General features: G+C 43.0%; 2 long non-coding RNA genes across 2 annotated transcripts; one reads left to right on the top strand and one right to left on the bottom strand.

The window, feature by feature from the left end:
- Positions 1–21569: 21569 nt before the first annotated feature.
- LOC112635517 lies at positions 21570–26338 on the bottom strand. Its single transcript, XR_003121929.1, has 3 exons — positions 25773–26338; positions 22608–22977; positions 21570–22289 (listed from the first exon to the last, which is right to left on the bottom strand). It is a non-coding gene; the product is annotated as an uncharacterized LOC112635517 (long non-coding RNA).
- An 87-nt stretch (positions 26339–26425) lies between these two features.
- LOC112635443 lies at positions 26426–57372 on the top strand. The gene is made up of 4 exons (XR_003121913.1): positions 26426–26628; positions 31066–31205; positions 56489–56616; positions 57056–57372. It is a non-coding gene; the product is annotated as an uncharacterized LOC112635443 (long non-coding RNA).
- The last annotated feature ends 14717 nt before the right edge of the window (positions 57373–72089 follow it).

Below are 72089 nucleotides of genomic sequence, written 5' to 3'. Positions count from 1 at the left end.
CTCCAGTTTCTTTCCCCAGGCCTGGCATGTGTGAATCAGAGCAGGGTTTTGTCAGCAGGGGCACAGGAAGAATGCCTGTTAGTAAGAACGATAGTCAGCAATTTCTGCCACAGAAAACGTTCCAGATAAGAAAACACAGCACAAAGGAAAAGAGAGTCTGAGTGTGCTTACTGTGAAATGTTCCCTTTCATTTCTCTTCATTATAAAAAAAATACACTTCTTACAAATATTCAATCCTGCAAAAAGTTTTAAAAAAGAATACAAAGAGTACCACGTGCCCATCACTTAGATTCAATAGTTGTAGGTATTTAGCCATGTTTACTTCATTTGGTGATGTGTAGAATGGTCACTGAACCGTTTCAAAGTGAATTATAGACATCACGATGCTTCATCTTAAAATACTTCAGCACGCATCTCAAAAACATGAGGTCATTCATGTAAGACACAAACAATGATTATACCTAACAAAAGTCAAAATCTTCAAGATAATTTAAAACTCAGTCTATTTTCAAATGTTCTCATCAGTTTCAAAAATTTTATCTTATAGTTGCTATTAATAGAAGCAAGATCCATGGAAGGTCATTTGCAATCCCCTTTAATGTGGTCTTGCTCTTTCTTTTTTTGAGATGGAGTTTTGCTCTTGTTGCCCAGGCTGGAGTGCGATGGCGCGATCTCCGCTCACTGCAACATCTGCCTCCCGGGTTCACGTGAGTCTCCTGCCTCAGTCTCCTGAGTAGCTGGGATTACAGGAGCCTGCCACCACACCCAGGTAATTTTTTGTAGTTTTTATTAGAGACAGGGTTTCAACATGTTGGCCAGGCTAGTCTTGAACTCCTGACCTCAAGTGATCCACCGGCCTCGGCCTCCCAAAGTGCTGGGATTACAGGTGTGAGCCACCGCGCCCAGTCCTTGCTCTTTCACTACCTGTTTTCTTCACCTGTTCTAGCTCAAACTCAAGGTCCCTTCACAGTACAGCCAAATTAGTCTTTCAGTTTTTATTCTAATTCTTCTTCTACTTACTCCGAAACCTATACACTTTCCCACTGTTGAAGTAAAATATAAAATAAAATAAGGCACAGGCATCTCTCCCTAGCTTTTAAGAACTTAGCTTACCCTTGCAGGTGTGGCTCGTGGTTCATTATTCAAACACCTGCTCCAGGCTGTCTAGACGCTCACCATGTGTTGCTCTTATCCCGTGCTTTCCTATCACCACGTGGTTCCCTCTGTATTGATGGTTTATTCCTATTGTCAAAGGCATTTAAACTAGAGCAACTCCATCTTGAGTAGGAGCTGGGTAAAATGAGGCTGAGACCTACTGGGCTGCATTCCCAGATGTCTAAGGCATTTTAAGTCACAGGATGAGGTAGGAGGTTGGCACAAGATAAAGGTCATAAAGACCTTGCTAACAAACAGGTTTCTGTAAGGAAGCTGTCCAAAAGCCACCAAAACCAAGATAGCTATGAGAGTGACCTCTGATCGTCCTCACTGCTACACTCCTATTAGTGCCATGACAGTTTAAAAATGCCATGGCAACATCAGGAAGTTACCTTAGATGGTCTAAAAAGGGGGAGGCATGAATAACCCACCTTTTGTTTGGCGTATCATTAAAAAATAACCATAGAAATAGGCAACCAGCAGCTCTCAGGACTGCTCTGTCTAGGAAGTAGCCGTTCTTTTATTTCTTTACTTTCCTAATAAATTTGCTTTCACTTTACTCCGTGAACTCACCCTGAATTTTTTCTCGCGCAAGATCCAAGAACCTATCTTGGGGTCTGGATCCAGACACCTTTCCTACGACACTCTGCCATCTCAAACACAATCAAATCCATCTTAGTCCTAGCTCAAACACTGGTCTTCCCAGCAGAGCTGGTCCCACATGAAGCACTGCTCAGTGATATGTAGTCCAAACACTGGAGGCGATATCAGTGAATTGCTGGGTGCAGGAAATTGATTCAGGAAAGTGTTCCCAGAAGAATCAGAATTAAAGAGCAGGAAGGATGACAGAGGGAAGGAGAGAAGGCCAATATAATGGTGCATTTTCAACATTCTTGCTCTATGCAGCCAGGGCTCAATTTCACTGGGGCCCCTGAGAAGCATGGACAGGTCTGTCTGTGAGGTAGGAGGCTGGGGGGTTAACCAATGGCTCTCATCCGCTATGAATGGAGGTTGCCCCAGGGGTATCAACTCTCCATCCTTCCAGATAGCACTTCCTTCTGCCTGGTAAATATACTTTAGCTGCTTTGGAGAAGGCTCTGAAGCAGGAAGTGGAATGACTCCTGGCATGCCTGCAGGGGGCGGTGCTTTCTGTGTAAGTCTGAGCTGCCTGAGAGAATCCCTTACAGTTGCATCTGAAATCAGAGGTATGCTAAGGAGATGTGTTTGTGCTTATTTATCTTCATGTCTGTACTGACTGGTTTAGCTTTTCCAAATGCACAAGTATTGCATTCATAAAAAAATCTTCACCTACAGGTCTTTGTAGAAGACAGATTGTTGGGCCTCTAGTGTTTTTGATTCCATACATCTAGGGTGGGACCAAACATATTGCATTTCCAAGAAGCCAAGTGACGCTGATGCTGCTGGTTCAGGGACCACGTTTTTGAGAGTCTCTTGTCTGAAGGAATAAAATATAATCTGTAGAAGGGAGTTAGCTCATTTGGGAGCTACGATATGGTTTGGTTTAGGAATAGCAAGTAACTAGTTTTTGAGGTATCTCTAGCTCTGCAACAAAATACCCTAAAGTTTAAGACATAATAACTTATCCATAGAGAAAGCAAGCAGATCAGGTGGTTGCTAGTGGCTGGGAGAGGTAGTCTTGGAGAGTGACTGCATCATAGGTACTGGGTTTCCTTTTAGAGTGATGTGAATATTTGAAAACTAGATAGAGGTGGTAGTTTGCACAACATTGTACATGTACTAAATGCCACTGAGTTGTTCACTTCAAAATGGTTTATTTTGTGTTACACAATTGTCACCTCAATTAATAAATACACTTAAAGATAAACAACATGTCTAGGTCGAGAACTCCAGTTTGCTTTTCTGGTTAGTATCCTGGCAGCAGCTGTTGAGCAACTTCTGTTGCCACCATGCCTGAGTAATTTTTGTATTTTTAGTAGAAGCGGGGTTTCACCATGTTAGCCAGGATGGTCTCAATCTCCTGACTGCGTGATCCAGCTGCCTTGGCCTCCCAAAGTGCTGTGACTACAGGTGTGAGCCACCGAGCCCGGCCACCTCTGAAAATTAAATAGAGTTAAATGCACGCTGCAGAGGAGCCTAACTCTCAGCAGTGATCAGTACATGGTTTCCTTGGTCCTCTTTCCAATGGATGTCCTGCCTACACTGAGGGGGATCTTTGGGTTCTCTTACTGTATCATCCCTCATGATCAAATGAGGAGTAACCCTAACTCTGACTTTCTCTACTCAGCCTAACCTTGAAAGCTCTGCCTTATCCAGCAAAGAGACACCTTCCTCCCATGAACTAGTTTTGAGCACAACTTTTACTACAGGAGCCAATGGAAAACATCAACTGGCTGTGATTAGGAAAACAAGGCTAATTCAATATAAGTTACTCATGAGAGACTGGTAGAAACTGTGAACAAGGAGCCATGTGACACTGGGTTTCTGCTCCCAGAGGAGAGACCAACCTCCACAATCCTACCTGACTTAGGGCCAAGCCTGCCAGAGGCCACCTCCGTAATCAACACAGGAGTTTGGACCTGGCCTGACTCCCACCTGGGCTGGTTCTTCCGACCTGTTGGTCCCCTGCTCCTGTGAGGTAACCACGTGATGTCAAATTTAGTGCAAACACCCAATCAGCAGTGCAGCAGAGCCCCGAACTCCTGGACTCAGCCATCTCCTGAATAAGTGGGACTACAGGTGCAGACCAGTGTGCCCAGCTCAGCCACATAAAGGAAGCAATAGCTGTACAGTATGCTCATCTTTTGCAGGCTTTGTACATATTCACCTCCAAAGGTACACAACCAATCAAATGTGAGTGATTGCCAAAGCATGCATTGGCAATTTGTTTCTTAAGAATCCAAAGTTTGGGCTGGGCGTGGTGGCTCACACCTGTAATCCCAGCACTTTGGGAGGCCGAGGTGGGTGGATCACAAGGTCAAGAGATCGAGACCATCCTGGCTAACACGATGAAACCCCATCTCTACTAAAAATGCAAAAAAATTAGCCAGGTGTGGTGGCGGGCCCCTGTAATCCCAGCTACTTGGGAAGTTGAGGCAGGAGAATGGCGGGAACCCGGGAGGTGGAGCTTGCAGTGAGCAGAGATCACGCCACTACACTCCAGCCTGGGTGACTGAGTGAGATTCCATCTCAAAAAAAAAAAAAAAAAAAAAAAAGAATCCAGAGTTTGGAGGAATCTGTGCAGAGACTTTTTTATAATGTTTTAGAAGTTATTTTAGTTCTCAGAAGTAATTTTACTAGTTACTGGTAAGGTGCCCATGGCTTAGGACTTCAATATGGCTAGAAATAAATTTTAGTAACCATTTGGTATCTTAATAGAAAAGTGAAACAATATTTAGTTTATTCTTTCACCTTTTATTTGGCAAATACTTTAAAAATATTGTCTGTGTGCCAGAGGCCACATTAGAGGATTGTGGTATGGAAATCAGCCAGATAGACTCAGCTCCTTGTCCCCTAGGGAATCAAGGAAGGCAAGCAAACAGTAACTAATGCATTTCATAATTTCTCATGCAGGTACCACTGTAGGGAGAGCTACCAGGCAGAAGAACCAGGTAATACGACTACATTCAACGGGGGAAACTGATCTACAAAATCTGCACGTCTTTGTGTGATGTAGAGGAAGAAAAGTGTGTTCAGCAGGGATGCATCTACATTCAGTGGGGGAAACTGATCTACAAAATCTGCACATCTTTGTGTGATGTAGAGGAAGAAAGGTGTGTTCAGCAGGGATGCATCTACATTCAACGGGGGAAACTGATCTACAAAATCTGCACGTCTTTGTGTGATGTAGAGGAAGAAAGGTGTGTTCAGCAGGGATGCATCCAACCGAAAGCAGCAGGTCTAGAAGTGAAGCCCACGCAGGTGAGCACAGCGCCTGCTACTTCCCAGAGCTCCTACGCCGAGGACGTCAGCCGCCATGGCTTGCATTTGGCAGAAACTCGAAGCCAGGCTGAACAGTGGGAAAGCTTAGGGTGGACAAAAGGGAAGGCCCTGGGTGTGCAAGGATGGGATAGAAGGTGGTAGCCCTGGGTGTGCAAGGATGGGATGGGAGGTGGTTGTCCTGGGTGTGGAAGGATGGGATGGGAGGTGGTTGTCCTGGGTGTGCAAGGATGGGATGGGAGGTGGTCGTCATGGGGAAGCTGGGGGAGGGCTAACTAGAAGTGGGGTATCTCTTGTCACGGGTTTGGAGAGCGCGTTTTGTTTTGTCTGGTTGTTTTTGAGTTGTAAACAGGGACAATTAGACAGGGAAGCTGGATACAATGATATAAAGCTTTAACCAATCACCGACATCTTAGCATGAAATGATTTGTTTGATAAACATAAGGGATCCTTGACTCTCGAGGAAATTAACACATTTGGAGGGTTTTTCTTCCAGTTCTTCAAGTCCTTTCTGTCAAGATTATATCTAAATAATAAACATTTTGGTCACTTACCATGAAAAAAAAAAAAGAACATCCTTGTGACTTTGGGTGGGGAAAGTGTTTTCAGGTACGACACTAAAATCACGATTAATGAAAGACACTCATAAATTGTGCTTCCAAAAAGGTGGGGAGCTGGGAGTCACTGTTCAGATTCTGACCATTCTGGGCCAATTCCTGCAGAAGTTTGGTTTGGCTTCCAGTTCTAAGCTAGAGGGTCAGAGTTCTATTCTCTTCCAGGCTAAACCACATATTTTGTATATTCGTATATTCAGTTCCTCAAAGCAGCCCCCACTGATAATGGCTCGAATTTGTAAGCATGGAGGGGAGTGGTGCGAGGGCTGTTCAGTAGCTCTACCGTATGGCAACAGTGGTTTCCAAGGTTGTGATTCTCTTGGGTCTCATCTCTTGGGTATAAGTGGCTGTGTTCGAGACCAGCCTGGCCAACATTCTCCTTATGAGAATCCAATGCCTGATGATCTGTCACTGTCTCCCGTCACCCCAGACTGGACCGTCTAGGTACAGGAAACCAAGATCAGGGCTCCCACTGATTACACAGTATCGTAAGTTGTATAATTATTTCATTATATATTACAATGTAGTAATAATAGAAATAAAGTACACAATGAAATGTAATGCGCTCGAATCATCCTGAAACCATCTCCACGCCTCCTGCCCCACCAAACGTGGAAAAATCGTCTTCCATGAAACCGGTCCCTGGTGCCAAAAAGGTTGGGGACTGCCGTTCTACTACACAGGTTTTCTCCCACCTCTGCCACCTGCAAGGCAGTAAGGCAAACCCCTCCTCTTGTTCCTCCTCCTCCTCCTCCTCATGCTACTCAATGGGAAGCCAGTGAGGACGGAGACCTTCACAACAATCCACCTGCACTTAATGAATAGTAAACTTATCTCCTCTTCCTTGTGATTTTCTTAATCACATTTTCTTTTCTCTAGCTTACTTTATTACAAGACAGTATATAATGGCTGGGCGGGGTGGCTCACACCGATAATCCCAGCACTTTGGGAGGCTGAGGCGGGTGGATCACCTGAGGTCAGGAGGTCAAGACCAGCGTGGCCAACATGGTGAAACCCCGTCTCTACTAAAAATGCAAAAATTAGCTGGGTGTGGTGGTGCGTGCCTGTAATCTCAGCCACTCGGGAGGCTGAGGCAGGAGAATTGCTTGAACTCGGGAGGTGGAGGTTGCTGTGAGCTGAGACTATGCCACTGCACTCCAGCCTGGGCAATGAGAGCAAAACTCCACCTCAAAAACAAAACAAAACAACATGTAATACGTAACATACACAGTATGAGTTAATTGGCTGTTTGTGGTATTGGTAAGGCTTTCAGTCAACAGTAGGCTATAAGGAGTCAAATTTTGAGGGATTCAGAAGTTCTAGGAGGATTTTTGTCTGCATGAGGGGCCAGCACCCATAACTTCTGCATTGTTCAAAGGCCAACCATAGAATCTCTTTAAGGTGCAAGTTCAAGGGATAGTGTAATGGAATGGAAAGCTGTGTGTTACTCTGTAATAAACACATGTAAAAGCAAGGGATGTAGTGGAGAAAACCCTCTAGAGAGTCACTCACAAGGGCCTTCATACATGCATTGTCATTTCCATCAACAATCTTCCTTTGCCTTTTACAAGTGAGGTGACTTTCCTGTTTTGATTAAAATAAATTGAAATTTGGTCTCTGATGAAGGCATTGCACACCCAGATAAGATGTTTTCAGGCAAGCTGCTAAGCATGCATGTCTTATTATTGCTCATTCTGATGTATTCTTGTCTTGAGATCATCTTGCAGGAGGAAACCAAGCTAATGAGAGATGGGACTTCGGAATAGGAAACTAAGAGGAACAAAACTGATTTTTTTGCAGACAGGGGAAAATACTAAAACCCAGCAGAGGCAACCACCTGAAGAATTTGTAGAATTTCCATTTGCACTGAGCTGGCCAGACTGGATTTTCAGAGCACTGGAAGTCTCTGCAACGAGGTCCTTCTCTCTGGTTTCCCTGGACCAGCGGTCCCCAACCTTTTTAGGCACCTGGGACCAGTTTTGTGGAAGACAATTTTTCACAGGTGAAGCAGGGTGGTGGGGATGGTTTCAGGAAAAAATTGTTCCACCTCAGATTGTCAGGCATTGCTTAGATTCTCATAAGAAGTACGTAACCTGGATCCCTCACATACGGAGTTCACAATAGGGTGTGTGCTCCAGTGAGAGTCTACTGGCATTGCTGATCTGATAGGAGGCAGAGCTCAGGTGGGAATGCGAGGGGAGCGGTGGTAAATACAGACGAAGCTTCCCTCACTCCCCGGCCGCTCACCTCCTGCTCTGCAGCCCGGCTCCTGACAGGCCTCAGGCTGGTATGGTCCACGGCCTGAGGGTTGGGGATCCCTGCCCTAGACCCTTTCTGAAATTGAAGACATGGGAAGTAACACCAGGCGAAGGCGCACTGCCTTGCTTTCTCTCCGGCTGATATTCCAGTCACATTCCTGGGCCATAGAAATAAAGCTATATTCAGTTGAGCTTTTTTCCTTTCCTCCACAGGAAGGTGGTTAAAAATAAGAAAAAACTTTCTCCAAATAGCAAATGCTCTCTGGTAACCCATCTTTCTACATGAGCCAAAGTGTTTTATAATTTCTCATTATGCAACAGTGAATTAAAGAACAGATAATCAGGACAAATCTGAATGATAAGCTTCTCTTCCAGAGGGGACATTAAATATAGTGAAAACACAAGCAATCAGATAAAACCCAGGGAAACATTGAGTAACTATGAAAAGATTCTGAAGCAGAATATTACTAAATAGGTAGACATTCGCAGATAATTCCAGGAAAAGTTAGAGTTTTGGTCACTTGGATTTGCTTTCAAGAATCTCGTGTGTGTATTTTTAAAATTAAACATTTAATTGCTTATCTTCAAAAAAAAAAAGGATCAACATGTTCTTAGAGTACTGTGAGAAAAAAATTGAATACATTGTAGCTAAAAATTAAAATGTTCATTGTGGGTTTATGCACAGTAAAGGAATACCTGTTAAAAAAAATTACATTCCAGAATGCATATTCTAAAACTGTTTTCCAGAAGGCCTCACTATCATATCAGGACTTCATTAATCTAAGGTTTATGAAACAGGTAATATTTCAAAATTGTAAAACATAAAATAGGCTCAGACATCCAACATTTGCATATAAATAGAAAAGAACTCAGACCCAGACTACTAGGGAAAAATGATTTTCTATGTTTTTCAAACAATTTTCACTAAATTAGCCTTTAAAAATGTCCTTGTCATGCAGATTGATTTTTTTCTTCCTATTTAAACAATGAAAATGAAGTTTTGTCCCAAAGAATTGCTGCATGAGAGAGTGGACCTCAGTGAAAACCTTCCTTACTAAATGCTAGACAAATAAAAAGAAGCCAAGAAGGTGATTATTTTCTCTGCACTTTATTTCCGTGTTTGCACCTGTATTCATTCATCCACTCCTCTCCTCTCCATCAGAGTCCAATCATCCAACCAGGGACTTAAGAGCCCGCTGTCCCCTTGCTTCCTCCAGGAAAACCTGCCTGGGTGCTCTTTGGAAAGCTCTCTGCTGCTCAGTGTGCATTCAAGTGTGATTTTCCATATTATCACACACACTCCTAGGAGGGCTTAGCCTGCTCCCTCTCTCTCTTCACGCTCTGTGTAGTAGTTGTAAAGCTTGGTCAGTTTCTCTCTGTGTGTTGATTTTCTATCTCAGCTGTAAGCTTAGTGACTTAAAACAACATGAATTGATCGCCTCACAGTTCAGTAGGTCAGGAGTCCTGGGGGACTCTGCTGGTTCCCCTGTGTTGCTGGCCTGCACTCCTGCTTGGGGGCTCTGGGAGAGAATCTGCTTCTAACTTGTTTGCATTATTGGTGGAATTCAGCTCTCTGTGGCTGTAGGGCTGGGGTCCCCATTTCACCATTGGCTGTCAGCCAGGAGCCCCTCTCTGTTTATTAAAGCACCTCCATTTCTTGTCCATTCACCTTCATACCAGGAATAACATATCGCGTCCCTCCCTTCTTTGAATCTTTCTGGCTTCTGCTGCCTCTGTTCTGTGTCCAGCTGGAGAAAGTTGCTTTCAAGGGTTCATGCGATTGGATTGATCCCACCTGGATAGTCTCCGCGTCCCAAGGTATGAACCTGTAGCTACATCTGCAGGGTCTGTATTCAACATTGAACACATCTACTATTCCTGGGTTCTGGGGATTAAGGAATAAACATCTTTTGTATGAGGCGGGGCATTCTGCCTATTACACTCCCTCAAATAATCTAATATACAAGCAAGATGCATTCACATGCAACAAATGTCAATTTCTTTATATTTTTAAAGGCAAGCCAGTCTAGTTCAGCTTCCTTCATAGTGGTTGGCAGGAAATCCAGTCTGGGGAGTTTGGAGGACTGTCTTTCCTCACTCTCGTGACAGGCTCTGCCACCCTGGGTGTTCAGTGTCCAGCACAACAGACGAAGCCTTGGATCCATGGTCCTTCATGGCTGCCACTCCTGGGCACTCCGTCCTAGGTCCACAGGGTCCACTCAGAGACAACCGCCTCTCCTCCTTTCAAGCCAAGATAGAGACGGAGACCTCTGCGGAGGGACCTGAAGCCCACCTACCTAAGCAGGTGGCCAACTGCACCCATTGAATGTCCTCAGGTGCTGGAAACAAGTGGGGAGAAGCCATACTCCTCCATCTTCCTTCAAATTGGGCCACTGGCCAACTGGACACCAGAACCTTTTCTCTCTTTGAAATTCAGTCTTTGCTTCAAAAGTTCTTTGGAATTCAAAGGCTCCTTGTCTATTTCCTGGGGAAATAGCATAAAACGCAAGAGAACACTGTTAGAAGTTGTTCACACAAAAGACCAGCATTATATTTTGCTCATAATAAAATGTATAAAAGAGTGGGAAGAACTGGTGGTGGTGGGATGAGACAGGAAGCTCACAAGGAAGCCCCTGCCCCAGGAACCACAGGTCCACCTCTCCCGCGAGGCAGATAGACCACAGCAGGTGGGAACACGAATCCCTACAGCAGATGCTTGGACTTGAGTCCTGGCTTCCCACTCCTAAGCTGTGTGGTGATCTTGGACAGGCCACATAACCTCTTTGAGTCCGTTTATCCATCTATAGAATGAATTTAATTATAATGCCTTAATTATAGCGAAGTTAACCTTGGTAAGGGGCTCTGAGCAGTGCTTGAATGGCAAGAACTGTGGCTGTGCTTCTTTCAAACTAGGTTTGAGATAGTTATTATCAAAAGAGAATTTTGTTTAATAATATTAGAGGCCCCTAGCTCTTAAAATCAGCTTTATTATTGGAGCTCTTATTTATTTATTTAGAAAAAAATATATACTGCTTTAAGAGTAAAACTCTCCCTCCCAACTTCTGCAGGGTGAGCCAGGGTTCTGGCTCTATGTAGCAGGAGAGCCACAGGGAGAGGACTGGCCCATTCAGCAAGTCGCTGTGACTTCCCTGAAGCCAGGGTTTTGGTTTTGGTTTCTGCTTCGGGGGCATGAATGACATCAGGGTCTTTATCGGAGGCTGTCTTAGGTAAAACTGTGCTACAGACTGTTTCCACTCTGCGTTTGTCATGTAAGTGAATGTTCCAAAAACACTCCGTTGCCGAAGGTCTATGTAGGTATAGGGACACACCTGGATGGGTGGGACAGGCTGGACATGGGTGATGAAATTATTGACTCTCCGAGTACTGTAAATTCAGTTGTTAAGCCTGTGGAATTTGGCAGGCTGGACTTACTGTCCAGGAACTCACTGATGCATACGGGCGTGCTGGCGGGTGCTCTGTCATTTTTAAACATTTGATGGTTTGACTCTGTCCAAATGCATGGCTGCCCTGTAACTGGAGAGCTGTCTATTGTGCTGAGAGGAAAAATTTCCAAACAGGAACATAGCACACGCCTTTGAAGATGCAAGATTCTCTGTCTGTAAGTGGTTCAAACACACCTAGTGTTCGATTACAAGAAATTGTCATTATAGTGAGTCAATACTAATTCGTGTACACTTTTATGCCATGGTGAGCATAGGAATTCCAGAATACAAGGAAAATATCCTAGTTCATTTTCTCTTAACTCTGATAATGCCAATGTCTAACTTTGCTTATATCAAATGGGTATAATCCAAGGAAAATAAATCAAGACTCTAATACAATGATTAAAAGCATTATTGGAAGACCTCCAAAGGCACCAGAATAAAATTATTAAATCTAGATCTCCTGTATTCTTACACATGTCCACATCCCAGCCCCAAATCCACGCATTTTCTCATGCGCGTGTTTGAAGTTGCACTGGAAGGGGATAAACTAAATTAGTTTCTGTTGAGCCAAATGCTTTCTGGCATGAATTATGCATCATCTGTGTAAGCTACAGAACTTAAAAGTACAGATAAGTAAATGTCATTTCTGAGTTTTCCTCAAAGAGCATTCTGATTTGAAGCATACTACGGACATAAATACTGCAACTATTCCTTTAAATGTCAAAGAATGCAAAATTTACTCTTTATATGTAAAAATCTCTCTCTCCTCTCCTCTCTCTCTCTCTCTTTACCTCTCTGTGTCTTCTGGATCTCAATGTAGTATTCATGAAGATTAGTATCAGCAATGAACTTAGAAAATTCAGCAATTTTTTTTCCATGATGTCACAATGTGAGCACTTGGTTTCACTGTGTGACTTATGAACTAAATTACAAACTATCAGAAGTATAGGAAAAAGGTATATCGATAATGATTATCAATACCTACCAAAATAAGTACATTAAATCCAGCTTTATACACAGCAGGAGCTAAAAGTAAATTCTAAGACCTTGGTTTTGCTAGGAATACTGGAACAAAAACCCCCCCACTATTTTAGAGATATTTGTATCATAGATTTAATAGTCAAAACGTCATGCAATATTTTCTCATTATTCCTCCACCCCCAAAGATTTTGATTGATTTGAGCTGCATTCCATTGGGAGGATAATCTCTGAGCAGATGATTTTGGCAGGCAAGATAACTGGTGTGTTTCACCCGACATCTGCATTTGAAAACCGGGCTGCTAAGTTGCAGTGGTGTGTTCCCCAGAAATAAGATGATCATGTCTCAGTCCGAGAAATGCCAAAAATCTGCTTAGGTACATAAGTTGGTTTTAGCCATGAAAGTCTTTGTAAGACATCATTTCCACCTGGGCATTTGAAAGGGCAGGGATGAGATCATTTCCTGAGTATGTGTCTCAAAAGTTACCATCATCCTTTGCTTTTCCATCCAGGATGTAACTAGGCGTGTGAGGCAGGCCAGAGGCTCAGAGTCAGAGTAGTGCTGAGCTGTGGTCAGGGGCAGAAAGAAAAATAAGACATGGTGTTTTCCTTAAATGCTCTGCCTCTGCGTCTTGCACTGTTGATCTTCCTCTTTGGCTGTGGAGGAAGGGGCTGGGGAACAGCCTGTGTGTATGTACATGATTTGTGGGAAAGTGCAGGATTAGTCGATGTTTTCTTTTCTTTTATTCCCCCTTTTTTTTTTTTTTTGAGTCAGGGTGTTGTGATTACTGTTCACTGCAGCCCCAAACTGCAGGGCTCAGGGGATCCTCCTGTAGCCTCCCGAGTAGTTAGGACTACAGGTGCATCCCACTGTGCCCAAATAATGTTCTGATAGAGATGGGGGTCTCACTATGTTACCCAGGCTGGTCTTGCTCTCCTAGGCTTAAGTGATCCTCCTGCTTTGGCCTCCGAAAGTGCTGGGATCACAGGCATGGGCCATGTCACCTCGCGGCAGGTCTATGCTTTCTTAATCTTGTGCTTTTAAGCCATGATTTTCCAAAACGATGGAACTAGAGTAAGAATCCATCTCAATCAACTTTTCTTTTTTGGAATGTCCTTCCTTCTCCTTCCCACAAATCCAACTACTCAGCATCTCATTTCTAGCCCCAGAGTCTACAGAAAGCAAACCCTGGTTCCCGGCTTACCTCCTTTCCCTAGAACCCTCCAGCACTGTGAGTTGGGTCTGCATCATTTAATCATCATCGTGCTTGTTTGCGTGTTCAGTGTGAAATCTCATTTTCCCAGTGATGTTAGGATTGCCTTGAGTGATGGAAGCCTTTCTTATGTCCCTTGACTTGACTTCCCTCACCATCTAAGAGGGTACACAGGCATTGGAAAAATGTTGGGTCACTGACTGGTTGGAACCGGAGACACGAATCTGATCCATGTGCAGCTGGCCCTTGTTAGCTGGAGAGAATCTGATGACTCAAGGGTCTGCCTGAAGACACAGCAGGCTCAGAAATCCCAGCCATGCCGAGAATCAGGATATTCACCTAGGGGGCATATTCAGGTGTGGACAAAGCCCGAGATCCTTCTGACTGCAATCCACCATGGCCCTGTAGGTTCTTCAGTAAAAAAAGGTTCAACTAAGCCAAAGTCTGAGTGAGTGTGTGTGTGTGTGTGTGTGTGTGTGTGGAGGGGGGGGTGTACAGGATTAGTTGTAATCATTTTATAGGACAATTAAAAGCCAGAAATTGGCCGGGCACGGTGGCTTAGGCCTGTAATCCCAGCACTTTGGGAGGCCGAGACGGGCAGATCACGAGGTCAGGTGATCGAGACAATCCTGGCTAACACGGTGAAACCCCGTCTCTACTAAAAATACAAAAATTAGCCAGGCGTGGTGGTGGCGCCTGTAGTCCCAGCTACACGGGAGGCTGAGGCAGGAGAATGGTGTGAACCCGGGAGGCGGAGCTTGCAGTGAGTGGAGATCATGCCACTGCGCTCTAGCCTGGACGACAGAGCCAGACTCCGTCTCAAAACAAAGAAAAAAAAAAAAAAAGCCAGAAATCAGTAATGCAAATAGTGAAATGTATGGTATGATGGTTTAGTGTCTGAAATGATTAAAACATTACAAATTATTAAAAGGATAGAAAATAAAAGCAATCAAAATAATGCTCATTCACAGACATTGGAAAGATTGAAGATTGAAGAGGTTTTCCAGGAGCTCGTGGCGCTGGCTTTATGCAAAATGACCTTGTTTGAGCATCGTTTTAGGATTCAGAACATTGGGTAAGGGTGACTGAGTCTGCTGCACCTGGGGCCATGAAATGTTACCGACCTCGCTCTTCCTCTGTAGCTCTCAAGGACTCTTCTTTTCTTGTTTTTTTTTTTTTTTTTCTTTTTCCCCTACTTTCATTTCTTTTCTTTTTTCTCTTTTCTCTTTTTTTCTTTGTTTTTATCAATAAAGACACTATGCTCTTTTCTGCCTCTTATTTCTTTACCCTACCCCCACCTGAGGTCTGTCTCCATATTTCTGTTTTTGGAAGTAGTATTACATTTTTTTTGTAGTTTAAATTACACTCTGTAAGGGTCACTCTTTCTGATGTGCAGGCCTGAGTTTTCACCGGGTGATCACTACCACAATCAAGAAACAGAAAATGGATGGGCACGGCGGCTCATGCCTGTAATCCCAGTGCTTTGAGGACAAGATCAAAAGATTGCCCGAGGCTGGGAGTTTGAGACCTGCCTGGCCAACATAGTGAGACCCCGTTTCTACAAAAAAATATAGCTGGGTGTGGTGGCACACACCCAATAGTCCAACCTATTTAGGAGGCTGAGGTGGGAGGATTCCTTGACCTTGGGAGGTCAAGGCTGTGGTGAGATGTGATCACACCACCTCACTCTAGTCTGGGTGACAGGTCAAGACCCTGTCCTTGAAAAAAAAAAAAAAGAAAGAAAGAAAGAAAAGAAAAGAAATAGAAAGCCCCACCACTCTCCCCAAATGCTCTCGTATCATTTTGAACTCAACCCCTAACCCCACTGCCAGGCCCTGGCAACCTCTGGTCCACTTTGTGTCTCTGGAGATGTACCTTTTCCAGAATGTCATATACATGAAATCATAAAGCATGGAGCTTTTTGAATCTGGCATCTTTCATATGCCAGAAAGCTTTCTGATTTATGTTTTCACAGGTATGTGTTACATTTTATTGAAGAGTAGTAATCCCATGTCTACACATACCACAGATGAAGAAAGCAAGGCTGATTTCCAGTTCTCTGTGATCACGAATAAAGCCATTATGAAGATTTGCCTCCTGGCTTTTTGTGTGATCACTTATTTTCATTTCTTTTGGGTAACTGACTAGAATGGAATCATTGGATCATTGGGTTACAGGATGTTGAACCATATGGGAAATTGTCAAATTATTTTTCAAAGTGGCTGTGTTATTCTTCATACAAACCAGCAATGCGTGAGGGTTCCAATAGCTCTGCATCCTTCCCAGAGCTTGATACAGAATTTTTTTTTTTTTTTTTAGACAGTGTCTTGCTCCTTCACCCAGGCCCTTCCCTGGCTAGGAATAGGAAGCTGGGGCGTCTGGAAAGTCCGGCTACTCTGCCACTGCTGAAACAGGGCTCACCCTGAGTCCCCGAGTCAGGACAGCTCTTTCCTAATACGTACATTTATTGATATAATTCTCCTTTCAAATATGGCTCTAGCTGCCTTTTGTTGTGTGTGTGTGTTTTTTTTTTTTTTTTTTGAGACAAAGTCTCACTCTGTCGCCTAGGCTGGAGTGCAGCAGCCTCATCTCAGCTCACTGCAACCTCTGCCTCCTGGGTTCGAGTGATTACTCCGCCTCAGCCTTCTGAGTAGCTGGGATGACAGGCATGTGCCACCATACCTCGCTAATTTTTGTATTTTTAGTAGAGACGGGTTTTCACCATGTTGGTCAGGCTGGTCTTGAACTCCTGACCTCAAGTGATCTGTCCACCTCAGCTTCCCAAAGTGCCAGGATTACAGGTGTGAGTCACCTCACCAGGCCTGGTACCGCTATTAAAGGATGACAATGACATTCTAACAAAGGTGCAGCAGTGTCTCTTTGTGATTGTGACTTGCATTTCCCTAATGACTAACAACAATCAACATTTTTATATGCACACTTGCATCTTATTTTATTAGAGTGTCCAAATATTTTGCCCCTTTGTATTTGGATTTTTGATTTTTTATTATTGAGGTTTCAGAGGTCTTGATGTATTCTGAATACAAATCCTTTACAAATAGGCTCTGGCAAATATTTCCTCCCAGTCTGTGACTTGTCTTTTCATTCTCTTAACAGTGTCACTCTCAGAGCACAAAACTGAATTCTGATGAAAGTTAATTTCTTATTTTTTTATTTTATAAATCATGCTTTTGGTATTTTGTCTATGAAATATTTACCGAACCAAGGCTCAAGAAGATTGTGGGTTCAGATTTCATATTGGAGTGACTAAACACAAATATTCTAAAATGTGAAATATAAAATAGTATAAAACACAAAATGACGGAAACAAGACTCTTTTATGTTGAACCCCCATTGCCTGTATTTCCATCTCCCCATGACTCCTTCATGAGCAATGGTCTTGGTCAGGGGCCACAGAGCAAGCAATTCCAATGGCAGTGAAGTTGCAGGTTCCTCACTGTCTATGTGTACTCTCACGTAGCCAGAAGCCCTGCGTGTCCTCCGTCTCCTAAACCAATCATGCCCACGACACCCTGGCGCTTTTCTTTCCCTTTGACTTGTATCATTCTAGTGAACTAATATTTCATTTCTCTTGGGAACTAATGAGCAAATTTCATTAGTTCATTGAGAACTAGTGAACTAATATGATAGAGACAGGGGTCTCACTATGTTACCCAGGCTGGGAACTAATTCAAGCCATCAGGATACCTACAATTTGCAGAACTGTTTATAAAGAGTATTTACTTGTATTTTCTAATTTAAAGGGAAAATAAAAAAAATGTAAGTGAACCTTGTTGTGGACTGAATGGTGTTCCCCCCAAATTCATATGTTGAGGCCCTAACCCCCAGTGTGACAGTTTTGGGAGTTTGGACCCTTCAGGAGGTCATTAAGGTTGATTAATGTCTTAAGGGTGGGGCCCTAATCCTATAAGGATTGGTTTCTTTATAAGAAGAGGAAGACACTTTGGGAGGCAGAGGCAGGCTGATCACTTGAGGTCAGGAGTTGGAGACCAGCCTGGCCAACATGGTGAAACCCGTCTCTACTAAAAATACAAAAATTAGCTGGGCATGGTGGTGGGCACCTGTAGTTCCAGCTACTCAGGAGGCTGAGGTGGGAGAATCACTTGAACCCTGGAAGGCAGAGATTGCAGTGAGCTGAGATCCAATCACTGTACTCCAGCCTGGTGACAGAGCAAAATCCTGTCTCAAAAATAAATAAATAAATAAATAAAAGAGGAAGAGACACCAGAGATCTCACCCCATACATGCATAGAGCAAAGGCCATGGGAGGACACAGGAGAAGGTGACCATTGGCAAATCAGGAAGAGAACCTTTATTAGAAACCAACCCTGACAGCAACTTGATCTCAGACTTTCAACCTCCACAACTGTGAGAAAATAAATGCCAGTTGTTTCAGCTGCCCAGCTATAACAAATACCTAATTTTCTTTAAGATTTTTAAAGGATAGAAAGGCTTTCTCCTTCTTGGCAAAGCCTGTCTCTGCATGAAGACAATGGAAGGTCTCTTATCCTGGTGACCCCTATTAGCAAATGTCTAACCACTTAAACTAGAAATAATTGACACATGGTTCATACACACTCAGCCTCAGAAATACAATCACAGGACTGACGAAAGCATCCACACAGATCTTCACATGTTCATCCACATAGTTCCTGGGATCTATGATGAATAACTCTTTACAATCTTTTATTTATTTTTAGAATTTCATGATTAGACAGCACTTTATTTTCCTATCACAGGAGTTATTTTGTTAAATATAAACATTCTATCGATGTTCCACTTTTTGTAAGTTTGTTTTGGCACGTTTTGTCTTCCTTTTTGCCATTCCCGGATCTTGGAGAAAGGCCCTTGGCTTGGTGCATTAGGCCATGTGCATGTTTAAAAATAAACAGCATTGCTTTTGCTTGTCATTTGTTCCAATATTTAGAAACATCCATCAGTAATGTACAAAAATACTAAATAAAGATCATCTTTTAAAATAAAGGCATTTTGGTATTGATGCTCCCAGGGGAGCCAATTAACTGAAAATGATGAGGAATATTTTCAGCTCTCCACTCCTGTCTTATTGCTTCTCCTCTGACACACCTCTGGCCTGGGCAGGTGGAGGAAGGTGTCATTCATGGTCTCTGATTTCCCAGTAGACAATGGACAGTGCTATCAACCCTGATCACATAACATGGAGGAGCTTTTGAGCAATATTTTTTTTCTTGATATAGAACATTTGCAACTATTTATAGGTACTTGTGATATTTTGATACATGCATAAAATACATCATGTTCGAGTCAAGGGACTGAGGTCATCCATCACCTCAGTAGAGTGGTGTTTAGTTCACTCTGCTTTAACCTTATTCTAACTATTTGTTCTGAGAACGCACTAGGTGTATCTTATTTGTTCTAATATACACATGTATTTTTTCATTACATGACAGTTCACATATTTCTTGAGTTCTCAGTACACCAAGCACTGGGTAAGTTGACAGACCCAGGTCCTGCCCTCAGGAAACCTGCAGTTGAGGGACTGGATAGCGTGGAATGCTCCATGTAGGTTTGGATGTATCTCTTGGTGTGCCTCTGACCCCTGTCTAGGGTGAACTCTCCCAGGGCCAGGAGTGTGTCCATCTTTCCATACTCGGTGTTCAGCCCAACAGTTGGTAGACTGATGGTACCCAACAGAAGAAATGAAAGAATGAACCCACCTCCATTCTTTACGAGATGTGTGACTTGGATAATTTCATGCAAACTCTTTACACTTTTCTTCCTCATTTGAAAATCAAGGATAGTAATGGTGATGTCTTAGGGTTCTGGTGAGGATTGGTGAGCATAAATGATAGGACTCGGACCTTGTAGGTATTAATAACTCCTGTGTTGTGTGGCCCATAACTCCTGCTTTGAGAAATGTCCCACAACCCTACATGCAATAAGGTTATCAGCATCCTACATGCTTTGCGACACTTCTAAGATTTGCTTTATCTCTAAGAGAGGACCCACAGAGTTTGCAAGATAATGACGGCTTAAATAAGATAGGCATTTATTTTCTTTTCTGTAAAAGTGGTCTAGGTTAGGGAAATCCACAGCAGATAAGGCGGTTCCATGCTATTACAAGGACTTGTGCTCTTGGCTGCTTCTTAGCCACCATTATTCATTAGTGAACACCAATTCATACTCAATGTCATTTCAGGGCCCATAGTGGCTATGGAAGCTCTAGCCATCCCATCTGGTTTTTAGGCTGGCATAAAAACTGAATGGGAAAGACAAAAAAGATTCCTTCTAACTAAATTAGTTCCTTTCTACAGAGACTTACCAAGCATTCTTTATGACATTTTCATTATACCTCACAGAGCTGAAGTCAGTCATGTATGGTCATCTGTATGGCCAGCCATACAGATACACAAAGAAAGATAGAAAAAAATGTGTGTGTTTTAAAAAAAGGTATCAGTTGCATTTTACCCAGTGAAAATGTGAGGTTCTATTGCTTTAAAACGTAGAATAGATATTGGTGGGTGCATCAGTGAGAATGTCTCTAATTGCAGAATCTGAAGTCTGGTTGAAGGTAGGTCCAGGATCTGGGTTTTAAATCCAGTGACCCCAAGGCCCGGCAGAGGGAGGGAAGCAGAAGGGTGACAGCAGACGGCGGTGTAGTGCCATGTGGAGAGCTGAGCTGTGTTTCAGGCTGAATGAAGCAGATCTCACTTGCACGACTCCATTCCCAAATCAAATCAAAAACAGTATGTGCAGTGGTGGCTGAATCAGGTCTGACTTGTGCATTTACAGTTAATGTAAATACTCATATGTTAGAGTATCTTTTTCAAATATTGTGTCCATAGTTTTTCATTGTGGTGGTCATTAAAGTTTTATTTTAAACTCATGGATATAAAATGTGAAGACCCCCAAATGTGGATTACCATAATAGTTCTCAGTTGGATGGCCTCTCAGGCTGGAAGGGTCATTGGGTAATTTGGGTGAGGAGCTAGATTGGTAGCTAGGAAGAGCCATGTGTCAATGTCCAGGATGATGGAGTCAACGTCACTCGGCCCCGGTCCATCACTGCTGCAGACAGACAAGTCCAGTGCAGACAGGCATTCGAACGTTTCAAGAGAGACAAGAAATCTTGATTCTAATCATACCGATGATACTTATGGCTGTTGGTTGAATTGTGTCCCAGGAAAGATAGGTTAAAGATTTAATTCCAAGTACCTGGGAATGTGATTTCTTGGGTTACTGATCCTGGAAGGCCAAAGTGTTATAACTCATGTAGAACAAAGGATTAACCTACAAGGTGAAATTCACCCATAGAGAAACTTCTTTTGATTAATTACAGTTTAAACGCTCTAATTTTTTTTAAACCTACCTTGGTGCTAAGTGTAAAATCAAAGTACTGCATAAACTGGGCAGATCACATCCTAGAATCTCAGGATTTTATTTTTGGAAGAGACGTCCCCACTCCTAGTTCCTACCTCTCCCCATAACTCATTTAGATTCACGTCATCAAAAATAATATTTTTCTATTCCTCTGATCTCATCTCGGCAACTTGCTTAGCAAACAATGCTTTTCTTCTCTGAGGGCTTCTCAGAATTGTATTTGCCAACATCAGCTTTAGGTAGCACCTATAAATGGATGTATTTACTTGCAAATGTGCTTGTAACTGCTTTAAAATGATTACTATGGCCTCAGTCTCAAATCCTTCCTTTTACATTCCTTTGCCATATTCATAATTGCCAGGAAAGATCTCTTTAGAGGACTTGCCCTTTTATTGGGCCAGAAAAAAACTTGGCATGACCTACATTTCATCTGTCACCTTTTGTATATTTTTGTCATAAATGCAAAATATTAGACTGATTCAAGATCATGCTGAGTAGTAAAATTGAAAGAGGTAAATGGCAGGATAGTTGCTTTGTTATGTTCTGACTAAACAGACTCAAAGGAATCCAGGGGGATTTTATAATACAAAATAGAAACCACTAGCGAAAGATACAAGAACATGTGTTACATTATTAAATAGCAAAGTAGGTGAGTAAGAAGGAGAATATTAATGGAGTTAACCCAATCAGCACCTATGCCAACGCAGCCGCTAACGAGACCAGACCTCAAAGGAGATAAGTCTTGGAGTAATACGTCCTCAGCTGGAGACACTCAGCATGGCCCTCCTCTTTAGGGGAAGTAGCCAGAGTCTGGGCTGGGAGGGAGAGAGTAGAAGCACCCCCCAGGCTGGGCTCCTTCATGTTCTTTGGGGACTCAAAGGTGACGTGTGTCACAGAGCTTTGCTTTGACGTCTCTCAGCCTCAGAGCATAGAGGATGGCTCTGGCCACTGGCTAACCTTCTCCCAAGGTCAAGGACATGAAACTGGCATGATGTGCACTTAAAATTAAATGTTCGCAAAACCCTTGGTTTTTCTTTGGAGGAAACTGAAACTCATAGAGGTGGAAAAAAAAAAAACTTACCCAAGATCACAGAGCTCATGAGGGATCTTGGATTTTAATTTTAGGAGAGGTCAAAAAAATAATGAGTTTGCTGTAGGGATTGATTTTTCCACCTGTGAGGAGTCTGTTGAGAGGACAAGGACAGGGATGAGAAGGTCAGCTTGAACCTCATCTGCTTTTTACCAGTGGTGTGACCTTGGGCAAAGGATGAGCTTTCTCTGCCTGAAGTCCCTCATCAGTGACACAGGGGCAGTGGAAGCTCCATTCTATGGGTAGGTGGAGAAACTTAGATGAGATGCTGTGCATGGGGTCCGGCTTGTGGCTGGCCCCACATAGAGAAATTCCCACTCTTCATTGTACATGAACCTCATGGCACCCAGCTCTGTAGCCCTCCCCAGGCAGGGTACAAGTCCCCATAAATGCTTTTGTGATTGAGCGTTTTTACATTTTTACCCATGGGTTATGGTTTTAAATCAGGCCTTGAGTTAGCAAAGAACATAAATTGGCCGTTTTTTCTTTTGTATGAAGGAATCCAAGACCCTGACCTTCTCTAAGAAATTCTCCTCTGTCTCAATGTTTCTTACCATTTACAAATATTGTTGTAGGTGAGGCTGGAATGTTACTTCTTGACAGTCTGACTCAAGGATCTTGAAAATAAGGGGAAAGGTTTGCAGACTGCAAGGACCCTGAACTCCTTGGAATGAGTATGGCTGAGTCACCAAGGAGTTCCTGTGCTCCAGGCTCTGCCACCTCATGTAATTATCACCTCATAGAATACAATAGGGAGGTGCTGCTATCTATGCTTTCACAGAGGTTGGATGTGACAAGGAGAAGCCGCTGGAGGTAGAGAAGATGCGCAGGGCTGCAGGCAGAGCTGGGGAAAAGGCATAGCCAGAACACAACCCAGACTGTCTGCCTAAAGGCCCCAGAGAAGCTCCTGACTGCCATGTCATCCTACCTTTCAACAAGGGAGAAACACACAGATTCACCTGTGCATAGATACACCCATCACAAAGCAAAACATACACATACATCCATCACACACGTACACATGACTCACACAACATACACACCCACATACAGACACACACCCCTCACTCATAAATGTATGTGTACACACAGATGCACACATGCAGAGATACATGCACCACACATACACATACACATTCATTCATCACACATGTACACACAACTCATTCAGTGTACACACCCATATACAGAGACACACATCTCACCCATAAATATATGCATACACACAGATGTACACATACAGATACATGCACCACACATGCACATACACATATATTCATCACACATGTACCTATGACTCACACAATATACACACCCACATACAGAGACACACGTCTCACCCACAAATACATGCATACACACAGATGTATGCATGCACAGATACAGGCACCACACACTCACATACACATGCATTCATTACCCATGCACACATGACTCACATGACATACACACCCACATAAAGACACACACCTCTCACCCATAAATATATGTGTACACACAGATGTACACATGCACAGATACATGCATCACACATACACAAACATACATGTGCATTATTCACACACATACATATGGCTCATACAACATACACACCCACATACAGACACATACCTCTCACCCACAAACATGCATACACACAGATGCACACATGTACAGATACATGAACCATATATTCACATACACATGCATTCATCACACATGTACACATGACTCACACAATGTCTACATGCACATACAGACACATATCTCTCACCCACAAACATGCATACACACAGATGCACACATGTACAGATACATGAACCATACACTCACATACACATGCATTCATCATACATGTACACATGACTCACACAACGTACACATGCACATACAGACACACACCTCTCACCCATAAAGATATGTGTAGACACAGATGCACACATGCACAAACATACATATGCATTCATCACACACAAACACACAACTCACACAACATACACACCCACAGACACACACATCTCACCCATAAATGTATGCATACACACAGATGCACACATGTATAGATACAAGCACAACACACTCATAAAGATACATTTATACATTGCACCCATATTCATAACTCACATGATATACATGCCCACATACACATTGCGCTCACCCATAAACCCTCACATACACAGATACACACATTCAGGTACATGCAGCACACACACTCGCAAACACACATACAGTCATCACACATATACACACGACTCACACAATGTACACACACATGTACAGATACTACATACCAGATACTACATACCACTCACACATAAACACAAACATACATATAGGGGAACCCACCCCAATATTTCAACATAGGTCCTTTCTATTTTCCCTAATTGTCAGTCAGTCTGAGAAATAAAGATAAAGAGTACAAAGTGAGGAATTTTACAGCTGGGCTTCTGTGGGTGACATCACATATCGGTAGGTCCATCATATCCGCTTGAGCTGTAAAACCAGCAGGCTTTTATTAAGGACTTTAAAAGGGGAGGGGGTGTATGAACAGCAAGTAAGTCGCAAAGATCACACGCTTTAAAGGGCAATAAAGATCACAAGGCAAAGGGCAAAGCAGAGATCACAAGGCAAAGGGCAAAATTAGAATTACTGATGAGGGTCTATGTTCAGCTATGTACGTATTGTCTTGATAAACATCTTAAAAAACAGAAAACAGGGTTCGAGAGCAGAGAACCGATCTGACCTCAAATTTACCAGGGTGGGATCTTTTCCCCACCCTAATAAGCCTGAGGGTACTGTAGGAGACCAGGGCATATTTCGGTCCTTATCTCAACTGCATAAGACAGACCCTCCCAGAGCGGCTGTTTATAGACCTCTCCCCAGGAATGCATTCCTTCCCCGGGGTATTAATTATTAATATTCCTTGCTGGAAAAAGAATTCAGCGATATCTCTCCTACTTGCACATTTGTTTATAGGCTCTCTGCAAGAAGAAAAATATGGCTATTCTTCTCGACCTTGCAGGCAGTCAGACCTTTGGTTGTCTTCCCTTGTTCCCTAAAATCACTGTTACTCTGTTCATTTTCAAGGTGCACTGATTTCATATTGTTCAAACACCCATGTTTTACAATCAATTTGTCCAATAGTGGTCCTAAGGTGACGTACATTCTCAGTTTATGAAGATAACGGAATTAAGAGATTAAAGACAGGCATAAAAAATTATAAGAGTATTATTTGGGAACTGATAAATGCCTGTGAAATCTTCACAATTTATGTTCAGAGATTGCAGTAAAGACAGGCATAAGAAATTATAAAAGTATTAATTTTGGGAACTGATAAATGTCTACGAAATCTTCACAATTTATGTTCCTCTGCCACAGCTCCAGCCTGTCCCTCCGTTTGGGGTCTCTGACTTCCTGCAACACATACATGCAGGTACACACACGTGGATACACACTACAAACACATGTTCACATACACATATGCCACACAGACTCACACATGCATATGCTGTACACATACATACTTTTGTTCCTGTACACACACTTTTACACACTCACATGCTCACTCCACCACACATTTACACATACTAACACATGCACACACTCACACACATACACAGAAGCTCATACGCACATGAATCACACATGCACACACACACTGGGTATTGCCCACCTGCATGCTCTGAAGGATGAGCATACTTCTGTCTAGATATGTGAAGAGACTGTGTTCCGTTTTGCACCCCTGCTCATGGTCAGGTTTTGGGGATGGCTCCCATATTTAGACTCTTCCTCTCAGGAAGCTGAAAGGAAATGTTCACTCAGGGCTTTCTCCCATCACTGTAGGCTCTGAACTCCCTCACCATTCAGGTCAAATAACCTGTACCCTGCTGGTTCCAGGAAGCTCTGTTATCACAGAAAAACACACCTGCTGCTCCAGCCCTGTGGGAATGTGGCACCACATCTGCCTGTGGTCTCTGTGTCCACATTTCCAATGACAACAAAAAGTAATGGTGACAGTGATGTCCATGATGAAGAAAACAACAACAATAAGTGAGAAGAATCGCTCACTAGGTCCTAGGCACATTGCCAAGTGGCTTACATATTGTCTTCTCCTATGATAGGTATTTTTAGTCCTTCTTTCATAGATGAGTAAATTAAGGTACAGAGATGTCAAATATTTGGCCCAAATGCAATAGGTAATAAGTAGCAAAATCAAGATTCACAACAGTTCCCTTTGGGTCTAATCCTAAAGTTGTACCCTTCCCCATTCCATGGCATTAGGGAGGTGGAAGGAAACTCTCCTTCTGGTCCCCGGAATCCAGGCTGGCTTGGTGACCTGCTGACCACAGAATGCTGTGGAAGGCACATTCTGGGGTCTCCCCCTCTCCATCAAAAGGAAGTTGCAGCTTCCACTGGGCCTCTTGGGCTGCTCACTTTTGACACTCTTGCTCTGAGAACTAAGCAGGCATATTTCATATCAAAATAGTAAAGAACTTCCTTTGCAAAGGCAGGACATGCTTCTGTGAGGTACTGAGCCACCTGTCCTGGAGAAAAGCAAGAACAGAGCAGATCAGAGCCCAGGAAGGTGTGTGATGGGTGAGCGAGATCGGCTACATGGCCTGAGTCTCATATTCACGGGAAACTTCACATGCAACTTCTGAAGTTCAGAACCAGGACACAGACACTGAAATGATTGAAGGAAGATATTTATCAGAAATCTCCTCCCCCAGGGCTCATGGCCAGACTTCATCATGTGCAGGGGTGATGTAATCTTACCACATTAAGTTACTACACTCACATTAATGTGTACCCTGTGGGAGGATGTCCCCACGTCAACTTGTAAATATATAAGTATATTCTACATTACTTCAAAGCCTGTTTTGGACTTCCTTTGTTAAAAAAAGAAGTTTTCTTAGAGCCTTAAAAAGTTATTGGGGGCTGGGTGCAATGCCTCATGCCTGTAATCCCAGCACTTTGGGAGGCTGAGGCAGGTGGATCATCTGAGGTCAGGAGTTTGAGACCAGCCTGGCCAACATGGTGAAACCCTATCTCTACTAAAAAAAAATACAAAAAATTAGCCAGGCATGGTGGCAGGCTCCTGTAGTCCCAATTACTTGGGAGGCTGAGGCAGGAGAATCACTTGAACCCCGGATGTGGAGGTTGCAGAGCCGAGGTCATGTCATTGCACTCCAGTCTGGACAACAAGAATAAAACTCTGTCTCAAAAATAATAAAAATAAAAAAAAAATAAATGAGTTACTGGGAGTCCTCTGAGAGGTCATGGGCTGGATGACTGGGTGGTATGGTTGTGGTGGAGGGGACTTCAGTGTGGAATGAGGTGTGACCTGCTGGTGCACCTTTCTGCTCTCAGCCACTGTGGCCTTTGAAGATGAGACGAGGCAGATATAGTGAGATTGTGAAGATAATGTCTCTATCAGGGGATTCGTTGCTACAGCACCCAGAGTGATTTCAGAAACAAAAAGGGTCGTGCCCTAGCCTGTCTTCAATGGCTGACAGCAATCTCTATTGCCTCACCACCTTATTCTCCATTATTCCTCTAATATTTTCCATTATGGAGACATCCAACATAAAGCAGAGTAGAATTGATTCAAAAATGCTGCTTGAACTGCAAGCAGCGTTTCTAAATGATTCTAAATTAGAATCGTTCTTAGCTTCTCAACATACAAATACAAGATAAAGAAAAGGAATGATGTTCCCCTCACTGTGTCCATGTGTTCTCATTGTTCAACTCCCACTTCCGAGTGAGAACATGTGGTGTTTGGTTTTTTGCTCCTGTGTTAGTTTGCTGAGAACGATGGTTTCCAGATTCATCCACGTCCCTGCAAAGGACATGAACTTATTCTTTTTTTATGGCTGCATAGTATTCCATATGCATGGAATACTATGTCACATTTTCTTTATTCAGTCTACCACTGATGGACATTTGGGTTGGTTCACACCAGGGCTTGTCAGGAAGGAGGGTTAGGGAGGAAGGGGAGAGAGAGCATTAGGACAAATACCTAATGCATGTGGGGCTTAAAACTTAGATGACGGGTTGCTAGGTGCAGCAAACCACCATGGCTCATGTATACTTGTGTAGCAAACCTGCACATTCTGCACATGTATCCCAAAAATTAAAGTAAAGTTTTTAAAAAGGAAAAAGAAACTGCATTAAAAATTAAATGCAGTTATGAATATATGTTTTTTGTTTAATCAGCAACCCCTCTACTATTCTGGTAGAAGCTGCTCAATTTCCTTTGAGGACCCAGCCTCCCTCCCTCCCAGTCTGTGTGGTGGGGCCTAAAGGATGCTCACTCATCCACCTTTCCTGGCTCCAGAGCTGGTTACACTTCCCAGGATGTTTATTTGGTTTTATTTTTTTTCTGTTTGCTTTGTCTTCTGCTAATAGGTGAGATCTTCCTGGGGTTCTTTCTGTACCTGCTGACAAGGGGCAGCTCTCTCTAGATGCCATGGAGCTGGAAGGTTGCAGCCTGGAACTTGCTGAGGTTGCCTGAGAATGCAGCCCACCCAGGCAAGCAAGAGATGACAAAGTTTCAGCACCTGGATCTATGGCATCCAGGAGCCAGATCCAACCCCCCAGCCTGTATCTGTGACCTTGAGCCAGTCTGAATTGGTAACTGGAAGTCACTTATCTACCAGATTCAACTATCAGGATGTTACTAATAAAAAATGACTCCAAAAATGAAAATGTGTTTCACAATATTTTCATGCAAAGACTTCAGGATCTATTTATACTCGACACCAACCATCTTGGTTATCTGATTTTTTAGTTCTCAGCAGCTGCTAAGCTGTAAATTAGGAGAGGATGCTAATGGTAGTCACACGGAGAGTAAGAAGAGTGATGGTCTAAGGGAGGCAAAAGATCTGAATAGACATTTTTCAAAAAAGACGCAAATGGCCAAAAGTTATATGAAGAAATGGGCTGAGTGTGGTGGCTCATGCCTGTAATCCCAGCACTTTGGGAGGCTGAAGCAGGTGGATCACTTGAGCTTAGGAGTTCGAGACCAACCTGGGCAACATGGTGAAACCCTGTCACTACCAAAAATTACAAAAACCAGCTGGACATAGTGGCTCACACCTGTAGTCCCAGGTACTCAGGGGTCTGAGGCAGGAGGATCCCTTGAGCCCGGGAGGTGGAGGTTGCAATGAGCTGAGATTGTGCCACTGCACCCCAGCCTGGGTGACAGAGTGAAACCCTATCTCAAGAAAACAAAGAAAAGGAAAAAATGGTCAACATCTCTATGCATCAAAGAAATACAATTCAAAACTTCAATGAGACATCATGTCACCCCAGTTAAAATGGCTTGTATTTGAAGGACAGGCCATAGCAGATACTGGTGAGGATGGGAGAAAAGGGGAACCCTGGTCCACCACAGGTGGAACATACGTTAGTGCAGCCACTATGAAGAGCAATACAGAGGTTCCTCAAAAAACGCTAAAAGCAGAACTACAGTATGACCCAGTAATTTTACTACCGAGTGAGGTATCCAAAAGAACGATCAGTACATCAAAAAGATACCTGCACTCCCGTGTTGATTGTGGCACTTTTCACAGTAGCCAAAATATGGAATCAACCTAAGTGCCCATCAGTGAATGAATAGATACAGAAACTGTGGTATAGGTGCAGGATGGAATATTAGCCATAGAAAAGACTGATCCAGTCATGGGCAGCAACATGGATGGAACTGGAGGTCATTATGTTCAGTGAAATAAGCCAGGCACAGAAAGACAAATATCGCATGCTCTCATTCATATGTGGGGGCTAAAAACAGGCATCTCATGAAGATAGAGAGAAAATTGGTGGTTACAAGAGCCCAGGAAAGATAAGGACAAAGGTGGATAAAGAGAAGTTGATTAATGGGTACAAATATATGGTTTGATAGAAGAAATAAGACCTAGTGTTAGGTAAATCAGCAAGGTGACTATAATTTACCATCATCTATTTTATTTTTCAAAATAGCTAGAAGATGCCAGGCACGATGGCTCACGCCTGTAATCCCAGCAATTTGGGAGGCTGAGGAGGGCAGATCACCTGAGGTCAGGAGTTTGAGACCAGCCTGACCAACATGGTGAGACCCTGTCTCTATTAAAAATACAAAAATTAGCCTGGCGTGGTGGTGCACACCTGTAATCCCAGGAGGCAGAGGTTGCAGTGAGCTGAGATGGTGCCATTGCACTCTAGCCTGGGCAACAGACTGAGACTCTGTCTCAAAAAAAAAAAAAAAAAAAGGAAAAGAAATTATCTTCCTACAAACCCTCCCAACCTATTTCCAAGTCAAGCTCCATGCTTCAGAAACCTTACTGACTCATGTAAGCTCCATGCTTTGGAAACCTTACCGACTCATGTAAGCTCCATGCTTCAGAAATCTTGCTGACTCATGCAAGCTGCATGCTTGGAAACCTTGCTGACTCATGCAAACTCCATGCTTTGAAACCTTACTGACTCATGCAAACTCCATGCTTAGAAACCTTACTGGCTCATGCAAACTCTATGCTTGGAAACCTTACTGACTCACGCAAACACCATGATTGGAAACCTTACTGACTCATGCAAACTCCATGCCTGGAAACCTTACTGACTCATGCAAACACCATGCTTGGAAACCTTACTGGCTCATGCAAACTCCATGCTTGGAAACCTTACTGACTCATGCAAACTTCATGCTTAGAAACCTTACTGACTTATGCAAATTGTTGCCTTTCACTTGAGTATTTTTTGTAATGGACACAAGAGGCACAACTATTTGGGAATCATCCCCCTAAATTTCTGAAATTCCAGGCAATTTTGTGCCTTATATGAAGAAAGGGAATTCTGCCTTTACAAAAAGCAGTCTCAATTCTACCAATTACGTAAGCCTTTACTCCCAGCATTAACGAAAAGAAAAGAAACGCAATGACTTATACACAGAATTGCACCCACAGTTTCCTTCTCCATTTATATGTCTCAGCTGCGTGTGATTTGGACAGAGTGTAACAGCTTGGGGATTAATTACGCCCTGCACATCCTTTGCAGGGTACATCTTGCCATCCGGAGGCAATGCTGGAGTGGGCAGTTGTCTGCAGGGAGGCCCTGGCTCACTCTGGGCCAAATAACAGGACTGATTGCAGCCAGGAATGAAACTTCCTGTTTCTCCCAACCAGAAACAGGCCGAGGTGAGTGGTGTCTCTGAGGGGCAAGTACAAGTCACACCATTTCAATTTTGCTTTCCTCTGTACCAACTGACAGCTGGCTCCTTTGTCCCCAGTGTTTGTTAGCAGGGTAAATAGCAGGATACCTACGCCACCAACCTTACAGGCAGCCAAAGGCATCTCCCTTAGCAAACAGGGGAGCAGGGCAGTGTGAGCTTCAGAGCTCCTGAAGCTTGCGCAGAGCTGGCACAGAGCAGCGGGAACTGACAGACAAAGTCACTTGAAACATATTTTCTCTGTGCAAGGAGAGGAGAGTTCCAGTGAGAGAGTGAAGAAGATGAGAAGACGACATGAAAACAAACAAACAAACAAACAAACAAACAAAATAACCCACTTCAAGTTCTCGGAGGCTGGTCTCATTTCAAGCCTGGAAATTACTACTGCAGACTGCAGGGTGGTCCCTGCACTCCCTGTGTATATGTGGAGTGTATATGTGTATATGATCTAGTGGTTGCTAGCATCATGAGAGAGAGAAAGCCATACACTGCTATGAGAAGAGTCCCCAGGAGTCAGGAATTTACCTGTGCCCTGGGGCAGGCACTCCCTTGGGTAATTTCCTCATTAATTCATTCCACAGGGTGGGATGGTGCCCCCAGTCTCTGCAGGGAGCTGTTCTGCATGCTGGAGGTGGAGACGCCAGTGCCTCTGAGGGCCTCCCTTTTCTGACAGAGCTTGCAGAGAAGGCAGACATGAAATGGATGGTCACAGATAGGGTGGGGGATACAGAAGTGGATGCACAGACAGCCAGGGAGTGCTCAGGGCTTGAAAGAGGGAAATTGCAGAAGTGAGAAAGTGAACAGATTCCAAAGATAGGAAGAAAGTGGATTTGTGAATGACTCGAGTGTGAGCATCCATCCCTGTGAGCAAGAAGACACGTGTTCTCAGGCCCATACCTTGTGAACATCCTCACTAAAGCAGATGTTTCTTGGAAAATCACAACTGGAACTGAGTCATCGATGATAGGAACAGGCAGCCTTAGCAAGTGCAGAAGAAAATTATCATCAAGGATGCTTCACTAGATAGAATACAGCCACAGGGTGCAGAAGCCTGGGATCCAGGCCCAACATGGCCACCCTTTGTGTGACCTCCAATCAATCCTGTCTAGATGAGTGGTTCTCAGCCCTCTGCGGTTAGAACGGAGAGCTTGAGAGAGTGCCGATGTCAGAGCCCCACCGCTGGAATTCTGCTTTGTCACCCCGGCAGTTCTCTAGAGCAGCTCTGGCGCTACACCTGAAGCTACAGAATGCAGCAATAATAGCTGTTATCATCCCCTGGGCATAAGGAAAGAGATGCACCTCATGGAGGTTGGTGTCAGGTTGAGGGAAGAACTTTTGGGACTTAATTAGAGAAGCTTCTATAATGCCTCATTCTAGGATATCGCTAAAAAGACTTCTTTAGTTGTGAGTAACATTAACCAGCTTGAGTTAGCTTATGGAAAAAGGAGGTTTTTATTAAAGAGCTGTGTTTGGGGGAGACCCAGGGCAGGTACACGGCCAGCCCCAGAAAGCACTTGGAGCCAGATTAAGGGGCTGGCTTGCCCATGTGTCTCCCCTCTGCTCACTCTCTCTGTGCACTGATCCACCTGATCTCTCTGGGCACAAAGGAGAGGGTGGGTGTCCCAAGAATGCCTGGTTGATAATTAGGTGTTCTTCAGTTTCCATCCGAGCAGACACTATCCCTGGTTTCCAGCTAAACCTGGGAGAATGAAGGTGACTCACCCACCTATGGCCGTCGATCAGAGGAGATAGCCAGATAATTTCTTTAAAAGGATAAGTAAGTCAAATATATAGCACGCCAGGTGGCAACACATCCAATTGAAAAATAATACATGGGAGGACTACAGGGCCACTAGTGGTGGACGTGGTATTGGACTTTATGTACAGGGATCAGTGAAAATAGTGACAAAAATGATATAAATATAAGTTTATATGGTATAAATATGATATATATGTATGTTATATTAGTATATATGTTATACTATATATAAATAGTCTATGTATACACACTATGTGTATATACTAAATATACACTATGTATATATAATACTATATATATGCTACATATTTAAAACTATATATACTATGTATATGTATTACTATATATACTGTGTATATGTAATACTATATATACTATGTATATATTTAATATAAGCTAATATATATACTAATATACCATACATATATAGCATACTTATATCATATATGTATATTTATACCACAATTTTCACTATTTTTGCTGACTACTGTGCATAAAGTCCAATGCCACTTATATTTAATATGCTTTTACTAAATACATATAGTCACTTATATTTAGTATACTTATACTAAATTTATATATGCATGGCATATATATGTATACACTAAACATATATATACACTATGTATACTATGCATATATACACACACACATACACTTTGTATATATATTTAGCATAAGTATTTCCCACGAACCACTGGGGATATGCTTATACTAAAAATATTTATTGTTAATCTGAAATTCACATTTAATCAGGTCTTGTAATTTTACTCTCTAATGCTGACAACCTTCTAATGTTAATACTTTAATGACCTTGGTTGGGGAAGGCCTCACTGCGCATTTTGAGTAAAGACACTGGAAGGAGGCAGGTGTAGGAGTCCTGTGGTCCCCTGGGGAGGAGGATTTGTGAACAATGCCAGGGCCTGGGCAGAAGAGTCTTTGTGTGCTTGAGGAACAGCAGCGGCCATCCTGCTGTGACTGAGGAGTGAGGAAGAGGGCTGGGGAAAGGGGGAACTGTGGGCCCTGATGGGATGAACCTGGGAGGCCGATGACATGACCCTGGCCTTGACTCTGATAAGCTGGTCCCCCAGGGGAGGGGTCAGCAGAGGAGTGACACTATCTGGACAGGTGCTTAGGAGGCTCTGTCTGGCTGTTGGTTGAGATCCCACAGTCAGCTGGAGTAAGGACATCTGCAGAGAGCACTTGAAGGGCCTTGCCCTAAGATACAGGCAATGGTGGCCGGGACCTGATGTCAACAGAGGCAACAGCGAGACATGATCAGAGCCTGGACAGGACATAATGGCATCATTTGCAAGGTATAGTGCAAAATGAAAATGTGGGGCCTGTTGTTTTAAAACCATGAAGTTCATGATAGTGATAGCAGAGCATGGAGCCCCTTCCAAACAAGGGACCCTTTGTCACCGCATGGACCGTATGACCAGGAAGCTGGCCCTGATGGCATCCACAGCATTTGTTCACGAACTATAGCAGGGGAGAGGAAAGGAGACTCCAGCCTGATGAAATAAAGCTGCAGAGCTAGTGCAGACCAATGGGGGAGGACGCTGTGGGAGACACATTCTTGGAACAGGGAGTATAAATTGTGACCGGGGAAAACAGTGGAACATCTTCTGGTCTTTCTACAACCCAGTTAATTAAACATTAGTCATGCTAACTCCATAGTAGTTTCTAGTGTTCTTCAGCTCCACTATCCTCACAAACATTGGAAGTGGTGACAAGTTGCTTGTGGGGTTGCACATCTGTACGCCGGTGGAAGAGGGTGCATAGGATACTGTCAGATGCACTTTGTGACTTGCTGGGCATAATGCAATATTAAAATATAATACTTTAAAATATCCTAATAAGTAAAATACTACATATTGATAGAAGCAATTAAAATTTTATAGATGCAAATAATGCCTGAACTAGAAGGGAACATTTTTCAACATAAAATTTGTTGTTTTTATTAGGCTTTTATGTAAAATATATATACAACTTCCTTTCCACAGGAAAGTAATTTTTAAGGTGAAGTAATTATTTTACAGGAAACTACTGAGTTTTATATTTTTTGGTATCATCCACATGCTTTAATTGTTTTATTGTTTTTAATACTATACTTTGTAGATTCTGTTGGGTTTTCTTAAAAGTTATTACATTGTCTGCAAAATAATAATTTTGCTTTCTCTTCTTAGGCAATATTTATATATTTTGTTTTACAAAAAAGTACAGTGAAGAAAAGATTTCCTCTACAATAGTGACAAAAATCATAAAATATGCAGAAATAAGAATGAGCTAAACACGTGCATGAATTGCATGATGAAAACAGTAGAACTCTATTAAAGAGTCTTACAGAAGGGCTGCCCAATGAGATATATCTTCTTTGGGTATGATTCAACATCAGGGAGAACTCCTTTCCCCCACATTAATCTAAATATGTGAGAGGAACTCTACTAGCATTCTAGTTGGATATTTATTGGATTTTCACAAAAATTTTCAAAAGTTTACTTGGTATAAGATAAAAGTGGAACATTCACTGTCCTCATCGTAAGATGGAGATATGACAGTACCCAGGATGTAAGGCCACTGAGGGACAAATGGATCAAGCAGCAAGATGCACTGGAACCATAGCACACACTCAAACATGCAAACAGTTGATGTATTTTCACTGTGGCACAGGATCTTTTGTTCTTCTGAGAATGACCATGCCTTTCCATGGGTGGGATTGTTAATTTGTGTAGTTTTAAATTTTGGTTAAAGTGAATTTTTTTAAGAAAAGTACTTGTATGGATAATAAGATTTTTGGTGCTGAAAAAATACAAGTGAGGAAGTCCCAGAAAATTTTAAACAACTCCAAAAAAAAAAAAAAAAAAAAAAAAAAAAAATCAAGGGGTCAGCCTGGTTAGCCACTTAAATAGGAATTAGAGAAATTTAACCAAGATTGTACTCATGCAGATACGGACAGGTCCATCAAGAAGAATATAGCCATGAAACCACTCCAAATATATATGCAAATTTGGAACATTATGGAAATTAAATCCCTTTGAAGAAAAGGTAGGTGGTTATCTAATTATCAACTATATATTTAGAGAACAAAAAGCTGGCTTCTTACTTTATCCATGTCACCTAGCACAAATCAGATTGATTAAATTTTTAAATGTTATTCATGAAACTGTTAGTTATAGAAGAAAATTAGAGTGAGCCATACTTTTAAAAACAAGACAAGATAGGACGGGCGCGGTGGCTCATGCCTGGAATCCCAGCACTTTGGAAGGCTGAGGTGGGCGGATCCCAAGGTCAGGAGATGGAGACCATCCTGGCTAACATGGTGAAACTCCGTCTCAACTAAAAATACAAAAAAATTAGCCAGGCGTGGTGGCAGGTGCCTGTAGTCCCAGCTACTCGGGAGGTTGAGGCAGGAGAATGGCGTGAATCCGGGAGGCGGAGCTTGCAGTGAGCTGAGATCAGGCCACTGCACTCCAGCCTGGGCAACAGAGCGAGACTCCATCTCAAAGAAAAAAAAAAAAAGGAAGACAAGATAATTGTGGGTAAAACAATGGGAAAATAATGCAACTCGAAGTTCAATGCCAAGGACACCCCAGGTTCAGCATCTCAGAGGTCAGAACTGGGTAAAGAAGGGCAGAGTGTGGGCCCAGTGATGGAAAAGGTGGTCCGAGAGTGACCAGCTTCCTAGGCAAGCTCTGGTATGTGGGTTTGGACTGAAGACCTGCTCCTGTCTCAGTATTGCCATTTGCTGGTTGAGTATCCTTAGGCAACAATATTAAACTTTTTTGAGCTCACTTTCCTCCCCTGAATAGTGGAGGCATTTACTTCTGTTTTGTCCACCATACAGGCCTATTCAGTCTTGTTTGAGTTCATGGGTGTGAAAACTCCATGCAAACTGTAAAAGTTTGTAGGTTGAAAGAATAAAGGCCACTGTCCCCTTTAAGCAACGACCTTCGCCTAGATTCAAGTCAGTTATAGACTTAGAGATGAATGAATTGCAGCAGGAAATGATTTTACATTTCTAATTCCTTCAATGTGTTTTAATGAGTTGATTTAACTCTAACTGAAAATTCATTTAAATTCATTTGCTCCAAGTACATACAAAAATGAATATTAGATACACCGGGGAAAGAAAAAACTCATTTAATTATGTCTGCTCCATTCCCTAGGAGCAATCTTTGATTCCCCTGGGTAGGTTGATTCTTCATCCTTCAACCACTGTCTCTTCTGCCCTGGGGAAGTCACACTGAAATCAGCTAAACCTAGCACGTATAAAACAAATTTCGTGCTTGGTCCAGGGATGAGGTAAGGGTGAGCGAGGAAAGTTAGGAAGCATCTTATCATAAATAAGCTTGTGGTAACAGACACAAAAGTTACTGCAGAAGATTCAGCAAAGTATGTCTCTTTCTACCCTTTCTTGCAATGTGTTTCCCAACTCCAATTCAACCAGCTAGGACATACTGCTCCAAAAGGTGTCACTTATAGCAATCATTCAGATAAAAAACAAATAAATCAATGTTGATCTCAGCTTTTGTGTTTCAAAGTAGAACATTGAAACTTAAGACAGAGCCAAAGCTCTTGAGAGAAAAAAGCCTTTTTAGAACTTGAGCTTCTTGAAACTTTTGATTTTAGGTTCTGATCTAAACAATAAGTAAAAAAGAATGAGATTTTTCAAGCTCACTTGGAATTGACAAAGATTCCATTTGCCTGGGGGAGAAGCAGTCCATAGTCTTAGAAGAAAGGAAGAGAATAAGGTACCCTTTGTCCATGCACCAAGCTTGGGTTGATAGATCCCCAGAGGGTACTCATGAACGGAGATTAGAAGGAATGTGGGCCCCTCTTCCTGCCTGGTTGTCTGTGCCTGCAGAAAGTACCTTATGTCATCTTGGCATTAAAGAGAAGAGATGGGAACATGGAAGCCTTAAGCCCAGGGGTCTGGGATATGCCCCCTTTTCTCCTCCCCCCATAAAGAGGGGAGCCAATATTGTCCTCTGTGACTGGGAGTGGCAGAGGCATGCTACTGAGAACCGCTTGACAAGGATAAACCTTGGGATAGAGACCAGGGTCTGGGTTACATCCTGTGGTTGGGACAGGATTGGGGACTAGAAGTAAACATCTCAAGTGAGGACAGGAGGTCTGATGGTCAGACAGGGCCTTGCATCGCCATGGGTGCATCCCCGTGGGCACCAGAGCTGTGCAGGGAGGGCCTGAGAGCTGGAAGAGAGGCCCCCAGGGCAGTGCTGCTTCAACTCCCTGAAAGTTAGAATCAATTCTGCAGAGGCCGGAGGAGGGAGAAATTGATGAATTGAGGAATTCAGCCTGAATTATTTGAGATTACTTAGACTTGATGAGTCATATTTTCTGTCATTAGACTAAATGGGGCCAGAAATACAAATTAAGTAGATATGCAGATATATTTTTAGAATTTTATGTGTCACACACACGCATATATAAATATATAACACAAGTAGGTAGATATAAATATATATTTGATAATCATTATATATAATGTATAATTATATATTATATTTATAATGATAATAAATATATATATCACTCTTAAATCTGTGGATTAAAACTATCTTATACAAAAACAAAAAGACATGACTGGGAGGCTCTTTTTGGGACATGTATCATATCCATCTTGGTTCTGCCAGGAAAATGGAACCAGTAGGATCTATATCTCCATCTATCTACATCTCGATCTATTTTATTTATTGCAAGGGATTGGCTTATGCAATTGTGGGGGATTACTAGGCAAGTTCAGGAAGGTCAGGCTGGAAACTCTCAGGCAGGAGCTGGCGCTGCAGTCCACAGACAGAATTTTCTGTTTTCTGTTCTGCTTTTAAGGTCTTTCAACTGAATGTCTCAGGCCAACCAAATTATCTAGGATAATCTTTGCTTACAGTCAACTGTTTGGATGGTGTTTGGATGACTGGAGACTCTAGCCTGGCCAAGCTGACATGTAAAACTGATCATACATTGACTAAATTGCCTCTTCCCAGCCACGGTTTATTCTGTCTTTCCTCAACCCTATGAGTGAGACAGTGGGGTTGAGGTGAGAGTGGACTGGAGTGAGGCTTGGGGAGAACGTGGCCAATATGCAGGTGGAGATAGAGGAAGGGTCAACCACCACCATGAGGGCCCCCACGCTGGGTGATGGGAGGAGTGTGGGAACCTAGATGGGAGAAAGTTGGTGGATGAAGATGATTCATGTGGGGCTGGAGGTCTTCAGGTTGCAGCATCCAGGGCTGTTGTGTAGTGACCAAGGGCACGGCAGTCAGATCATCTGGGTCCAATCTCTGCCCCAAAGTGATGGGCGTGACTTTGTTCAAGTCACAAAAAGTTATTTAGCCTCAACCTCATCATCTAAAATGGAAGATGCAAAGATTATTCTGATGAGGACCTGGCACCTCTTATCCCCTCAACAAATACTCTGGACAACAGATCTTTGGACCTGCAGGATAAAGACAGCTGAACAAAGTTGACTCTGCCATGATCCAAGAGGGGGTTTGCTTTGGGAGGGGGAACTTGGACATGTTGTAGGTGGGAGTGAAACACAAAACAGCAAAAGAAGAATGAAAATGCAGCCAAGGGAGGGAAAAATACTCAGTAAAGCAAAGTTCAGCAGAGAAGAAATATTCACTTGAAGAGAATGTGTCTGCAATAATCATTTTTTTCCAGTTGTTAATTAAAAGAAAGAAACGAATGTGCCAACAGATTCACTCTAGGAGTTTATTCTAAGAAAATACTTAGATATGCCGTGAAAGATTCACGGATGAAGACATTTGTTGGAGACGAATCAGAACAGAAAAATATTGGAAACAAGCCAAGAATATCCAACCATAGAAAATAGCTAAGTAAACTAGGAAATGATCATAGGGTGTAATATTATATAACTATTAGAACCATGTTTGTGAATGAAATTTTAAGGGGAAAATATTTGTGATATGCTATTAAAAACCGCAATGTCAAATTATATCGTGTTTACCCACTCACGTACGTCTTTGGAGAAACAAGTAGAAGTAAATAGGAACATGATGTTAACAGCTGCTATCGCTGGGTGATGTGATGAGAGGAGATTTTAAGGTAGAAAAATTAAGGGTTTTTTATTGTTTAACTTTAAAGGGAGGTATATACATGTTCATCATACAAACTACTAGAAAATGTATAAAATCTTAGTAGTAAGTTAAAAGTATGTGTACATACTTTTATGTATTTAAAAGCATGTGTATATGTACATATGGCTACCAGGAAATTTGCCATGGGCCAAGTGCTGGAGTAAGTAGTTTTAAATAATTACCGGATATAAGTGCTTTTCACAAATCACCACTTTTGGTCCTCACCACAAAACCATAGAGTAGCTACCGTTATTACTATTATTTTATGGATGAAACTAAGGGCAGTCACACATTTTGACAAAGGTCCTCTGGAGTGAACGCTGGCATTTAGCTCCAGATGGCCACTGCATAGCTTGAGCTTGCAACACCTATACTGGCTGTGTAGAGGCTTCAAATTAATTAATTAAAATTTTATTTCACTTTATTTTATTTTTCTGAGACAGAGTCTCACTCTGGTGCCCAGGCTGAGTGCAGTAGTGCAATCACAGCTCACTGCAGCCTGGACCTCCTGGGCTCAAGCGATCCTCCCATCTCAGCCTCCGGAGTATCTGGGACCACAGGCACGCACTACCATGCCTGGCTAATCTTTGTATTTTTTTAGTGGACTGGGAGGCAGGGTGCCTCACTATGATGCCTAGGCTGGTCTCAAACTCCTGGGCTGAAGAGATCCTCCTGCTTCAGCTTCCCAAAGTGCTGAAATTACAGATGTGATCCATTGCACCCAGCTAATTAATTAAAATTTTAAACACAGTTGGGCACAGACTTTATTATACATTTTATTTATTGATATATTTTTACATTCTTTCATAATTAGTATTTTCCTGTACTACATAAGATGACTAAAAGCATGGGCTCTGGTGGCTGAACTCTTATGTGTTGCCAGTGCGCTTCTCAGATGATCTGTCTCTGCCTGTTTGTCATTTTTACCCCCATGCCCCTTTTGGCTCCTGGTTTTCCAACAGATAAACAACATTTTGCCATTACTTCCTCTGTCCCTGCCATGCCTAGTCCCTTGGGAGACAACGTCTCTGATTTTCATTGTTCTCTTTCCTTCTTCTAGCTATACACTTAAAAGTTTATTTTTAACCTAGGGCACATTATGAACATCAAGAATGAAAGATTTAAAAGATGAAACATTGACTTATTTCTTCTACAAAGGACTGGGAGAACCAGAGGCATATTCAGGCTCTCTACCCCTTTCCCCATTTCTTAGATTTTATTGACGTTATTTAGGTTATCAACAAAGGGTTGAACCTTCAGATTACTGTGACTTATATAACTTTATGTTTTCCTGTTAATCTATAGACAGAAGAATGTCCTTACATTTGACTTAATCTGTAGCTATGTCAGTCAAGGCCCCAGGATAAAAGAGGTAGCCCAACAGACTGGCTGGTTTTCAAATTTAATAAAGGACCAATTTAACAATGTGTGGGGAATTTTGTATGATTCCACTTCATTAGATGTCCAGAATGAGCAGATCTAACAAGGCAGTAGGTAGATCAGTGGTCACTCAGGGTGATAGATTGGAGGGTGGCAGGGCACAGGTGTGTGATTTATTTTCGAGGTGACAAAAGTGTCTTAAAGTTGGTTGTGGTGAGAGTTGCACACATCTGTGAATATGGTCAAAACCACTGCATTGCATATTTAAGTGGGTGAATTGTATGATCTATGAGTACCAGCTCATTAAATCTACTAGGAGATGCATGTGTGTGATGATGTAGTTCTGAGGCGAGTGAGTGAAGGGTGAAGGGGTGAGAGTAGGGAGTTGCTGCCAGAGAGACAGCTGTGTGGAGGGACAGCTTGGGAAGAGTGGTGAATTGGGGGTGGATCCCAGCTAGCCTGCAGTGACCCTGCACAGATGGAGCCAGGAATCCATACTCTTCCCCTGGCGTTCTCCAGTTGGGGTGGTTCATCCCAACTGAGTGCCAGAAAGTACCCTGTGCCTTGGTGGTGGCTACATTGGTTTCCTTCTCTAGGTAGAGAGCAGGTGGAGAAGAAGCAGAGCAATATGCAGGGATTAAAGGGGCATATCCAGCAGAGTAACTGATTTTAAAGATGGCATCAGGCCTTTTAGACCTCAACTTTCCCCGTGTTGACACTTTCTAAACTTTTCATTAATGTCACAGTTATCTGGAATATGTGCTTGAGCTCATGTTCTCAAGAAGGTCCCTGTAGTAGGCAGTCAGCAGAACGGTCCCCAGCGTCCCCATCCCCAGTGTCACCTCCCACGTAGATGACTGCCACACTGGGCCATGGCTGATCTGTGTGAGGAACATCATACGGTAGGAGTGCTGGGCTGTCCCTGCTGAGATTTGGTCATGAAAGATGCCTATCTTGGTTTCTGTCTCTCTCCCCCACCCCCCATCAATCTGGGGAAGTAGCTGCCATGATGCCCAGGCTGCCCTACAGAGAGGCCCACATGGGGAGGGGCCGAGACTGCCAGCCACACGAGTAAACCAGCCCCAGTCAAGCCTTCAGATGATACAGCCTCAGTCACAACCTGACTGAACCTCATGAGATACCCTCTGCCAGCCCACCCAGTTCTGCTGCCCTTAGATTCTTAGCCATCAGAAATTGAGTGTTGCGGCCAGGTATGGTGGCTTACGCCTGTAATTCCAGCACTTTGGAGGCTGAGGTGGGCAGATCATTTGAGGTCAGGAGTTCGAGACCAGCCTGGCCAACATGGTGAAACCTCGTCCCTACTAAAGATATAAAAATTAACCACACTTGGTGGTGGTACATGCCTGTAATCCCAGCTATTTTGGTGTCTGAACTGAGATCATGCCACTGCACTCCAGCCTGAGCTTCAGGGTAAGACTCTGTTGCAAGAACAAAAAAAAAAAAAAAAAAAGAAAAGAAAAGAAATTGTGTGTTGTTTTGGGCTGCCAAATTTTGGGGGTACTTTTTTATTGTACCATGATTACATGGTAATTATAGCTCATTGCAGTATCCAACTCCTGGGCTCAAGTGATCCTCCTGTCTCCTCAGCTTCCCAAGTAGCTGGGATTACAGGCACGTACTACCACACGCAGATAATTTTTTTGTAGAGATGGGGTCTCACTATATGGCACAGGTTATTCTCCAACTCCTGTGCTCCATTGATCCTCCTGCTTTGGCCTACAAAAGTGTTGGAATTACAGGCATGAGTCACCATGCCCAGCTTGGAGTAATTTTTTAATACAGCAATAGATACTTAACACAATCACATCAATAAATCTTTGTTAACGTTCTCTGATAACTAATCAAAATTTACCTGTCATTGTATTCTTTCCTTTAGGGCATCCTTGAATTTGTATTACACTCAAAGTTTTACCTGATCATCTCCCAGATTGACTGTGAATTTCATGATGGCAGGAGACAATGTTTAATTTTTGTTTTTAAATCAGCCAGCTCTGTGCCTGGCTCAAAGCATGGTTTTGGATGAAGTAAATGGAGAAAGGTACAGAAACAAAAAAGCTCCTGGGAAGTGTTGGGGCTCCAGGAGTTGCAGTGTAGACGGTGCCTCCTTTCAAAAATTGCTTAGAGCAGACAGGGCCCTGAGTTTAAAACAAGATTGAGAGGCATGTTACAATATCCCCGAACTCCCTGCCTTTGTACTTAGATGGAAAAGACGGCAGCTTATTCGGACACAATGTGATGGGATGGTTTAGACTATCTCCCATTCGTATGCAGAGGAGGGGAGATAGTGCCATGTTCCATGTGAACAATTCTTTATCTTAAGAGTTTGCACAGTGAGCAAAGAAAAAAAAAGTTTCTTGGAATGATGTTCTCCAGAGCAAAGAGCCCGTGTTGTTTTAGCCTCAGAATCATGGCCTCAATGCAAATGCGGTTTGGCATTTTACAAAAGGAGCTGCATCATGATTGGGGTCATGAAGGGAGGCACAGTGGGTAGTCTTCCACCAACAGTATTGTTTGTGAGCTAAAGGTTGTGATGCCTTGGTTGTGAAAACAGCCTTTTCTCTCCCTGCACATAAAATTCTCTTCACCCTGAGTCACATCACAATGGAATCCCACAGGGACCTTCACAGGTAGTAATGATGCCACGTTGATTTAATGGGGTGGAGACCAGGTGCTTAATGCAACCTTTATTCCATTCATTTATAGGTTCTTTTACAACTGTCACCACACTTAAAAATTGTAAAAGGAAAAGAGCTTTCTGAGTCTCCTTGTTATTACCTGAGAACAGGTTCTGTGACATTTTGGGTTGTATTTTTCTTCCTGAACCATTTCCAGACTTTCTGGAATGCACAGAGCCACCAATGACATGCGTCGCCAATAAGGAGAAGGGAAAAAGGGAATTACTCTTTGGGTTACTGGGATATGTTGAACAAACGCTAGAAGAAGAATGAGCCAAGGAAACAGCTTTGTAGTTTGGATTACAGCAGAGCGCAGTAGGGGTACCGGGCAGTTGGCTGGGCTACCTTGCCCACACACACATGCTGGGGATCCTGGAGGCTCTGACAGGGCAGCAGGTCCAGGACCTGGGCCCAGATTGGCAGATGGAGCAGCGGCAGAAAGATGAGCAGTCGTGAAGGCAGCAGCTGCCCAAGAGAGAGAAAGGGCTCATGTGAGCAGCACGTGGACAAGCCATGGGTAGCCAGCTGGCCTGTCAGTCCACAGAGTCCATTTCTGTGACATCTGTACAAAGATAGAACCTCGTCAGTAGTTATTACCAAATAAAAGCATTTGCATGGAAATTTTACTAAAGCATATTATGGAGTTAGAGGAGCCTTCTGAGTTAGAACCTCTTGTTTTGAAAACTGTTAAACATTGCAAAGTAAATATCCACAGGTTAGATATAGACATTGAACTGAAAGATCATTGCATTCAGTGGGAAATAACTCTATTTTCATGTGATGCTTTGGATGAACCAGTCATTAACAAAGAAACAATTTAAAATAAAGTTTTTTTTTTAACTGACAATGGAGCACTAGAATATGTTTTGAATCATAAACAAATCATGAAGCCACTTTTCACATTTTTTAAGATCCCTGTAAGGTACAGGAGATGTCTAAGGAAACATTAACATGCCATTGCGTTAATTCTCATTTAAAATTAAATCCAGACTGACACAAAATCGATGTATATAAATATTTAAATTTTTTAGAAAAATCATTCTGCAAGTATCATCAGCTCATGATTTACTAAAACATATATTTCACAATAATTTTCCAGAAATGTATCTCAAATTTGTTGTAGCCTATAAAGTATTCTTAATTGCTCCAGTAACGGCTGCATCAGCAGAAACATCCTTCTCAAAATTGAAAATTATCAAAAATCATTTGCATTTTCCAAAAGCAACTGACATCTCTTTCAGTTATATAGATGGAAAATGAAATTGCCAAAAGTATAAATTTTGATGATCTAATAAGTGAATTTGCAAAAAGGCAACCAAAAGAATTTATGATCAATCAATATATCGTCTTATCAAGTATTTTTTTGTATTGTATGCTGTCATGACATCCTATTTTATTGACTGATTGATTTAATTGAAAACTAATAATTGTATGTGTTTTGGAGTACAATGTGAAGTTTGATCTATGTATACATTGTAGAAAGATTCAATCAAACCCATGAACATATCCATCACATTATCAACTTATAATTTTTTGTGGTGAGAACATTGAAAAGTTATTATTTTAACAATTTTGAAATATGCATGATTATTATCTGTGGTCATCATGCAATGTAATAGACCATTAAATCTATTCTTCCAGTCTAACTGAAACTCATACCCTTAGATCACCATCTCTCCTTTCTTCATTCCTGCCCTGCCCCAGCCTCCAGCAACCATCTTTCTTCTCTCTCTTTATGAGATCGACTTTTTTAGATTTCACATGTAAGTGAGGCAGTATTTGTTTTTCTGTGCCTGGCTTAATATCACTTAAAATAATGTTCTTTCCATCCATTCTTGTTGTTACAAATGACATAATACCCTTTTATTAAAGGCTGTGTCATATTGTATACATATTGAGTATACATATCATATTTTAAATTTATTCATCCATATGACACCTTTTTTTCCCTGAAATGGAGTCTTGCTGTGTTGCCCAGGCTGGAGTGCAGTAACGCGATCTCGGTTCATTGCAATGTCTGCCTCCTGGGTTCAAGTGATTCTCCTGCCTCAGCCTCCCAAGTAGCTGGGATTACAGGCACCTGCCACCACGCCCGGCTAATTTTTGTATTTTTAGTATTTTTAGAAGAGACAGGGTTTCACCATATTGGTCAGGCTAGTCTCGATCTCCTGACCTCAGGTGATTTGCCCTCCTCAGCCTTCCAAAGTACTTGGATTACAGACATGAGCCACCACGCCTGGCCAACACCATATATATGTGTGCGTGTATATATATACACACATATATATATGTGTGTGTGCATATATATATATATATATATATATATGTTTTACAGGTAATATGTTTTTAAAGGAAAGAGCTTTATATTTTAATACCTTTGGCTTCACTTTTGTCCCACTTTCTGTACAAGGAACTCTCAGCACCACAATGTGCATCTTAGAAATGGAGACTCATCATAGCTGTTGGATGGTGATTGAACCTGGGCTTCCAAAATGCAACAGGAGGCTCTCCCAGTGTGAAGGCAGTGTCTCTGGCATACAGGAGCTGCAACTGTCAACCACCCAAGACTTCAAAGCGCTTAGAAAACCACCCCCATGCTTTGCCTTGATCCCTTAAGAGGCATTAGAACCTCTATCCTCCAATTGCAGAATCCCTGCACCTTGAATCAAACCTGCACACCGTCTCCCCTCCTTCTGCCTCTTTATCCTTCATCTTAGACATGTCAGTGGGAGGATGAGGTGCTGTGCCTATCCTGGGATAGAAATTTGTGGATAGGATCGTGAACAACTACATTTTGTTTCTCTCCCCTGTTAACTGAAATTTTACACAATGTGCTAAGAGTTTCATGCCTGAAACACAGGCCAGCTCTTTCTCTCTCCCTGGGTTAGCATTAACTAGTATCCTACTATGCCTGAGGATGTTTTAAGACAAACCTCCCCAACGACGCCTGAAAATCCCATCTTGAGTGATTAAATTTTCATATCTGTAAAAGCGAAATACTTCATAGTACCTATCTCATGGGGTTTTTGTTCAATTAAAGCACTATTGCAGGCGAGATGATGGATGATACCGTGTCTAATATTTTCACTATTATTATACAATTATATGGCATTAGCCTGGCCATGCAAATACGTGTGTAAGCTCTGTGACTTCCCACTAGTGGCAAGTGAGTTCTTAAGAATGTTGCTTTCTTTTTGTGTCTTTGCTGGTGCAAATGGTTTCAAATGAAGATGGTCTAATCTAAAGCCTGCTGATTTCCATATCTATGAAATAAAAGGAAGAGCAAAAGTTTCTCTCTGAAATAGACTTGTATATAAACCATCAGCTCCTATGTTTTTGTTGTGTTCTATTTTTGCAATTCTCTTTCATATTGGGGAAAAAGTGGTTATTTTGTATTCTACACATTGGCATCCACTTCATGGCATTTATATATTTTGATACATGGAACATTTTATTTTTAAAATTATGGATGAATGAATTAAGCCTTTCTCATATCATGTCAAATTGCTTCACTTTTGGAAGAAAACAGGCAGAAGATGTTTGTGCCCTAACCCTTTGTGTCTTTGGAAGATTACAACACTCTCCTAGTTATACCGGAAGCCTCTCTGATAGATTCTGTATTATTATCATTATTAATTTTTAGTTCTTGATTTTTTGCGGATACATAGTAGGCATGTATATTTATGGAGTACATGAGATATTTTGGTACAGGTATTTGCATGGATTCTATTTTTTTTTTTTGAGACAGAGTCTCACTCTGTTGTCCAGGCTGGAGTGCAGTGGCATGATCTTGGCTCACTGCAACCTCCGCCTCCTGGGTTCAAGCGATTGCCCTGCCTCAGCCTCCTGAGTAGCTGGGACTATAGGAGTGTGCCACCACACCTAGCTAAATCTGCAATCTGCATGGATTCTTAAAGATGGAAGCAGAGACTGGATCCTTGTTCCCCAAACCCACTTGCCTTCCTTCCTGGTTATGTTTTATTTCCAGTCCCCATGAAGTTCACTGTGGTCATGGGACTGCTTTCCAGCAGCGGCAGGGGAGCAGACATGGTGGCACTGCCTTCCTAGACCAACCTGTGTGAAGCTCCCATCCATGATCCTGCGTGTTCCATCCTCCTCCACCTGCTCAGTGCCCAGCAACCCTGGAACCTCAGAAGCCATATGTTAGAATGAAGGAGCCAAAGATGGGAGAGCCTGTCCCCCAAACATCCCCTGGAGGAAAGCCACTCACCAAGGGCATTGGCTTTGAAATTTCTCAGTGGGAAATAAACTTCCCACCATATATATATGTGTATTTATCTATATCTATATCTATATATCTATATCTATGTCTATGTCTATATGTATATATCTATGTCTATGTCTATATCTATATCTATGTCTATATCTGTATCTATATCTATGTCTATATCTATGTCTATGTCTATATCTATATCTATATCTATGTCTATGTCTATATCTATATCTATATCTATGTCTATATCTATATCTATATCTATGTCTATGTCTATATGTATATATCTATATCTATGTCTATATCTATGTCTATGTCTATATCTATATCTATATCTATATCTATATCTATGTCTATGCCTATATCTATATCTATGTCTATATCTATATCTATGTCTATATCTATGTCTATGTCTATATCTATATCTATGTCTATATCTATATCTATATCTATGTCTATGTCTATATCTATGTCTATATCTATGTCTATATCTATATCTATGTCTATATCTACATCTATATCTATGTCTATGTCTATGTCTATATCTATATCTATATCTATATCTATGTCTATATCTATATCTATATCTATATCTATATCTATGTCTATATCTATATCTATATCTATGTCTATATCTATATCTATGTCTATATCTATATCTATGTCTATGTCTATGTCTATATCTATATCTATATCTATATCTATGTCTATGTCTATATCTATATCTATATCTATGTCTATATCTATGTCTATATCTATATATCTATATCTATATGTCTATATCTATATCTATATCTATGTCTATATCTATGTCTATATCTATATCTATATGTATATCTATATCTGGTTTGATTGTTTGTCTCATTTTACAGAATTGGAACCAAGGCTTTGGTTTCTAAGTAATAGAGACTCTTTTTTTTTTTTTGAGACCGAGTCTTGCTCTGTCGCCCAAGCTGGAGTGCAGTGGAGCGATCTCGGCTCACTGCAACCTCCACCTCCCGGGTTCAAGCAATTCTCCTGCCTCAGCCTCCTGAATAGCTGGGACTACAGGTGCCTGCCACCAGGCCCGGCTAATTTTTGTGTTTTTTAGTAGAGACGGGGTTTCACCGTGTTAGCCAGGATGGTCTCGATCTCCTGACCTCGTGATCCGCCCACCTTGGCCTCCCAAAATGCTGTGATTACAGGCTTGAGCCACCGCATCCGGCCGTAATGGAGACTCTTTCAGTTCAGTTGCTGACTTTGCTTCTTTTGGCCAGCACACCAATTGTTTCTTAACGTTTTCTCCTATCAGTTCCAAAAAGTGATCAGTGGGATGATTAAGGGATGCCGGGAGCACCAGAAACATTTCAATCATTATCCCTCGCTGATGCTGCAAACAGACACAGTGGTGGGGAGGCATTTGGCAGTGTTATGTCTCAAGTGATCATCTCCATTGGGTTTTGGCCATGGGATCCCAGCACTGGGTTGAAACAGAGTAGGCACTTACACAGCATACTGCTAATCAAAAATTGACCTGGCATCTACACTGTCAGAGAATTTTTATCAAACACTTGGGAAGTATTTTTTCAGCTGTTTGCTAAGGAGAAAGCCTTCTTTTGCTTGACTTTTCAGGGATTCTCTGGAACCAGCTCAAATGATTGTTTTTTTCTTTTACCTAAAATGGCAAGACTTTAAATAGATATTTCCTTTAATAATGTATTACCTATTAAAAAAAATGATGCCATATGGCTGAGCATGGCGGCTCATGCCTGTAATCCCAGCACTTTGGGAGGCCAAGGCAGGAGGACCACTTGAGCTCAGGAATTCAGGGCCAGCCTGGCCAACATGGTTAAACTCTGTCTCTGCAATAAGTACAGAAAATTAGCCAGGCATGGTGGCACGCACCTGTAGTACCAGCTACTTGAGAGGCCAAGGCAGGAAATCTGCTTGAGTTGGGAGGGGGAGGTTGCAGCGAGCTAAGATTGTGCCATTGTACTCCAACCTGGCTGTTGGGTGTAAAATCCTGTCTCAAAAAAAAAAAAAAAAAAAAAAAGATATCTTACGGATGAATAGATTTAAGATTTAAAATGTGATATGTATGCACTTTTTTTAACCTAAAATATCAAAGAACATGCAAGTTAATAGAAAAAAAATGCAGGTTTAGATGATCATGTTATTAGAAAGGAATGCTTAGTATCTTCTATGCAACTCTAGAGATACAAACCCTAGTTCTTATCTCTGCAGAGAGAACGAAGGACACCCCCTGCCCCCACCCCCATCTCTCAAATGAGCACAAACTCTGCAAGGCATCCAGACTCCTGTGCTATGATGTTGCTCTGGGCTTGCTTCCTTCCTTTCCATTTCTGGTTTACACAGAGGGGAGCAACTCAATTTATCATCTCTTGGGCCAAAGCATCCATTTGCGGCTATCTATTTATAGACATGCCTAGCAGTATCCTAGGCCTGGCTGATTCCGGAGGAAACTGAATGATAACAGCCAAAGAGTCCCCAAAGAACTGCTCAGTCCCTCTGTGCACGCCCAGCAGAAGCGTGTCTCCCCTCTTCCATCTATACAAAAATAGGCCCTGTGAGACTCTTTCCCATTAGGTTGGGTTTTGTGGACGATCATATAGCCGACAACATAAGCTATATTATCAGAAGAACTTTGGGTTTTAGAGGAGATTTCTTAATATTTTTTAACCTTGAGAACACCTGTCCTGGAGAAATGAACATTCCCCAGAGAGTTTCTGACTTTCCAAGAACTTTGGGAAACACACGAAGCGTTATCACTGTTGATTCACCAGGCAGAGCCGCCTTCTGCAGTTGACGGTCCTAACCGGCCAACCCTCTCCTGAATAGAAATGGCTTCAGGCTGTTTTCATGTATATGACTAAAATTGTACTCCGGGCAATAACTTTTAGTTATTGTTTTATTGCCTATTTTCCTTCTCCTCATCGCAGCAGAAACACAGCTGTCTGTTCATTGCTTCAGGAGATTATAGAACAGGGAGGAAAACAGAGGTGCCTTCAATTCTTGATAACATGGTTAAAGAGTCTAGGGCAAGCTTAGCCAACCCATGGCCCAACAGAAATTCGTAAACTTTCTGAAAACATTATGACTTTTTTTTTTTTTTTTTTAGCTCATTGGCTATGGTCGGTGTTAGTGTGTGTTATGTGTGGCCCCCCAAAATTCTCGTTCCATTATGGCCCAGAGAAGCCAGAAGATTGGACACCCCTGGTCTAGGGCTTAGGAGACCCTAACAATATGAGTAGCCAACACTTGCAAAGTGCTGGGCACAGCTGTAAGCCCTTTATGTTTATTAACTAATCACATTTTCACAACATTAAAAGAAGTACTCTTACTATGTGGAAGTAGACAAAGACCAAAGACACAGGTCCTTTATCCAGATCTTACTAAAACAAGGGAGTCAGCCACCATGGTTCATGTTGGGCAGAGATGCAAAGGCAGGCAGACGAGAGGGAAAGATTTATAGAGAAAAAAAGGAAGACTTCCGGTGTGCCCAGATTGGAGGCTGCCAGCCTGCAAAGCTAGGCGTGGGATATAATTAGAAGCAGCACATATTCCGGGATTATTCTAGGGCCCATATTTGGCTGCCTCTGGTTGATCTTGAGTAGAAAGTGAGGGCAAACATGACCAAGTCCTGACTATCCTGCACTGATTGCTGAGACTGGAGCTTGCTTTCCTGGGCTGGTCTTTGCAGAGGAAGTGGGTCACCATTTTAATGTCGTATGTGGTCCTGCCACTGTCCATTTTTATATTCAGTCTTCCACCCTATCATCCTCATACTGCAGATGAAATTGACACGGAGAGGGAGAAAGGAACTTGCTCAAGTTTGCACAGCCAGTAGCTGCCCAGCTAGGACCTGAGCACAGGCAACCCTGTATCAAAGCTGGAGTTCTGAGGGACGGCACTGCCCCATCTCCAGATAACCCGGCGGCTGCTGACAGATACCCCCATTCACCTGATCGGATACTGGAATCATAATCTGTTGTTTGCTGTTTAATAATCATGATGTGCATAAATGAGGGTGCTGATAAATGTTGCGTGGCTTGTAATAAACAAGGAGCTGATTCCAGGCTGCTTAGGATTATTCGTTGTGAAGAGGATGATGTGTGTGCATTAACTTTGCTTGTCGCTGGCTCAATCTGGTCTAATGGCAAAGCAATTTTGTCATAGACATGGAGGCATCCTGGCCAAGCCTGAGCCTCTTTACTCTAAGTGCATTAGAGCCCTGTCTGTGCCTTTGTTAAATAAACAACCTCCATCCTCACTAAGCCATGATTTACATACCTAAAAATTCAATAGTGCACGTACATAAGCATTAGAAATCCCACAAAAGTACCCTTCAGGCTTCTGTCAAGCTCAGCCACATTTTTATAATGGTGCCTTCAGTAAAGGATTGTGCCTCTTATTTTTGCAGCATGTTTTTAAGTTTGTTGACATCAAAGTGGTTTTAAAGGCAATTCTTAATATTCTTTTCCTCTCCTTTTAAATGTGTTTTTTCAATCACATCTTCCCACTGAATCGGTAAACATCGAAGCCTTCTGACGAGGCCACTTAATTATCAGCTGCACTGGCTGGAAACGCTCCTTTATCAGCACAGAGCCCGATTCTTTTGTGCGGGCAGTGAGGGTCCCCGAAAAGGCTGCTGCTCCTGCGTTAATTACTGTTCGGAACCAACTCTTAGACCATGCAATTATTTCAGTGCTTCTGAAGGCTTGCCTGTTATTGTGGCTGGATTATCTTGGCATTAAATTGCTGTCCCACCAGCCCACCAATCCTCCAAAGAGATTGTGCTTGAGACTCAAGAAGCGGTAAGCAAATAAGTGACTTTCTGTGAGTGTACACGAGCTGCCTGCATCCAGGCTCCCGAGGAACAATAACATCGGAGTGCTCTGTGTGTTCATCCCTTCAAGGGCAATGGGGTAACTTGGTGCCTGCAACCACCAGGACAAATGCAACGCATGGGAGACCTGCCCCAGGGGAGGCCTTAGAAGTTAAGCTCTTGAGGTCATTCAGGGCTGATGGTTTTTCTGATTTGGAAATTGGAAAGCTAAGAGACACAGAAGAGAGAGAGAGAGAGAGAGTGAAAACTAAATGTGTTCCGTGATTCAGTGCTGGGGAAGGGAATTCGTAAGAAGTAAAATCTGAAGGATCAAGAGAGAAGCATGCTGGGCTTCTCTCTTGATGGCTCATGCCTGTAATCCCAGCACTTTGGGAGGCCGAGGTGGGAGGAGTTCTTGAGAGCAGGAGTTTACAACCAGCCTGGGCAACATGGTGAGATCCTGTCTCTACAAAAAATAAAAAAATTAGCTGGGCATGGTGGTGTGTGACTATGGTCAGGAGGCTGAAGTAGGAGGATTGCTTGAGCTGGGATCATGCCACTGCACTCCAGCCTGGGTGACAGAGTGAGACCCTGTCTTGAGAGAGAGAGAGAGAGAGAGAGAGAGAGACAACAGGAACATTGTGAAACTACAAAGGATAGGGTATTTTTTTTTCCCCTTTCTTTTTTTCAGTATTTCCTAATGGTTTGGCAGTAACATGAACTATTTGTCTGGTTAAAAAAAAATGATTAAAATGAAATCTCTCTTGTGTCACGTTACATCCCTATCATCCTTACCAACCACTCTTCCCTTTTCCACTCTCTTGGGGCCCTGGGGAGGTGCCCTTCATCTTCACGGCTGGTGCCTCATGGTCACAAGGGGGCTGAAGAGTCCCCTCACCATAACTGAGTCACACAGAGAAAAGAAATAGGGGAGAACCCATAGGTTTCCCTATTCCCTGGAGTTCTCTCCCAGGAGCTTCCTGGCAACTGTCCAGTTTATACCCTTAGGTCCCTTGACCGCCCCAGGAGTACAGGAAGCCAGGGCAGTGAGGGCCCAACAAAGGGGACCAGTCTGAAAGGTGGATGTTCACAGACAGTGTCCACACGCGGCTGCTGAGCATGGAGTCTGGAGATAGGGTTGACTGCAGTTGACACAACAAGTGTTGGCCGCTACCTTCACTATTCCCTCATTTAGAGCCCCCCAAACCCAGGTTCCCCCCTCCAGTGTGGACTCAGCCCTCCCTCCTGTGCCCACATTCACATGGAACCTCCATCCCTCAGCTTCTGGCGCCCAAGGCAAAGGCCTGAGGAGCACAGCCATTCCACGTGACTCTGATATTTATATTATGCTGATTGTGTAGCTTTGTGTGTGTGTGTGGTTTTTTTTTTTTTGGACAGGGTCTTGCTCTGTTGCCCAGGCTGAAGTGCAGTGGTGCAATCATGGCTCACTGGAGACTTGAGCTCCTGTCTCAAATGATCCTCACACCTCAGTCTCCTGAGTAGCTGGGACTTCAGGCGTGCACCACCACACTCAGCTAATTTTTGTATTTTGTTGTAGAGAGTGGATTTCACCCTGTTGTCCAGGCTGGTCTTGAACTTCTGGCCTCATTTATCCACCTGCCTTGACCTCCCAGAATACTAGGATGACAGGCATGAGCCACTGTGCCTGGCCAATTGTATGGTTTTTGATGAGCCCACACAAGACTCTTCAGAAGACCTTTGGGTTTTAGATGAGATTCCTTAAATTCTGTTTTTTTTAATGTAAACCCCTCCCAGATTAATGAACATTCAAAACTACTTCCTCAGGGAGTTTATGGCTTTCCAAGAACTTTGGGAAAAAGAGGAAGAGTTGCCACTGTTTTGATTGACCAAGAAGCACTGTCTTCTGCAGTTGACTGTCCCGACAGGCCATCCTCATCCCTCTGGGCTCAGGCTTATGCTCAGATGCCTGGCATCCCACCATTGGCAGCTGCCTGCCCTCAACACTGCCCTGGCTGGATTTCCGCTTTAGAAGCAAATGCAGCATCTGCAGGAATGGGAAGGAAAGTAACACAAATGACTCTGACATATCTCACAGTGACCTCAGGGACGCTTCATTCCTGGTGGGGTCAATGGACAGAGAATCTTGGACGCAGAGGAAGGATCACTAGAGTCACAGCTGATGTTGGGTTTGGATTCTACAAACAGCACAGAGGGAGAAACTGACATGGTTAAAATAACCGAATAAAACTGAATAAACCCAACAGAAGAGTCATCCTTCTCAGGTGGATGCACAGCTGCTAATGTTTGTTGTAGGCACAGGTTGAGGGCACATGCTGTATGAAAAATACAAATCTTTAAATATTAGAATAACACAATACAGAGAGAGATGCTACCAGCAGGAGAGGCCCCAGAAACTGCAGCCAAATGTAGATGTCTCATCCCACTCCCCAGGGCAGAAGACTAAGCATTAATGAAATTATGTATTTCTTGTTCTAAATTCTCTCTCCAGTTGAGCCATAAGTACTTAAGTTATATTTGGTTGAGAGTAACGTTGTTCCATTGGATGGTGTATTAGTCTGTTCTCCTGCTACTATAAAGATATTATCCAATATTGGGTAATTTATAAACAAAGGAGGTGTAATTGACTTGCAGTTCTTCATGACTGAGGAGGCCACAGGAAACTAAAAATCATGGAAGAAGGGGAAGCAGGCACATGTTACACGGCAGCAGGTGAGAGAGAGAGAAAGAGAGAGAGCGTAAACGCATGAAGGAGGAACTGTCAAACACTTGTAAAACCATCAGATCTTGTGAGAACTCACTCAGTCTCACAAGAACAGCATGGGGGAAACCGCCCCTGTGATCATATAATCTCCCACCAGGTCTCTCCCGCAACTCCTGGGGATTACAATTCAAGATGAGATTTGAGTGGGGACACAAAGCCTAACCATGTCAGATGGATTGGGGAAGAATTTTAACGAAAACCAACCAAGCAACCAACAAACTGAGCAGGAGCTGTGAGTGGGAGGCGGAGGACCCTCACTCCGATTTACTAAAATCATAGAACAGCAGATCCAAAGAAGGCATCAGGGTCCTTTTGCTCAGTCCCGCCGCCCCCACCTTGACCTGAGATTCTATCCCCAACAGCCCTTTCCAGAGCATGAAGATTTTGCAAAGTGGAGAGAATGATACAAAATCACTTGATGATAAATACTGGAGGTGGCTGAAATAACTCTTGTGTATTCTTTGTTTTCAAGGAGCTGCTTTAGGATGAAAGATGAGGCTTGCTTTTTCTTTCTCCTAGAAGTCAGCATTTTACATGATTCTGGGAGGGAAGAGAGGAGACAGGAACCAAGGAGCCTGAGTGGGGATTTGCCTACCGCTGGTAAGGCCCTGCCTCCACTCTGAGCTGTTGCCAGGCCATGAGCGAGCCTGGTGTGCTTATGCAACACGTTGAAAGTTGTTTGGTTTCTCATATGCACCCGTTCATCCCATCTCACCTGGACCCTTTCTCATCCCAGGGGCTGGCCATATGCTGTGTTATGACTCAGGCCAGGAACGTTGCAGCAGAGAGAAAGGAGTTTCTTTGATTTTTAAAATTCGGGGAAGGAACAGTGAATCGTCAGAGCACTAGAAAAATGTTTATTAGGAGCCACAATTCCTGCCTCAAAAAAATAGAAAAGAATTTATTCTGTTGGAGGTAACAGTAAAATAGGACAGTGAGAAGAATTGGGAGAATATGATGAGCGGGACGGAGAGGCACGGGTTCTAAAGGACCCCAGGAAAAGGGTGCAAATGCCCCCCCTTCCCTTGTTTATTCCTAGGGCAGCGAGGGTCCCGTAAGGAAGGCTTTTCAGAGGGAGTGTTGGAAGGAGCCCTAAGGGAGTCTTCCTCACCCAGGAAGTCTTCCTCACTGGGTGAGCCCCAACCTGCTGGACCTGAACAGAATTCGCCCAACAGGGGATCCTGATTGACTGAGGTCTGCTAATTCCAATTCATCTACGCCAAATTCTCCCAGAATGTCTTCCTCATCACTGAAGCCCTTTCCACCGACACAACGCCTGGAAGAACATAAACACTGGGAGGATAAATATCAATGAAATAATAATAAAATAAACTTTCTTTGGTGGCCAGAGGGAAAGAGAACGCCTACCCATTTCCCCCCAACCCCGCCACCCCTTGCAGGATTTCTTTTAGAAAACTAGTATTTGTAAATTATTTTCCTACCTATTGGAGATGTGTGCCAACCTTTTTAAAGGCCAAGTGAGCCTCTTTATTTAAATATTCTAGGCATGAGTCTTGGAGGGGTTGTGGTCATCTTTTTGGGATCTGAACATTCATTCACAGCTGTCACCTTGTGTCCTCGTGTCTGAGGTATTGACCTAGGTGCATGGCTGCCAGAAGTAACTTCCTGCTTGTCACAAAAATGCAATCTCCTGCCTGCCCCCAATTCTCCCCAGTCCTGGCTTTGGATAAAGACAATTAATATGAATGTGATGAATTGCATCTTTCTGGCTATATAAAAAAGGGAGATTTATTTCCATTTTTGACTCTAAAACTTTGAGTTTGTTTGTTAACACAGCAAAACAATTCTTTCTGATCAAATCATCTACACACAGATGCATGCAGGTATCTTACAAAAATGGAATCATGAATACTTAATCCTTTTTATCAGCTTTGTTTCCCAATGAAGTATCTCCTAGACACATTTTCTACTTACTTCTTGATTCATTCACATATTTATTTACAAAATATTATTGAACAAGATTATTATAGATGATGGTAAAATAACAGTAAATAAAGAAGCCAATGACAATTCCAATTGATACAGGCCGTCATTTAAAAATGTATTCACCCAGACTCTTCTCATCTTGTTTGCAGATTGTCGTTGGAAACGCATTTTGCCCAACTTTTTTATTCTTAAGGGAAAAAGTATAGAAAGAAAGCTGCTCATTATTTGGATTCTTTCAGATACAAGTTTTACTTTGACATAGATTCATGTTCAGTTAATTCAAGAAATAAATTCATAAATAAAATACAGGATCAGACCAGTCTTCCTTGTCATGCTTTGAAGGAAATGTTTCCCATAAAGGTATGTACCTGATCTGTGATTAAAAAAATTGGTATTCCAATTTAGTTACCTGTTATTTTTTAAATGTAGTTGCTTTAGGGTTAATATAGAAGGTTAGGCTGGGCGCGGTGTCTCATGCCTGTGATCGCAGCACTTTGGGAGGCCGAGGTGGGCAGATCACGAGGTCAGGAGATCGAGATCATCCTGGCTAACATGGTGAAACCCTGTCTCTACTAAAAATACAAAAAGTTAGCTGGGCGTGCTGGCAGGTGCCTGTAGTCCCAGCTACTCAGGAGGCTGAGGCAGGAGAATGGTGTGAACCCGGGAGGTGAAGCTTGCAGTGAGCTGAGATCATGCCACTGCACTTCAGCCTGGGCGACAGAGCGAGACTCCATCTTGAAAAAATATGTACATATATGGTTAAAAAAATACCATTTTTCTCAGTACCTTAAGGTTTTTGAAAGCCCAGGTAAAAGGGCACTGAATGCTTTAACTTAGCATTGCAAATAGATAATGGAAACAGAAGGGTGAGGTCTGATTATTTAATAGAACTGATAAATTCTGAGCAACTTTTCACTCCTCTATCTCAAAGGAGGTGGGTTTTTCTGTTGTTTTTTCTTTAGTTTTGTTGTTTCTGATTTTTTAATCTAAGGAAAGAATTTAGTCAGCTGAGAGCAAGCATTAAGAAATGCAATAAATTTTTTTTTTTTTTTTTTTTTGAGACAGAGTCTCACTCTGCTGTCCAGGCTGTAGTGTAGCGATGTGATCTCGGCTTATTGCAACCTCTCCCTCCCAGATTCAAGCAAATCGCCTGCCTGAGCCTCCTGAGTAGCTGGAATTACAGGCTTGCACCACCATGCCTGGCTAATTTTTGCATTTTTAGTAGAGATGGGGTTTCACCATGTTGGCCAGGCTGGTCTTGAACTCCTGACCTCAGGTGATCTGCCTGCCTCAGATTTCAGGCATGAGCCACCGTGCCTGGCCTGCAATCAAATGCTTTATGGTTGCAATGAAGCAGGTGATGGGTGATAGGACACGTATCTTGGTCTGTAAAGTTTCAAGGAAAAAATAATAACAACAGGTAGGATTGCCCTAAAAGGACTGTGTAGCCCTGGTGTTCTTTCATATTCTTTTTTGTGGTTTGACTTATCCAGGAACCTACGCATATTTGGGAACCTAGCATTCATTACAGACAAGGTCACTTATAAATGGCTTCACATTTAGACTCTTGACGATCTCCAAGTGACCTTGTATATACAGAGTATTGAGGAAAATTCTCCACAGAACATAAAGCTACTTTCTTATGACCGGAGCATATCCACATAAGGTAATATTTTAGATAGATCTATAATAATGCATAACAGTACTGTATCATAGTGTAACCACCCAAGGGGTCCACCTTGCCTAGACAGAGCTGATTCATCAAGACAGGGGAATTACAATAGAGAAAGAGTAATTCATGCAGAGCCAGCTGTGTGGAGACCTAAGTTGTATTATTACTCAGATCAGTATTACTCCCCAGGTATTCAGGGAGTAGAGTTTTTAAGGATAACTTGGTGGGTGGGGGGAAGCCAGTGAGCCAGGAGTGCTGATTGGTCAGGGATGAAATCACAGTGAGCCAGGAGTGCTGATTGGTCGGGGATGAAATCACAGTGAGCCAGGAGTGCTGACTGGTCAGGGATGAAATCACAGTGAGCCAGGAGTGCTGATTGGTCAGGGATGAAATCACAATGAGCCAGGAGTGCTGATTGGTCAGGGATGAAATCACAGGGAGTCGGAGCTGTCTTCTTGGACTGAGTCAGTTCCTGGGTGGGGGTCACAAGATCAGATGAGCCAGTTTATCAATCCCGGTGGTGCTGGCTGATCCATCAAGTGCAGGGTCTGCAAAATGTCTCAAGCACCGACCTTAGGGGCAGTTTAGGGAGGGTCCGAATCTTGTAGCCTCCAGCTGCATGATTCCTCAACCATAATTTCTAATCTTGTGGCTAATGTGAGTCCTACAAAAGCAATGTAGTCCTCAGGCAAGAAGGAGGTCTGCTTTGAGAAAGGACTGTTAAGTCCTATAAATTAAGTTTCTCCCCAAGTTAGTTCAGCCTACGCCCAGGAATGAACAAGGACAGCTTGGAGGTTAGAAGCAAGATGCGGTCGGTTAAGTTAGATCTCTTTCACTGAGTCTGTCATAATTTTGCCAAGGCAGTTTCAATAGTATCATATTGTGAGTGTGTGTGTGTGTGTCTGTTAAAAAATCTGATTGAGCTCATCTTCAACCTTACAGGCCATGACATATTTGAACGTATGTGTAACTTAAATTCACACTAAGCAAATCTGCAGCACTTACCTAATAAACATCACTAGGGAGTATTAATGTCTCACAGCGTCTCTATAAGCATTACCACCTCCCGCTTTGCTCATGTTGCTACCTGTTTCAGTTGAAGGGGAGACTTCCCTAGCCTTGTTCTTTACTTCTCAGGAGGTCAAGGCTTGTCATGGTCCAGGAAAGAAACAATTCTTCTATTGTGCTATCCTGACTTTATTTACCAACGTCTCCAACCTCTTGCAGGTAGCAAGTTGCATCTCTTCTACACTGGGACCGGCAACTCGGCAGCCTTGCATGTATTCTTTCTGGCAATGGAATCATCTGTTGGTTTGTGGACAAGATACAGCCAATGACCATGCTTTATTTGAGGCACATGTGGCAAGTGTTTTTAATGGGAGATTTTCCATTAATGTATGAGTTTTTGTGTTAATGAAAAATCTAAATATTGGGATTATCTGGACTATATCGCAGGCTGTCAACACTAAGCTACAGTTACTGCATAAACAGGCTACTTCACTTATTTATGTTGCCAGGCTGGGCTGCTGTGGACATTAGAGGTTGTCATTCTTGCTAACAACAGTATGCTAAGTTGTTACAAAATTACACAACAGTAGCATTAGTGATAAATCTGCTAAGAGTCTAGAGTCCTTTGGCATGCCAAAGAAATATGGTTGAGGGGCCTGGCATGGTGGCTTATGCCTGTAATCTTAGCACTTTGGGAGGCTGAGGTGGTGGAATCATGAGGTAAAGAGATCGAGAACATCCTGGCCAATATGATGAAACTCTGTCTCTACTAAAAATACAAAAATTAGCCGAGTGTGGTGGCGTGCACCTGTAGTCCCAGCTACTCGGGAGGCTGAGGAAGGAGAATCACTTGAACCCAGGAGGCAGAGGTTGCAGTGAGCTGAGACCACACCACTGCACTCCAGCCTGGGTGATAGAATGAGACTGCATCTCAAAAAAAAAAAAAAAAAAGGAAAAAGAAAAGATATATGGTTGAGGATATTTGGAGTGGTTCAATATGTTCTTTTTTAAAAAGCTTTTTATTAATACTTAAAAATAACGATAGATTTACAGGAAGTTGCAAAGTGGTAGAGAGAGGTCCTGTGTACCCATTACTCTGGTTCCCAGGGGGTTCCATCTTCCGGAATGGTAGTATGATATCAATGCAAGGAAACTGGCATTGATGCAACGTGTGTGTGAAGTTCAGTCATTTTATCTGTAAACCAGAAAGTGTCTGAGACTGGTGTTAATCAGTTTAGAAGTTTATTTTGCCAAGGTTGAGGATCTACCCGTGACAGCCTCAGGAGGTCCTGAGAACATGTGTCCAAGGTGGTTGGGCTACAGCTTTTGGTTTTAAATATTTTAGGGAGACGCAAGACATCAACCAATATGTGTAAGATGTACATCGGTTCCCACCAAAAATGCAGGACAGCTCAAAGTGGGAGGCGGTGGTGTTCCAGGTCATAAGTGGATTCAAAGATTTTCTGACTGGTAGTTGGTTGAAATTGTTTATCTAAAGACCTGGAATTGATAGAAAGGAACATCTGGGTTCAGATAAGGGGTTGTGGAGGCCAAGGTTCTTGTGGTGTAGATGCTGCCTCCAGGTAGCAGGCTTCAGAGAGAGCAGATTTAAAAGTTTATTATCAGACTTACAAAGGCACCAGAATCTTAGCTGATTCTCTCCTGGATCAGGAAAAAGTCCTGGAAAGAGAAGGGGATTCTCTACAAAATGTAGATTTTTTCCCGCAAGAGACAGCTTTGCAGGGCCATTTCAAAATATGTCAAATAAATCTATTTTGGGGTGCAATATTTTGCCTTCTTTTAGGGCTTGCTCTCTGTCATGTGGGTATTTTATTGCCACAAAGAGTCTGCTTTGTCAGTCTGAAGGTGTGTTTTAAAGTTAATGCCAATCAACTGTGCCTGAATTCCAAAGGGCGGAGGGTTTAGTGAGGTGAGTCTGACCCCCTAATTCCCATCATGGCCTGAATTAGTGTTTCAAAAATTTGGTTGAGCTCATTCTGAATCCTGGTGGCCATGGCATATTTGAAAGTATGTATAACTTAAATTCGTACTAAGCAAATCAGCAGCACTTAACTCACAAACATCAATATGCAATATTAAGATTAACTTGGGAACATTAAGAAATATTAATATTGATGTTAACTTAGGAACAAGGGTTGACTTAGGAACACCCTTGGCTGAGAGAAGGGATTTAGTCAATTGCTTGAGGGGCCTTCGCATTTTAATTTTGGCTTACATTCCCTGCATGTGAGTTCATGTAACCAGCACCACATCCAGGACACAGCACTGAATCACGCACACAAAGCTGTCCTCACGTCTCTCCGGCTCCCCATTGTTCTGGACTCCTGGCAGCCACTCACCTGTCCCTCTCTATGCTTTCAAGAACGTTGTATCAGTGAATCACTCAGGGTGTGACCTTCGGGGACTGGCTGTTTTCACTCAGCCTAATGCCTTTGAGATCCATCCAAGCTGTTGTGCCAAGAGTTCCATCCTTTTCATCGCTAAGTCGAATTTCATGGAGGGGGTACCACAGTTTGCGTAACTACTCATCTGTTGAAGAACACCTGGGCTGCTCCAGTTTGGAGAAACATTACCCAGCCTGCCGTCGTAGTCAGGCGTTGTGCAGTGACAGAAACCAGCCTAGTGAAGAAACACCAGTTGGCCAGGCGCGGTGGCTCACACCTGTAATCCCAGTACTTCGGGAGGCCGAGGTGGGCAGATCACGAGGTCAGGAGTTCGAGACCAGCCTGGCCAACGTGGTGAAACCCTGTCTCTACTAAAAATACAAAAATTAGCTGGGTGTGGTGGTATGCACCTGTAATCCCAGCTACACAGGAAGCTGAGGCAGGAGAATCACTTGAGCCTGGGAGGTGGAGGTTGCAGTGAGCCAAGATCACACCACTACACTCCAGCCTGGGCGACAGAGCAAGACTCTGTCTCAAAAAAAGAAAGAAGAGAAAAACACCAATCATCAGTCAACAAACAGACCCCTTCAGTTCCCACCCATCTGCATGTGCAGCACAGAAACAAGAGATTGCATCCCAGGTTTAGCAACAAAGTAGAGAAAAAACATTAACTAAAACCATATTAAGCTACATAAAAACCTGTGCACAATTGCTCACAGAAGCTTTATGTGTAAAACCCCAAGCTGGAAATAGTCCAGTGTCTCCCAGGCTTTTCTGTGAATAATAAAGAGGATGGAAGATTTGAATTTCTACAAAAAGCACCTTCCTAATGCTGCTTTCTGCTCTCTGAAATGACGTACAGGAGCCCAGTTAGAACACGAGGGGATTTTCCAGGTCCCGGGAGGCATTCGCGGCTGCATCGAGCACTGAACTATGACTTTCTATCTGAAGGCCATTCTCCACTGATGCCCTATTTTCATCTGCTTGTTGTTTCCAGTGGGCAGGCGGGACAAACCCCCATTAGCTTTGTAAATTCCACTGGACTCCTTCAGCCAGTGGCTTGGTTCCAGATAATGGGGATCACAGAGCTTTTCCAGCAAATGTAAACACATGCAGAGGACACAAAGCACTGGATTTGTGGAGCAGACATTATCAACAGAGGGAGGGTCACACACAACCACATCAGTAGCTGTGTGTCTGAAAATTGCAGTAAGCTGGCCACTCCTGAAATCCCTTTTACTATTTTACATGTACAGAAAACACTGCCGTGTTCTTGTTGGAATCCAGTGGTGATGAGTCATAAATCACTTTAGCTCTGAACTCACTTTGGTGCAGAGCCTGTTGTCATAGAGTGCTAATACAGTTTTACTCATTCAGATCCTCCCAACATCCCAAGTAGGTGGGTGATATTATTACTCCTGCTTTGCAGATGAGGACAGGGAGTCACAGAGTGGTCAATAACTTGCAGAGGGTCACACGGCCAGTGAGTAGGAAAGCAGGAATGAATGAAGCAGGCTGCAGAGGGTCACAAGACCAGCGAGTGGGAAAGCAGGGATGAATGAAGCAGGCTGCAGAGGGTCACATGGCCAGCAAGCGGGAAAGCAGGAATAAATGAAGCAGGCTTCATTAACATGCACCGTCACTCCCAATGTGCACCAGGATGCCATCCTCAGAACCAGTGCAAGGACAGGTGAGCACAGCTATTGCACATGAAATGTGACATAGTTAAGGAACTAGCCTGATGCTGGGTGACATCTTCCCGTTGTCAACCACTGGGTGCATTTATTTTCTATTGAGGGACTGATATTTCCTGGAATTCCAGTCCAACCTCCCTGGTTTTGCTGAATGTGATACACCAAAGCAAAAAGCAAATAAGAGATCCAAGACGCATTTTGATGTGGTCTAGTAATTCCAAGAAATGTTGACTCACTGGCTCTCCTGGGACTTTATGCTTCTTGCCAACTTCAAGCCTCCTTCATTTCCTTGATAAGGAAATTTTCTGGGATAAAGAATTGTCTTAAAAACATAACCTTTCTGCCAGGCGTGGTGGCTCACGCCTGCAATCCCAGCACTTTGGGAGGCTGATGGGGGTGGATCACGAGGTCAGGAGATTGAACCATCCTGGCTTAACACAGTGAAAACCCATCTCCACTAAAAATACAAAAATAAGCTGGGCGTGGTGGCGGGCGCCTGTAGTCCCAGCTACTAGGGAGGCCGAGGCAGGAGAACAGCGTGAACCTGGGAGGCGGAGGTTGCAGTGAGCTGAAATTGCACTACTGCTCTCCAGCCTGGGTGACAGAGAGAGACTCCGTCTCAAACAAACAAACAAACAAAAAAACAAAAAACAAACAAAAAACATAACCTTTCCATTTTGATGGAGTGCTGGTTTGTTGAAGAGGTGATGTCACTATGCTGGTGAGGGTTGGCAGAGAGAGGAGTGCCTGGAAGGAAATTGGGGAGTGAGCTAGCCGGAGACGCATATAGAGAAGCCAGGGCTTAAGCTTGATGTGCCTGGAACACCCAGGACTCTTCTGTGCCCCACCACAGAGACTGAGCAAGACCTCAGAAGGGCCTCTCTTGCTATCTGACGTGCCTGCTCCCCCTTTGCCTCAGCCAGACCTCAGAAGGGCCTCTCTCGCTATCTGACATGCCTGCTCCCCCTTTGCCTTCCACCACGATTAGGAGCTTCCTTAAGTCTTCACCAGAAGCAGATGCTGCTGCCAGGTTTATTCAGCCTAGAGGACCGTGAGACAAATAAACCTCATTTCTTTATCATTTTTTTATTTCAAAAGACCTCAGAAGGGTCCCTATGTGGGATTCTTTGGGGTCTGGAATAGATACAGGAACCCGCTCAACCTGGATCCAAGTGAACATAAGAAAAGGGCTGCTACATACAGTTGTGAAGGTTGTGCACTGCACAAGAGTTCTCAGCTCAAGGGGTAAGCGGAAATTAAATCTAGCTTGTGTTCTAGTTGCCAAACCAAGGACCCAGGCTTAAGCTGTAGCTTTGCTGTCACCAACCTCTCTCCCACCTTGACACATCTGCTGCTTGGGAAGGGCAGTGATTTCTTGGATTGGTAAATCTGAGGAAGTAAAATGAAGGTGCTAGGCTCAGTTCCATCCTTCCTCATGGAATCTGCTGTGCACAGAGGGCGTGTGCCCTGCTCTGCTTTGGCAGGTGCACATCTCACCTGGGCTCACTTGGTCCAGCCTGCCTGACTCCAGCGTTTCCTATTAGCCTGTCCATTTGCCTAATCTGCTCCAACCAACTACCCCACCATGGCCTCTGCATTATTTTCCTATCAATCACTGCTGTGACAAATGACCACCCACATAGCAGCTCAGAACAACTCAACTGTATGATCTCAAGGTTTTGGAGGCCAGAAGACTAAAGTCAGTCATCAGTGCTGTGCTCCTTCTGGAGGCTCCAGAGGAGAATTCATTTCCTTGCCTCCTCCAGCTAGTCAGGGCTGCCCACGTTCCTTGGCTCATGGCCCCTTCCTTTATCTTCAAAGCCAGCAATGTCTCGCCTCTCCGTGCCTTTCTTCCACAGTTACATCCCCGCCCCCACATCCTCTGCTGCTTCTCTCACTTGAGGACACTGGGATTACACTGGATGCCCCTGGAGCACTTTCCCACAGCTGATCAGCAACCCTCCTTGGAACTCCAATTCCCCTTTTCCATGTGACTTAACATACTCACAGGTTTCAGGGGCTAGGGTGTGAGTATTTTTACAGGGGGTGCATCTTTAGCATTTTTCCACCTACTTGAGGCTTTATTAGTAATTAAGGCAATATTTTCCTCTCATCTTTAATCTTTTGTATATTTCAACTTGTTCAGAACCCAGACTAAGAAGGATAGGAAGGAAGGAAGGAAGGAAGGAAGGAAGGAAGGAAGGAAGGAAGGAAAGAAGGAAGGAGGGAAGGAGGGAAGGAGGGAAGGAGGGCAGGAAGGAAGGAAAGGAGGAAAGAAGAAAGGAAGGAAAAAAAGACAGAGAAAGAAAAAGAAAGAAAATAAGGAAAGAAAGAAAGAAATCTGTTACTTAGTAGGGCACATCTTAGAGGCCCCTAACAAAGATGGTAGCCAGACTCTGATGGACTCCAAATTTCAGATGAAGGAATCTGAGCTCCTTTACTCTCTGGATTCCCCTACACTGTTTTACACAAAGTAAAAGCTTCATCAATATTTGTAATAGTTAACGGTGATGGCAAAGTCTTACAGGCGAGAGTCCCAAAATGCAGAGCTGCTGAAAGAACCAAGGACAGAACTCAGGGAGCTCAAAAATCCACTGAATATGTCTCCTTGTTAACAAGATGCTGCCAAAGTCTAAATCTGGAATCTTGCAAAGGGAAGGAGAGAGAGAGACAGAGAGAGAGAGCGACAGACAGAGAGTTGTCTAATTAAATGAACAAACATGCGTTGCGTTCTACTGGAGACAATGGCATGCAACAGACAAACACAATATGATGCCAATCATGGTTTATTTCCCCAAAGCAGGGCTTTGTTTTTAGCACTTGTCAAAAATAGATTCCCATTTACAAGTACTTTGTTGTCAATAAAAATCCATTTTCAGCACGAAGTTTCCTCTTTCCCAGCTCAACATGTGGATTCGGAAGAGAAAAGAATGTTCTACTTAAAAATAGCAGCGCCTTCCTCTGTTTTTCTCTTTTCTTATTCCTGCCCTCCCTCGTGTTCTGTTTCCAGTCATATTCTCTCCCTGGGCTTTTCTGTGAGCGAACCTATTTTCCTGGGGTGAGGAGGGAGCTCCTTTCATGGGACTGAAGAGCTTCCAGAATCCACAGAAGGTGCGTTCAGTAATAAAGCAAAAATGTTATGGACGCTGCAGGAAGCAAGAAAGCCCAACATAACAGTAATGCGCAGAACTCACGGGTCTCCAAGTGGGACAAACCCACCAGAAATGTCCCGTGCCAAGAACTGAAGCAAGGAAAGGTGCGCTGTGAAGGAAAGGAAGAGAAAAGCACTTTCCGTTCTCCAACAACAGAAGTGACACTACACTTTTCAAATTCACAAGTTTCCAGATGTGTTCAAAGGCAACACTGGATCCCAGAGTTCGGTCTGCCTCAAAGGTGATGCAAAGCAGGTGGAACTGCCTTCTCTTTTCGGGTCTTGTGTGCTGGCCTGGAGCGTCGCAATGTTTGTCCTTTCTGGCCGAGTGCAGTGGCTCACGCCTGTATCCCAGCACTTTGGGAGGCTGAGGCGGGTGGATCACGAGGTCAGGAGATCGAGACCGTCCTGGCTAACAAGGTGAAACCCTGTCTCTACTAAAAATACAAAAAATTAGCTGGGTGTGGTGGTGGGCATCTGTAGTCCCAGTTACTCAGGAGGCTGAGGCAGGAGAATCGTTTGAACCCGGGAGGCGGAGCTTGCAGTGAGCCGAGATCGTGTCACTGCACTCCAGCCTGGGTGACAGAGCGAGACTCTGTCTCAAAAAAAAAGAATGCTTGTCCATTCCTTAGCATGTCCTATGCAGAACATTAAATAATGGGTCAATGATTCAAATTCTGAAGTTGGCATTTGTAACCCTGATGTGGTCGCATCAGTTTTTGCTGAGCTCTTGGCTGCGTTGTGTGTTATGTGACTGGCTGTCCGATGAGATGCAGACTCTCTGTGGTTTCTTGGATCTGGGGAATTGCTTAGAATAGTTTTTCACTTGTCTGTAATAGTGGGCTTTAAAAATGAGTCTGTATTATTTCCATATTTTAAGGAGTTTATATGCAAAAAAATAAGCAAACAAAGAATTGCAGAGCAATATGATACATGTCTTTTACCAGGGGATTAAAAGAACTGCATATTCATTGGGGTTCTCGCTTTCAAGAAATGGGATTTGCAAATTAACATGAATATAAGAGTCTCTATTAGCTCTCATAGTGGTTTTAGCCCCTCAACATTCTTGACTCTGCTCTTACTTTTGTGAGTTCCTTTCCTGCTCAGTCTCTCCCCTTGAGATTACCCAGAAAGTCTTTAGGGCTACAGCATCAGCAAGTCCAGAGTGAGAATTTTTTTCTCACTTCTTATTAGTTCTGCAAAAGTCTTGAAACTGAGTTTCATTGGCTATGACTGAGACATGGGCCTGAACCAATTACTGAGGCTGCAAAGTGAATTGTTCTCACGGGTCACACAGGCTTCACACTCCCACTCCTGAAGCCAGACGGTAGGTGGGGTATGGTGGGCGGGGGTCAGGTCCATCCTCACCGTATGTACTGAGGAATGTGTACTTGGACAGACGGCACAGCACACAAACAAATATAGAAGCAGACATAAAGCAGATGCTCCATAAACGCTAACACAATAGTCTCTGCTCTCAGGAACTTCAAAGCTCTTAAGGAAGCTAGCAAAAATGCAGGCCTCTTTGTGATGAGAAGTGTACCGAGCGCTGAAGGAGAGGGTGAAGAATGCTAGTGTATGTTTCAGTTAGGATGATTTCAAAAGCAGGTACAAAATATTCTCCTCAAAGTAACTTGTCCAATGGGGTTGCTACGGTTTCAACAATAAGAGGCGTGGAGGAAGGCAGTCAAGAGTCTGCTTGAGGGCCGAGCAGAGTCATTGAAGACCTAGAATATCTCCCTTCATTTGCTCAATCATTCTTGTCATATCATCCTTTTATCCTTAGGCATTTGTCTTCATGGTTGCGATATAGCTGCTACAGCCCCGATCGTCACGCCTTCATAAAGTACTAACCAAAGACAGGAAGACCAGGGAATGGGTAAGAGGCCTCCTAATACATCTCAATTTATATCATGGAGAACAAAATAACTTTTCTCAGAAGCAGTAGAAAGGTATCCTTTAATAATTTTTTGGGCAGAACTGGGTCTGTGGACACCAGTACTTATAGAAATGGCTGGGAGATGTGCATCTGACATCTTCAGTTTTGATAACAGATGGTGGCCTTCCTCATAGAGAAAAATAAATGGTGGAAAGGCTGGGGGAACATTCTAAGGACATGAAGAAGGGAATAAATTCAGAAAAGGAAGAGTGTCATCATGTGTTGATTTGAGGGCTGGTTATTCATGGATACTCAGGAGAGTCATAGGGACGTTCCAAGAGGGGAAAAACTAGAAGAAGGAGATCGGGGGGTACAAGTATCCCTAAAGGAAGATTAAACTTTGGAAGTAACAACAGAAGAACACTGGAACGAGGGAGATACATTTGGAGAAGACAAATGGAGCAAAATTATCCTAGACTTGAACGCCTAGAATCTGGGGATTTCAATGTTTTTGGCCAGAGGCAGTGGCCTCCTATGGAATCAGACCCCATAAGGAAACTGGAGCTCAAGTGTGTTTTTCTTGTGAGTTTTGTGGGGCACCATATACCATTTCCAGCATTTAAATATTGAGAGTCACCTCACGTGCTTCTCTTGGAAAACTGGAAGATCTGGCAAGTCTGAGCTCATGCCCTTCACAGCAGCAGTTGACTGACACTAGACAGTAGCTGCCACCCATTGAAATGAGCCTGCCCACTCCCATTCCTCAGGATGCTCCTGCATCCAGCTTCCTTCACCTGGAGTCCCTGCCTGGCCTCTGGAGGCATGTGGGTTGTGGCCCCAGGTTAGGCAAAGGGGCAGCTGTTGACCCTCTGCAGGTGAATTTCCAGGAGGAGACAGAACTTCAGGTTGATTTTTGGTCACACCTGCTGGAACCAACATGGGGCCAGAAAGTCGAGGAGTCAGGGGCCTGTGGTCATCGTCCCTCCCTGTCGCCTGCGCGGGTATAGTTGCTGTCGCTGCAGGAGTCTACAGGTTTTGTTGTGTTTAACTCAGAAGCCAATCAAAGCCATGAGGGTTGTCCTTAGCTCTCCGTTTCTTTCTTTTATAATATAAATCTGCTCATTTGAAATCCTTTAGTTGAGCATCAGGAAGGCATGAACAGGCATCCCCTAGTGACTCTCAGACAACAGCAGATTCATCCAAATCTTCCAGCCATTGGCTCCTGGATGTGCCTCCGTGGCTGTTCTGAGGAACTGAAAATCTCTTAGGGAATTTAGCAAAAATGCAGACCTTAGAATATGTTTTGACTTGTCTTTAATAATGAGGTTTAAAGATCAGCCTATATTATTTCCAAATTTTAAGGAGTATACGTGCCGAAAACATTTAATCAAACAAAGAATCACAAAAGCAACGTGATACATGTCTTTTGGGGGGATTAAAAGAAATGTGTATTAGTTGGGATTCTTGTGTCGAGAAATGGGAGGCATGGCCAGTGGCTCACACCTGTAATCCCAACACTTTTGGGAGGCTGAGGCGGGCCTATTGCTTGAGTCTAGAAGTTCAAGACCTGCTTGGGCAACATGGTAAAACCCAATCTCTGTCAACAAATACAAAAATGAGCTGAGTGTGGTGGTATGTGCCTGTGGTCCCAACAACTCAGGAGGCTGAGGCAGGAGGATTGCTTGAGCCCAGGAAGCAGAGGTTACAATGAGTCAAGATGGTGCCACTGCACTCCAGCCTAGGTGACCATGTCTCAAAGAAACAAAAAAGAAAGAAAGAAAAAGAAAAGAAAAAAGAAATAGAGAAAGAAAAGAAATAGGAACTGTAGGTTATATTGTTAAGAACATAATGGTTTTTATGAACTCTCAGACCTTATTAACTCTCACAACCCCTGTATTAAAGGCATTTCTGGGCTCTGAGACCTACGTCTTTCCAAAGTGTGTGTGGGACACATCTTTACCTTGTAGCACAGATCCACCAGAGAATGGCCTGTAAGGATTATAAGCTTTGATCCTGAAATGTATTTGCAAATTGTTTGCTGTGTTTACCAGCTGTCTCTGTTTAATGGGGAGTCCCATCTTAATGCAATATGTAAGCATCTATAAAGCGAACGCACGTGGTAAACCCATTTCTAAATTTGTTTCTAAGTCCTGATTCTTTACTCCTATCAACTCCTACAGATATTCTGAGCAAGGGCCTTTTTGTTGCATGCCCCAGTCCCTGTGAACACTGACATAGTCTGCATATCCTGAGTAATCCATTTTGAATTGGACTGGCATATACTATATGCTCAATAAAAATAAGGTATTGTTATTAT

This window comes from Theropithecus gelada, chromosome 11 (genome assembly GCF_003255815.1).
Source record: "Theropithecus gelada isolate Dixy chromosome 11, Tgel_1.0, whole genome shotgun sequence".
Lineage (NCBI taxonomy): Eukaryota > Metazoa > Chordata > Mammalia > Primates > Cercopithecidae > Theropithecus > Theropithecus gelada.
Note: the sequence above shows the minus strand (reverse complement) of the source record. Positions and strands in the feature narration are given on the sequence as shown.